The following is a 65,395-nucleotide window of genomic DNA, read 5'->3' on the forward strand; positions in this document are numbered from 1 at the left end:
AGCCTTACTGCGATCCCAAAGAGCAGCCTCAAGCGGACCCTGAGGAGGCGTCAGCAGTGAGCCGCCCAGCCTGAGGGGGGCGCCCTCAGAAGCGGTGGAGCACGCCGACGGCCGGAAGGGCCCGGTAGCCCGGTCTTTGCCTTCACGAAGTGGGGGTTCTCTGCAGGTGTGGGAACAGAGTAGAGGACCAAAAGCTGGGAGCTGGGTTGCGGGCAGCACTTCGCAGGAAAGGCTTGGGCTGACCTCGGGCTTGCCCTCACGGGGTGTCGACAGGCAGACCCGGTCAGCTGCCAGGGAAGCCTGCCGCCTGGAGGCCCAGATCAGACGCGTGTGTGAAGCCGCCTGCCGCTCGCGGTTCTGACAGGGCGGGCAGAGCCGAGTCTCCTGTGCTGACCCTCCCGCGCCTGGGGGCTAGGCGGCCAGTCCGTCGGGCCGCGTAGGTGCCCTGCTGGCAGCCCAAGACACTTTGAGTGGGAGGAGGGCAGGAAAATATATTAACTTCTTGTAAATCAATAGGAAACAGTGAAGCCTTTGGGTCAAAGAAAAGGGGTTCGGTTTGATTTGGTTTTTCTTACAAGGGTGGGGGAATGAAATTTGAGGGCCTACGAAAATATTCTTTTTCTTTTAAATGCTGCTGCTGCTAAGTCGCTTCAGTCATGTCCGACTCTGTGCGACGCCATAGACGGCAGCCCCCCGGGCTCCGCCGTCCCTGGGATTTTCCAGGCAAGAGTACTGGAGTGGGTTGCCATTGCCTTCTCCGTCTTTTAGATGAGGGTTCACGAAAGCAAAGGTGCTTAGGATCATGAAATTTTTAGTGCAGCCCAATGGGAGGGAGAACCATTGACTCATAACACATAAAGTGTCCAATATAGAAGTTACAGGCGCTTTTATAGGGGCTTATTAAAGGGCCCTAAGTTATAAAGACCTGAAGTTTGAGACTTAACGGATGAGTAAGGTTAAGGCGGGGACTACTCAAAAGAGACTATCCAAGGGCAGGATCCAGAGCAAGGGGCCAACCACCTTGGGGAGGTGAAGGGTGTGGGCAAGGGCAAGGAGGGTGGAGCAGGGGAGGGGGTTGGCGGGGTGTCTCATGGCAAGAAGATAGAGAGTTGGGAGGAAGATGCCTGCAGAATTTCGGAGCCAGGGTAGAGATTTCAGATTTTGTTCCAAGTGTATGTGGAGGCCATTGAAAGGTTTTTTGGTATGGGAGTAACGTGATGGCTTTTGGTGGTTCAAGGCCCAGATTTAACCTGTTTACAGAGGAACATCAGTAAGTGGGCATTCTTGTCAAAAGTGGAGAATATAGGATCACAAATAGTCAGATGCTGCTTAGAACCGCGCCCAGATGCATTAGAAGCATTATCGCGTTTGATGATACAAGCAAGAAAGCTGCCTTTTACTTCATTTAAAGAACAGTATTGGAATTGTACAGTCTAAAAATGACTGTGGGGTGGGGTGATGATTTGGGAGATTGGGATTGACATATATACATGATTGATACTGTGTATACAGTAGATAACTGTTGAGAACCTGATGTGAAGAGCGGGTTCATTGGAAAACACCCTGATGCTGGGAAAGATTGAGGGCAGGAGGAGAAGGGGGTGACCCAGGATGAGATGGTTGGATGGCATCACGGACTTAATGGACATGGGTTTGAGCAAACTCTGAGAGATAGTGGAGGACAGGGAAGCCTGGCATACTGCAGTCCATAGGGTTGCAAAGAGCTGGACACAAGTGAACAACAAGAATCCAGCACACTTGATCTAGCACATGAAAGAGCGTGTCTGACTCTTTCGCAACCCCCATGGACTGTATCCCACCAGGCTCCTCTGTCCATGGGATTTCCCATACAAGAATATTGGAATGGGTTTCCATTTCCTTCTCCAGGGGAGCTTTTCAACCCAGGGATTAAACCCACACTCCTTCCTTTGTTGTTCAGTCGCTAAGTTACTCCACTTCTTTGTGACCGCATGGACTGCAGCACACCAGGCTCTGCTCAAACTCAAATCCATTAAGTCGGTGATGCCATCCAAACATCTCATCTTCTGTCAACCCCGTCTCCTCCTGTCCACAATCTTCCTCAGCATCAGGGTCTTTTTCAATGAGTCAGCTCCTCACATCAGGTGGCCAAAGTATTGGAGCTTCAGTTTCAGCATCAGTCCTTCCAATGAATTTTCAGGGTTGATTTTCTTGGCAGGTGGATTCTCTACCACTAAGCCACCTGGGAACCCCATCTCTAAGAATAAAATTTAATAAAAGATGAGACCTTTGGGGAAAATTATGAAATTATAAAATCTGTATATTCTTTTAGATTTTCTGTATGAACAATCAATCATATCATCTTGGCAAACAGTGACGGTTTTATTTCTTCCATTGCAGTGCCTTTTTTTTAATGTGCCAACTTTATTTGTCTTGCCTTATTGCTACCTTCACTACTGTGTTGAAGTGATGATAGCAGCCTCCTTGTCTTGGAAAACTTTCAGCATCAACATTAAGAACTGTATTTGCTTGTTTTATAAATATTTTATCAGATTATTCCTATTGTCTACTCCTAGTTTACTGAGGTTGATTCTTTATCATGTATGAATGTTGTTTTCTTGCATCTATTGAGATGATCATATAATATTTAATCTTTTAATGTGATGAATTACAGTGACTTTTTCCAATGTTATGTCAACCTTATGTTCTTGAGGTAAACCCAGCTTGGTTATGATGTGTTATTCCTTTTATATATTGATTTTTTCAATTTGCTTATATTTTGCTTAGGATTCTTACATTTAAGTTCATGGATGAGATTGTCCTATAATTTTTTTCTTATAAAAAAATTATCTGATTTTGGGCATCAAAGGTTATGCTAACTTACTAAAAATGAATGGTGTTCTCCTGTGCTCTGCAAGAATCTGTTTGAAATTCTTTGAGAGTAATATGGAACTCATCAGTGGAATTATGTGGTCCTGTAGTTTGCTTCACGGGAACATATTTGACTACCAATTGCATTTTTTCACTGGTTATAGACTATTTATGTTTTTTAAATTTCTTTTTGATTTAGTGTTTGTTAAATATGGTTTCCTAAAAATTTGTTAATTTTATTAAACTTACTAGTATAAAGTTGTTCATTATATCCTTTTGTAACCTTTTCCATGTTTGAGTATTTGTAATGATGTTCCCTCCTCATTGCTGATGTTTGTTCCAAGTTTTCATTTGTTCTCCTTTCCAAATCTGAGCCCTGGGGATAAGTGTAAGTAGCCAGTAAAGAAAAAAGGCAGGGCTGTTGCAGGTAGAGAAAACAGCATGAGCAAATGCACTGAAGTTGATGGTATACTTGGTTTTATTTCAGTGAAAAACTTGAGGTAAAGAATAGCCTCCAGTAAGACTGAAGATCAAGTCATAAAGGGTTTTGAGTGAGTCTTGGAGGGTGAAAATGTAGTTATATTTTCATTTTTAAGAATTACTATGTACAAAATAAACACTTTGCTAAGCTCTGATATATAGAGTGGGTAATTTCTCTATCCTTGGGAAGCTCACAATACAGTGGGAGAGGCAGTCAGGGAGACAAATTATACTACAGTACAATGCCAATAAAGAAACAAAGTTCATGAGGGCAGATAGCTTACTTTCAGACTGTAGTTTGACTTTTTTGATTAGTTCCCATTCAACATTGCTAATCATCCTCAGCCTTACATTACAGGCAAACATCTAGATACCTTGGCAGCTGTTAAGATTAGGATAGCCTAGAGAAACTTGAGGAGAAGGCAGTGGCACCCCACTCCAGTACTCTTGCTTGGCAAATCCCATGGATGGATGAGCCTGGTGGGCTGCAGTCCATGGGGTCGCTAGGAGTCGGACACAACTGAGCAACTTCACTTTCACTTTTCACTTTCATGCATTGGAGAAGGAAATGGCAACCCACTCCAGTGTTCCAGTGGAGAATCCCAGGGACGGGGAGCCTGGTGGGCTGCCGACTCTGGGGTTGCCCAGAGTCGGACACGACTGAAGCGACTTAGCAGCAGCAGCAGAGAAACTTGAGTCATCACCTGGTTTGACTTCTTTCTGAGCTTAGTCCCCTAGATCTGTGTTCATTGTTTCAACCTTCAGTTTTATGAAAACCAGTGATTTCTCTTTTCTTCCTTACAGGTGTAGAGAATATCTCAGTGGCGGCTACAGTTCCACCTCTGGTCTGGCTGCCATGCATCATGGACAAATGGCTAGTAAAAGGCCCTCTAATCCCACACAGATGTACCAGCAACCTCCAAGGCTTCTCATTGTGCATATTGCTCTACCATCCTGGGCTGACGTCTGCTCCAACCTCTGTGAGGCTCTGCAGAACTTTTTCTCTCTAGCCTGCAGCTTGATGGGCCCCAGCCGCATCCCTCTCTTCAGCTTATACATTGTACAAAATCAGCACGAGTGCATCCTCCCTTTTGTGGTGAGTATATCTATACTTTTCATTTTATCCTGAAAGCAAAGGTGAGGGTTCTGGAATAGAGATCAGTTATTATTACTTAAAGCAATAACTGTGCCACTCCCCATACCCATAACTCACAGGCAACACAATGAGAGCCTCATATCATCCTACACACAGGGGATTTGTACTGAAGGATAAGAACCCCAAAATTATTAATATGAGACTGTAAATAAGCCATGTCTTGCCCCCCACCTCCAGTCCTGAGAGAGAGAAATCTTGGCATTTACAGTACTTTGGAATGTAAGCAGCTGACCTCTCTCATCCCCCTTTGAAATGTAAGCACAAGGAAATAAATCTCTAAATTTCTTCAGAAGTCTCTGGCTACTCTACCACCCTTTAATTTCTAAAACTTGTCTTTTGACTCAGGTTCTAGTTTTTTGCTCAGAAAGCCCCATCTGTGCAGAAACATGAAAATATTTTTTACACAGGACTCAGGTGAAACTCCCCCTAGTTTCAGAAGGCAAAGGATGGGCTAAGGGCAATGCTTTTACCAAGCTCCCTCACACATAGATAACTCTTTTCCTCCTCAAACAAACCCCATTTTTTACTTCCTCCCCTTTACAAAGTTCAGAGTCTCAGGGATGGGAAAGACTTCAGTTCAGTTCAGTCGCTCAGTCGTGTCTGACTCTTTGCGACCCCATGAACTGCAGCACGCCAGGCCTCCCTGTCCATCACCAACTCCTGGAGTTCACCCAAACTCATGCCCATTGAGTCGGTGATGCCATCCAGCCATCTCATCCTCTGTCGTCCCCTTCTCCTCCTGCCCCCAATCCCTCCCAGCATCAGAGTCTTTTCCAATGAGTCAACTCTTTGCATAAGGTGGCCAAAGTATTGGCATCAGTCCTTCCAAAGAACACCCAGGACTGATCTCCTTTAGAATGGACTGGTTGGATCTCCTTGCAGCCCAAGGGACTCTCAAGAGTCTTCTCCAACACCACAGTTCAAAAGCATCAATTCTTCGGCACTCAGCTTTCTTCACAGTCCAACTTTCACATCCATACATGACCACTGGAAAAACCATAGCCTTGACTAGACAGACCTTTGTTGGCAAAGTAATGTCTCTGCTTTTGAATATGCTATCTAGGTTGGTCATAACTTTCCTTCCAAGGAGTAAGCGTCTTTTAATTTCATGGCTGCAGTCACAATCCGCAGTGATTTTGGAGCCCCAAAAAATAAAGTCTGCCACTGTTCCCACTGTTTCCCCATCTATTTCCCATGAAATGATGGGACCACATGCCATGATCTTAGTTTTCTGAATGTTGAGCTTTAAGCCAACTTTTTCACTCTCCACCTGCACTTTCATCAAGAGGCCTTTTAGTTCCTCTTCACTTTCTGCCATAAGAGTGATGTCATCTGCATATCTGAGGTTATTGATATTTCTCCTGGCAATCTTGATTCCAGCTTGTGTTTCTTCCAGCCCAGCGTTTCTCATGATGTACTCTGCATAGAAGTTAAATAAACAGGGTGACAATATACAGCCTTGCCGTACTCCTTTTCCTATTTGGAACCAGTCTGTTGTTCTAACTGTTGCTTCCTGACCTGCATATAGGTTTCTCAGGAGGCAGGTCAGGTGGTCTGTTATTCCCATCTCTTTCAGAATTTTCCGCAGTTTATTGTGATCCACACAGTCAAAGACTTTGGTATGGTCAATAAAGCAGAAATAGATGTTTTTCTGGAACTCTCTTCCTTTTTCCATGATCCAGTGGAAAGATCTCCTGGAGAAGGGAATGGCAACCCACTCCAGTATTCTTGCCTCCCCCACCCACCCAAAAGACTTCAGAGGTTCTAGTAAATCCCCTTCCTTCCTGAGACAGCCTTGCTGTTGGGATAGTCAGAAAAGACCCAGTGGAAAGCCAGGACTTTAATTCCTACCTAGTGTGAATAAGACCTCCTCCCACATAGTGTCCATGAAGCCATATGGTAGCCTGGACTCCCCTCAACCATTCAACTTTAACAGGGTAACTATTTCACCCCGTCCCTATTGAGGTGGTATTGGAGGCGGCAGAGTGGAGGCCATGTGGGGAGTGACAATGAGGCATCTTTTTGCCTCCAAGGCAGACTGGTGTCAGTGAAAGCCTAGTGGGAAGCCACTTCTTCTTGTGGGAAAACCACTTTCACTTCTTCCTAGTGAAATGCGTAATGGTAATGAAGCTTCTCTATTCCCAGAGTGTCATTGGGGGGCATATGAGGAACCTGAACTTCCACCCCCATCCAGAGATAACAGGACACTCTCCCTTCTGGGATATAATTAGAGGCCAAATAGAGTCACACCCCAACCTGGCAATAATTATGTGGAAACCACTTCCTTCACTGGTGCAGTGACAAAAAAGTCCTGCTAAAACAGAAGATTTAACAGGATTCATTCTTACAGCATAATACCCAAAATGTCCAGAATACAATTTTTTTTAAAAACTCCCATGATTATCAAGAAACAGGAAAATCCAAACTTAAATGAGACAACAAACATTGAGATAACACAGATATTAGAATTATCTGAAAAGGATTTCAAAGCAGCCATCATAAAAATGTTCCAACAAGCAGTTATGAACATGCTTAAATGCAAAAATATAAAGTCTCACCAAAGAAATAGAAATATAAAGAAAAACAGATAGAAATTTTAGAACTGAAAAATGCAATACTCAATTTTAAAAACAAAAAATCTACTATAGACAGGCTCAACAGCAACATGAAGAAGTCAAAGGAACTTGAAAATAGAATAGAAATTCCCAATCTGAGTAACAGAGAGAAAAGAGACTTAAAAAAAATTTGCGAAGCCTCAGAGATCTGTGAGACTATAACAAGAGGAAAGAGAAAGGAGGGTGGGACTAGAAAAATATTTAAAGAAATAATCACTGAAAGTTTCCCAATTTGGCAAAAGTTATAAATCTAAAGATTTAAGAGGCTACAGAAATCCATTCTAAGACACATCATAATTAAAATCCTTAAAGACAAAGAAAAATTCTTGAGAGCAGGACACTGACACCTTACCTATAAGGGAGAAACAATTCAAGTAATAGATTTTTTTTCATTAGAAACCATGAAGGCCAGAGGAAGTGTCACATTTTTCAAATGCTGAAAGAAAAGAACTGCCAACATAGAGCTCTATCCAGTAAAAATATCCTTAAGGAATGATGCAGAAATCAAGATATTCTCAGTTGAAGGAAAGCTAAGAGAGTTTGTCACCAACAGACCTACCTTATCAGAATGATTAAAGGGAGTTCTTGAAACAAAAAGGAAATTATAAAGGCTGTTGGAATATCCAGAAGGGAGAAAAAATAGAAAGAATTAAAATATAGATAAATATAATAGATTTTCTATAAAATCTTCTAAATTATATTTGACAATTGAAAGAAAAAGTATAACATTGTCTGATATGGTTGTTAGTGTATATAGAGGAACTACTTAGGATAATTACATTATAAACGGGAGGACAAAAGGACTTAAGAAAATTAAGGTTCTTCCACTTCATTCAAAATGATAAAATATTGACAACAGTATACTGTGATAAAGATGGATGTATGTATAAAGTAACACTTAAAACAACCACTTAAAAAAATCTGTGTAAAGAGACACACTCAGAAACACTATAGATAAATTAAAATGGAATTTTAAGAAAATAGTCAAGTAACCCAAAGGTAAAAGAAAACAGAGAAATGAAAACCTGAGGGAACAAACAGAAAACAAACAAACAAAAAAAAAATACCTGATAGGCTGACATACCAATAATTATATTAAATGTAAACAGTTTTAATTAACCAATTGAAAGAGAGAATTCCCTGGCAGTCCAGTGGTTAAGACTCTGTGCTTCCACTGCTAAGAGGTCAAGTTTGATCCCTGCTCAGGGAGCTAGGATCCCCCAAGCCACTCAACATGGCAATAAATAAAGAGATTGGTGGAAATGGAGGGATGATCCAACTATATTCTATCTACAAGAAACCAACTTCAAACACAATAAAAGTAGGTTGAAAGTAAAAGGATGGGGAAAGATATCCCATGATAACAATCAGAACAGTACGCCTAATAAAATATGGCTTCCTGGGTGGCACTAGTGGTAAAGAAGCCACGTGCCAATGCAGGAGATGCTAGAGATGCAGATTTGATTGCTAGGTTGGAAGATCCCCTGGAGTAGAAAGTGGCACTCCCTCTTTCCAGTGGCCTGGAAGAGTCCATGGATAGAGGAGGCTGGTGGGCTACAGTCCATGGGGCTGGAACAAGTCAGACGTGACTGAGCAATTGAGCGTGTGCGCACACACACACACACACACACATACACACAGAGTGATAAAAGAGTCACAGAACGGGAATAAATAATCCTAAAATTTATAGGGAATCCAAAGGCCTAGGACTGTCAAAGCAATCCTGAGGATAAAGAACAAAACTGGAGACATAATCACCCCACCACCACCCGAGACTTCAGACGATATTACAAAACTACAAGAATCAAAACAGCATTGGGGCTTCCTGGTGGTCCAGTGGTTAAGACTCCACGCTCCCACTGCAGGGGGCATGGGAAGATCCTACATGCCATGTGGTGTAGAAAAAAAAAAGTATGGTACTGGCACAAAAACAGACATATGGATTAATGGAACAGAATAGAGAGCGCAGAAATAAGCCCACACACCTGCAGGCAATTAATCTTTAACAAAGGAAGCAAGAATACACAATGGAGCAAAGACTGTGTCTTCAGCAAGTGGTTTTGGGAAAGCTGGACAGCCAGGTGTAAACCAAAGAAGTTAGAACACTCCCTCACACCATATGTAAAAATAAACTCAAAATAGCTTAAAAACTTAAAATATGAAGCATGGCAACATAAAACTCCTAGAAGAGAACATAGGCAAAACATTCTCTGAAATAAATTGCAGCCATGTTTTCTTAGGTCAGTCTCCCAAAGCAAAAGAAATAAGGGCAAAAACAAACAATTGAGACCTAATCAAACTAGGAAACCATAAACAAAATGAAAAGACAACCTACAAAATGGGAGAGACTGGAAATTATGTGACTGACAAGGGCTTAATGTCCAAAATATACAAACAGTTCAATATCAAACAGTTCTATATAAAAAAATAAAATGAAAAATGGGCAAAAGACCTAAATAGACATTTCTCCAAAGAAGGCATATAAATGACAAACAAGCACAGGAAAAGATGCTCAATAATGTTAATTATTATAGAAATGCAAATACTAATGATTGCAGTGAGGTATTACCTCACACAAGTCAGAATGGCCATCATCAAAAAATCTACAAGTAATAAATGCCTGAGAGGTTGTGGAGAAAAACAAACCCTCCTACACTTTGGTGGGATTGTAAATCGGTGCAGCCACTATAGAGAACGGTATGGAGGTTCTTTAAAAAACTAAAAATAGTTACCATATGATTCAGCAGTCCCACTACTGTATAGCTAGGGAACTATGTTCAATATCTTGTAATAACCTATATATCTGATTCACTTTGCTATACTCCTGAATCTAACACAACACTGTATATCAACTATAATTTTTTTTAATTTCCAAAAGAAAAAAAAAGAGTCAATCCAACAAGAAGACAGCAATCTTTTTTTTTTAATACTTATTTATTTTTGGCTTCATTGCTACTCATGGACTTTCTCTAGTTGCAGCAGGCGGGGCCTACTCTCTAGTTACAGCACACAGGCTTCTCATGTGGTGGCTTCTCTTATGTGGAGCACAGACTAGAAGCCCACAGGCTTCAGTAGTTGTGGCTCACAGGCTCTAGAATGGGGGCTCAGTACGGGCTTAGTTACCCTACGGCAGGCAGAATCTTCCCAGGCCACGGATCAAACTTATGTCGCTGGCATTGGCAGGCAGATTCTTAACCATTGGACCGCCAGGAAAGTCCAAGAAGACAGCAATCTTAAATCTGTAAAACAACAGAGTTGCAAATGTCTATTAACTGGTGAATGACTAAACAAAATGTAAAATTCTCACTCCACAAAACGAGTTTTGTACAAGCACACTGAGGACAGAGTGAAAGTGACAGGGATGTTTACAGCCATATGACCCATATGACAAGTATGTTCTTCTACTGTGCCATTTTCCTTGTGCATGTCTGTCCCATGACCACACTTGGCTGTAAAATCTATCTTCTGTCAGGCAACAGGGGTAGAGAAAAGTTGAGAGTGGTCTGGAAGGGCAAATAGAAAATATCCAGCATAGGAAGCTTCTGGGAGATGAGCTTATGTCCCAAACAAAGGTAAAAGGATTTTTATTTCCTTCTTCTAGTGACTATATTCTATGCCTCTGGTACTCAGTACATTTGTCTCTAGGTGAATCCTTTGATCCCTTAGTCACTCTATTAGGAAAGACAGACAGTTCTAGCCTAAAAACCACTGACTAGTAATTCAGGAAAGATTGGAAGTTAAAATTTCCTTCCAGAAGATCGATAAGTTCAACCATGGTCAAAAGCTCAAGAAAATCACTGAAGCAATGCCATTACCTTGTGTATCCCTGTGTGTATGCTCATGCTCACTTGTATCTGACTCTTTTGCAACCCCATGAACTGTAGCCCGCCAGGCTTTTCTGTCCATGGGATTTCCTAGGCAAGAATACTAGAATGGGTTGCCATTTACTCCTCCAGGAATCATTTCCAACCAGGAATCGAACCCATGTCTCCTCCAATTCCTGCATTGGCAGGTGGATTCTTTACCACTGGGCCACCTGGGAAGCTCACCTTATGTATAGAAGAGTCCAATCTTTGTTTAAATCCATTTTCTCTGACCTATCTAAGTATCTGACATTTTCTATCTGCAGAGTTAGCTCAAAATATAAATGGAGAAAGAAAGCAGGTAGGGAGTCTTGCCTACGTTGAACACTTCAATTTATCTCCTCATATTTGATTTATAAGTGTAATAAAATAATTCTGAACTTTTCATGAGGAATGTTGACAAAGGATTCATAATTTAAATATTAGAATTCCTTTTATATCCATTGTGCTCTTAATATAAATAAATTATAAAATGATTAATCTCTCAAAGAGTTTCAAAAGAATTCCATTACTGTGAAGATTTTATCAATTCTTTTACCTTTTTTTTTGAGAGCAAAGAAGTTATTTAAATTATATAAGATCTACAATGGTATTTGAAGATCAGTACCACTGTAATTTGGCTATTACATTTATTTTCTTATCCTTACTAGCTGATCTTCAATAGAATCATTTAAAAGTGGCAAATAATGGGAATATATTATATAAAGTAATATAAAGGTAAACTCCAATACAGATAATATGTTGCTGCTGTTTAGTTGCTAGGTTGTGGCCAGCTCTTTGCAACCCCAAGGACTGTAGTCCGGTAGGCTCCTCTGTCCATGGGATTTCCCAGGCAAGAATACTGGAGTGGGTTGCCATTTCCTTCTCCAGAGGATCTTTCTGACCCAGGGATCAAACCTGCATCTCCTACATTTGAGACAGTTTCTTCAGAACTGAGCCACCTTGGAAGCCCAAAGATAATATAATAAACTATAATTGAGGAGGGTGGGGAGAGTAAGAAAAGGAAATGTACAAATTTTATGATTGTATAGTGGAGATTTTCATTGCTCATTAATGGATATTACTAAATAAATAACTTATGGAATTATAAAGACAACCACTAGAACAACTACAAACCTTTCTAATTATGACAAGAAAAACATAATAGAGCAAATTTACACAGTATAGTGATTTTTCAAAATTTATGAAAACAGTGTATACCTCAAAATAATATTACTAAAAATAACTATATATGTCACATTAATAAATGTGTCCTAAACTTACCTATTAAAACATTTTAAAAACACAGATTTGATTGCAAAACAAAAGCGTGTATTCAAGAGACTGTAACAAAGTGATTCAGAAAAGTTGAAAACAAAAGAAAGGGCAAAGGTATACTAAGCAAATGTACCCCTACCAAAAAAACACATGATTTTATATCAGACATCATTGAATTTGCAGCAAAAAGCACTAAACAAGACTAAGTATGGCACTGTAATATCGACACAAAGCAGGGAAGAGTAGAGAATGATCAAGAGATGCATAAGAAATATATTCAATACAGAGGGCTTGCTGGAGAGGGAGTCTATTAAAAATATAACAGTTTTGAATACCAATTACCAAATAATATAGTATCAACATTTTTAAAAGAAATATGTGTATAAAAAAATCTGCACCTTCCTGAAGTGCTCATAGAATATTCACAAAAGTTAACAGGATGTTAAGCTACAAATAAACCCAAAAACTTAGATGAATTCTAAAAACTACAAATAGATCAGTCAACATTCTCTGAACACAGTGCAGTAAAACTGGAAATAAGTAACAGACACAGAGAATAAGAAGTCTCTACCACCTGGACATTTTTATGCTGCTTAATAGCTTTTGAGTCAAAGAGGAAATTCAGGCAAAAATTGTAGTGTATCTAGAAAATAATAATAATCATGAAACACCACATACCAGAACATATGTGATACAAAAAAGGCAATGCTAAGAGAAAAAATCATCTTTAAACTGTATGTTTTATTATTTTTAATTTTATTAGTAAACAAGAAAAACTTAAATGAAGCAAGCAACTCAAGAAGAAAAGAAAAAACAAGCTTAAGGAAAGCTGAAAGAAAGAAAAAAATAAAGATAGAAGCAAAGAGTAATGAATATGAAAACAGAAAATGGTAGAACAAATGAATAAATCTAAGCATGTTCTTTGGGGGGAAAATAGGAATTATAGATCAACCATTTTTAGTTAACTTAGTTTTAGGAAAAGAGCTGTGGGAAAGGCATGTATACACAAAATAATGTAAAAAGAAAGTAACCATAGATACACTTGTGTGAAATACATAATTCTCCATGAAAATATAATTACCAAAAGTGAATTCAGAAGAGATAGAAACTCACCATTTTCCATAAAAGGAATGGGAAAGTTATCAAAGAACTACCCTCCCCCAAAATAAAGTACTGGAACCAAATAGTTTTACAGGGGAATAATACCAAACTTTTAAAGGACAGATCTTTACATTTTTTTAACTATTTTATACTGCAGAAAGAAAAAATATCCTTCCAGATTCTTTTTATGAAAATAACATAATATTGATCTTAAAATGCAACAAATATTGCAAAGAAAGAAAAACTACAAATCCATCTCACCCAAAAATCCCAACTAAAGTATTAGCAGTAGAATCCAACTTGTATTTAAAAAATCATTTACAGGAATGCAGAGATGGTACAATATTGAAATCTATTAATATAGTTTACTATGTTAATATATCTAAGAAAAATATGATAGTGTTTTTTTCCATAAGTACTAAAAAAAAGGTATTTAATAAAATGCAATATCCAATCATTAAAAAAAAAAACTTAAAAAACTAGAAATGGCTATTCCCATAGTGTCTGTCTATGACAACTCAAAAACAAGATCTTATTTAATGAAAGACATTGAATATATTCCTGTGTAAGTCAAATAAATTTACTATCATCACTGTTATCTAACAGTAGTCAAAAGATTTTCACTGATATAATCAGACATATAAAACGAAGTTAGAATATAGAAGTAAGGAAGTGAGGGGCTTAGCTGGCAGTCCAGTGGTTAAGACTCCATGCTTCCACTGCAGGAGATGCAAGTTTGATCCCTGGTTGAGGAACTAAGACCCTAAATTCCACATGGAGTAGCTAAAAAAAAAAAAGAAAGAAAGAAGGGAAAGGGGAGGGAGGCTCAAGAGGGAGTTGATATGTGTATAATTATGGCTGATTTGCATTGTTGTACAGCAGGAATACAACATTGTAAAACAGTTTTCCTTCAATTAAAAATCAATTTAAAAAAGAAGGGAAAGATAAAATGATTATTATTTGCAGATTAATGATAATATATCTACAAAACTCAAAAGAATCAACTAGAAAATTATTTCAAACAACAAAAGAATTCATGACAATGGTCAGGTATAAATATTAATACAGATAATAGTACCCTTTCCCCTTCATGGATCACAGCCTTGTCTTGGATAAGGGGCATGTGTAACTCAATGAAACTATAAGCCATGCTGTGTAGGGCCACCCAAGATGGACAGGTCATAATGGAGAGTTATGATCCACTGGAAGAGGGAATGGCAAACCAAAATTCAGTATTCTTGAATGAACAGTGCAAAGAAGTAGAAGGAAGCAATTAATTTGCTGGCATATTGAGTGCAGCACTTTCACAGCATCGTCTTTTAGGATTTGAAATGGCTCAACTGGAATTCCATCACCTCCACTAGCTTTGTTCGTAGTGATGCTTCCCTAAGGCCCACTTGACTTCACATTCCAGGATGTCTGGCTCTAGGTGAGTGATCACACCATCGTGATTATCTGCATCTTGGTTATAACAGGATTAGTCAGAGGTTTTCAAGGAGGAACTGTCCTCAAGCAGGATACATTGTTGTTATATAATCCTTAGTACAGAGTTTAAACTGAGTTAGTTGTTGTGTAATCATCAGTTCTAGGCTTAAAGAAAAAAACGTTTTATGTGACTAAGACTAAGGAATGTAGAGGGAAAAAAAGTGTCTTTTCCTCCTCCTTGAGAATTCCAGACCCCTATCTCTTCCTTGAGAGCCCCAGACCCCTTTCTCCTCCTTGGGGACCCTGGACTTCTTATCAACCTGCCTAGGAATTGACTCTCTCAATAGCAAAGTGATCAGGCCAATCAATCCTAAAGAAAATCAACTGTGAATACTAATTAGAAGGACTGATGCTGAAACTGAAGCTCCAACACTTTGGCCACCTGATGCAAAGAACTGACTCATTGGAAAAGACCCTGATGCTGTGAAAGATTGAGGGCAGAAGGAGAAGTGGGTGGCAGAGGATGAGATGGTTAGATAGCATCACCGACTTAATGGACATGAGTTTGAGCAAACTCTGGGAGATGGTGAAGGACAAGGAAGCCTGGAGTGCTGCAGCCCATGCTATCACAGAGAGACATGACTGAGCAACTGAACAACAACAAAAGTACCCTTTGTATTCTGGTTGTTATTCCAGAACAACCAACTAGAAGTTAAAATGGCAGAAAAGTTCTCATCATAATTACGAAAGGGATCAAATAAATGCTTATGAATGAAAATAATAATAAACATGAAAAATTTTATATAAATTGAAATGCTATTGAGAAACACAAAAGAAGACTTGAACAAATGAAAAGTCATTAGTTCTTGGGAGTATTCAGACCAGAAAGATGTCAGTTATCTCTAAATGAATCTATAAATCCAGTGCAATTTCCAGTAAAATTTCTAGCAGAATAGTTATTTGATAATAAAGTTAAAATTAGAAACAAAAAACAAGAATAGCTAGAGATTCTTTCTCTCAAATATTAAACAGGTATTCAAACAGTGTGACACTGGAAATTGAAAAAAACAAAGCAATAGAATATAATTTAAATTCTAGAAATAGACTCAAATACATGGCGGGATTTAGTGTATAATAAAGATGCTATTTAACATTAGTTGGAAAAAGTATTCAACAAACTAGGTAGTCAGGGAGAAAAGTTAGATTCATACTCACAGTTCAGTTCAGTCACTCAGTCGTGTCTGACTCTTTGCGACCCCATGGACCACAGCACTCCAGGCTTCCCTGTCCATCACAAACTCCCAGAGCTTACTCAAACTCATGTCCATCGAGTCAGTGATGCCATCCAACCATCTCATCCTCTGTCATCCCCTTCTCCTCCCGCTTTCAATCTTTCCCAGTATCAGGGTCTTTTCCAATTATTTCTACTTACAACTTATACCTATATAAATTCCAGATGGATCAAAGATTTAAATGTAAAAGTTGAAAATGTGTAAGTACTAGAACAGATTGTGTCATTTTGGATTCAATCAGGAGATAGAAACCACAGTAATTTTTAAAAGGAAAATGTATACAGAATATTTTAACATAGTTTAACCTATCCAACTATGCATGCATGCTTGCAGACTGAGGGAGAGATCTCAAAGAAGGACAAACTTGAAAAGGGGACCCCTTTCCCAATGCTGGGGTTTAGAGCCATTTGGAGAATGTATGGTTGTAGCTCACTGGATACAAAGAAGATACTGGTTTGCTCAAGCTAGTGCTGGTCCATGGCTACTGGGACAACAGGAACCCTTCAAGTACAAGCACAGTGGCCAATGCACAAGCATGCGGAGTGGATTGCCAGTGTGGGCAGGAGGCCTGGAGTAAGCAGTATCCATGTTGAAAAGAACAGCAGCATTGGAAGGACCTCCAGAGACAAACCTCTGAGAGGAATGACAGGTGAGCAAAGGGAGTCAGGCGTCAGTGCAGGCAAGAAGCCTGAAGCATGCAGTGGAAACTGTAATACAAGTGAAAAGTGATAAATGACTTAGCAGTCCCCAAGAGAGCTAAATCATAAGCCAGTAGTGCGAAACCCAAGGGAGAAAGCAGTTTAAACCACCAGTTTCTCAAAAGGCTTAGGAACTAGCAAAATCAAGTACTTTTGAAAGTAAGAATGTAGAGGGAACTAAAAGTAGAAAGATGTCAACCATCTGTTTTAAAAGCAGTTTGACCTTTAGATCGTCTCTTCTACTCCAAAAACAACAAATTGATTCGTCACGTTTGATTTGACATTGCGACATGCCCTATACCAATGGACATGTAAAAATTTCACTAAGGTAGAAGTTCCCTGAATTTTAGTCGAATTTATTTCCTACATACTGGCTTACAAATGTCTTACCAATAAGTTAGACTAGGTGCTACTTCTTGCGCACTAGGTCCACTCAGCATGTCATTAATGTAAAGGGCCAGTGTGATAACTTGTGGAAGGGAATGGCAATCAAAATTCCTGTGAACTAAATTATGACATAATGCAGGAGAATTGATACACCCATGAGGTAGGATAGTGAAGGAGGTGTATCGCTGGTCTTGGCAGCTGAAAGCAAACTGCTCCTGTGGGACATGAGAGACAAGAGTGGAGAAAAGGCGCTTACCAGATCGATAGCTGTATACCAGGTACCAAGAGATGTGTTAATTTCTCAAGCACTGAAACTGTATCGAATACAGCAACTGCTGTTGGAGTTACGACCTAAGTTTATGATAATACACTCTCATTCTCCAAGACTCATCTGTCTTCTGCACAGGCCATATAGGCCAAGTTAAATGGGGATGTGGTAGAAATCACCAACTCTGCATCTTTCAAGTCCTTGATGGTACACTAATTTCTACAATCCCTCCAGGAATTCAGTATTGCACTTACTGTTTTCCTAAGTAGAGACAGCTCTAGAGACTTCCACTTGGCCATTCCCACCATAGTTGCCTTCACTCCACAGGTCAGAGAACCAATGTGGGGATTCTGCCAGCTGTTAGACATGTCTATTCCATTTATACTTTCTAAAACTGAAGAAATAGCCATAGGATGCATTTGGGGACTCATCAGACCCAATATAAAATTTCACTGATCACTTGACTGCCATAAGCCCCTGCTCTGATTGGGGTCAACAATAATGTTCAGCACCTCTGGAAATAGTGTCCATTCATAGCCAGTATCCAGTAGATACTGAAAGGTCTGATTATTCCCTTTACTTCAGTGTACAGATACCCTTGTAATTTTCAAATCTTTGGGGTCCTTTTTGATAATTTTTAAATTCTTTATTCTTGGCTTTGAATAAGCCCTCTTACTTCTTTAAACACCTTAAAGGTACTTAAATATATTTTATATTTCCAATATCTGAAATGGTATTCTAATTCTCCTCTTTGTTGTTTCTGTGGATTCTCACTCATAATGTTTATTATCTAACTGATTTTGTAATTTTGGATTATGAGTTTATCTTAAACTGATCTTAATGTGTGAAAATTCTGTGAGGCCTTAAGTTTATGGTGTATGTACATCTAGAAAGGATTTGTGTTTGCTTCAGTCAGATGTCCTGAGGTGCTATCACCCCAGGACCACTTTAAGTTATGTTTTAAACTTAGGGTTTCCTAGACCCTGTTCAGTTCAGTTCAGTTCAGTTCACTCAGTTGTGTCCAACTCTTTGTGACCCCATGAATCGCAGCACGCCAGGCCTCCCTGTCCATCACCAACTCCTGGAGTTCACTGAGACTCATGTCCATCGAGTCGGTGATGCCACCCAGCCATCTCATCCTCTGTCGTCCCCTTTTCCTCCTGCCCCCAATCCCTCCCAGCATCAGAGTCTTTTCCAATGAGTCAACTCTTCACATGAGGTGGCCAAAGTATTGGAGTTTCAGCTTTAGCATCATTCCTTCCAAAGAACACCCAGGGCTGATGTCCTTTAGAATGGACTGGTTGGATCTCCTTGCAGTCCAAGGGACTCTCAAGAGTCTTCTCCAACACCACAGTTCAAAAGCATCAATTCTTCGGTGCTCAGCTTTCTTCACAGTCCAAGTCTCGCATCCATACATGACCACTGGAAAAACCATAGCTTTGACTGAAAGGACCTTTGTTGGCAAAGTGATGTCTCTGCTTTTGAATATGCTGTCTAGGTTGGTCATAACTTTTCTTCCAAGGAGTAAGCGTCTTTTAATTTCATGGCTGCAGTCACCATCTGCAGTGATTTTGGAGCCCAAAAAGATAAAGTCTGACACTGTTTCCACTGTTTCCCCATCTATTTCCCATGAAGTGATGGGACCAGATGCCATAATCTTCGTTTTCTGAATGTTGAGCTTTAAGCCAACTTAGACAAATCCTAAACTGACATAAAGGAATGTATGTAGTTTCTAGGTTTTAGCAGTGATTTCTTTCTCATTTCTACTCAGAGCTTACATAAGTCAACAAGTTTTATTGTCATCTGCTTTGACCAGTGAGTGGATTCTTTCTAGCCCACCTTTTCACTGAGAAAATAACCTTTTGAATGGTCTTAACTTTTTGAGCCAGGGTGGCAGTTCCAACTCTTCTTTACAAGGGCCTAATGCCTTGTCTCCTTTTCCCTTTCAACACAAAGCCTTTGGTTCCCAAGATCAGCAAATAAAGCCAAGGCTTTTATACCTGTCTAACACTGTAGTTTCCTGTTGACCCCCCCTTTGGTACTTGGGGATTTCCCTTAATTTCTTATGAATTCAACTATGCATTTAAAAGATATTCTAAATAGACATTTCTCCTAAGAAAACATACAGATGGCCAAGAGGCAAATGAAAAGATGTTCAGTGTCACCAATTATTAGAGAAATGCAAGTCAAAACTATGAGGTATCACCTCATACCAGCAAGAATGGCTATCATCAAAATATTCACAAACAATAAATACTGGAGGATGTGTGAAAAAAAGGGAAGCCTCCTACACTGTTAGTAGGAATGTAAAGTGGTACAGCCACCATGGAGAACACTATGGAGGTTCCTTAAAAACTAAAAATAGAACTACCATATAACCCAGCAATCCCACTCCTGGGCATATATCCAGAGAAAAACATGATCTGAAAGGATACATGCACCCAAGTGTTCATTGCAACACTGTTTACAATAGCCAGGACCTGGAAGCAAACTAAGTATAAATGGATAAAGTCAGTATAAATGGATAAAGATGTGGTACATATATATAATGAAATATTACTCGGCCATTAAAAAGAATGAAATTATGCCATTTACAGCAATATGGATGGATCTAGAGATTTGTCATGGGCTTCCGTGGTAGCTCAGTTGGTAAAGAATCTTCCTGCAATGCAGGAAACCCCAGTTTGATTCCTGGGTCAGGAAGATCCCCTGGAGAAGGGACAGGCTACCCTTTCCAGTATTCTTGGGCTTCCCTGGTGGCTCAGATGGTAAAGAATCTGCCTGCAGTATGGGAGACCTGGGTTTGATCCCTGAGTTGGGAAGATCCCCTGCAGGAGGGCATGACAACCCACTCTAGTATTCTTGCCTGGAGAATACTCCCATGGACAGAGGAGCCTGGCGGGCTCTAATCCATGGGGCTGCAAAGAGTCAGACACGACTGAGCAACTAAGCACAGCACACAGAGATTTGTCATACTGAGTAAAGTAAGTCAGACAGAAAAGGGAAAATATCATATGTCATCCCTTATATGTGGAATCTGAAAAGAGATGATACAAATGAACTTACGAAATAGAAGCAAACTCACAGACTCAGAATGAACTTATTTGCCAGGGAAATGGATGAGGGGAAGGGATAGTTACAGAATTTGGGATGTATGTATACACACTGCTATATTTAAAATGGATAACCAACAAGGACATACTGTATAGCATACAGAACTCTGCTTAACCTTGTGTGGCAGCCTGGAGGGGAGGGGAGTTTAGGGAAGAATAGATACATGTATATGTATACCTTCTCTGTTCACCTGAAACTATCACAACATTGTTAATCCGCTATAAGATCAGATCAGTCGCTCAGTCCTGTCTGACTCTTTGCGACCCCATGAATCGCAGCACGCCAGGCCTCCCTGTCCATCACCAACTCCTGGAGTTCACTGAGACTCATGTCCATCGAGTCGGTGATGCCACCCAGCCATCTCATCCTCTGCCGTCCCCTTCTCCTCCTGCCCCCAATCCCTCCCAGCATCAGAGTCTTTTCCAATGAGTCAACTCTTCGCATGAGGTGGCCAAAGTATTGGAGTTTCAGCTCTAGCATCATTCCTTCCAAAGAAATCCCAGGGCTGATCTCCTTCAGAATGGACTGGTTGGATCTCCTTGCAATCCAAGGGACTCTCAAGAGTCTTCTCCAACACCACAGTTCAAAAGCATCAATTCTTCAGTGCTCAGCCTTCTTCACAGTCCAACTCTCACATCCATACATGACCATAGGAAAAACCATAGCCTTGACTAGATGAACCTTTGTTGGCAAAGTAATGTCTCTGCTTTTGAATATGCTATCCAGGTTGGTCATAACTTTCCTTCCAAGGAGTAAGCGTCTTTTAATTTCATGGCTGCAGTCACCATCTGTAGTGATTTTGGAGCCCAGAAAAATAAAGTTTGACACTGTTTCCCCATCTATTTCCCATGAAGTGGTGGGACTGGATGCCATGATCTTTGTTTTCTGAATGTTGAGCTTTAAGCCAACTTTTTCAGTCTCCTCTTTCACTTTCATCAAGAGGCTTTGAGTTCCTCTTCACTTTCTGCCATAAGGGTGGTGTCATCTGCATATCCGAGGTTATTGATATTTCTGGCGGCAATCTTGATTCCAGTTTGTGTTTCTTCCAGTCCAGCATTTCTCATGATGTACTCTGCATAGAAGTTAAACAAACAGGGTGACAATATACAGCCTGGATGAACTCCTTTTCCTTTTTGGAACCAGTCTGTTGTTCCATGTCCAGTTCTAACTGTTGCTTCCTGACCTGCATACAAATTTCTCAAGAGGCAGATCAGGTGGTCTGGTGTTCCCATCTCTTTCAGAATTTTCCACAGTTTATTGTGATCCACACAGTCAAAGGCTTTGGCATAGTCAATAAAGCAGAAATAGATGTTTTCCTGGAACTCTCTTGCTTTTTTGAAGATCCAGCAGATGTTGGCAATTTGATCTCTGGTTCCTCTGCCTTTTCTAAAACCAGCTTGAACATCAGGAAGTTCACGGTTTACATATTGCTGAAGCCTGGCTTGGAGAATTTTGAGCATTATTTTACTAGCGTGTGAGATGAGTGCAATTGTGCAGTAGTTTGAGCAGTCTTTGGCATTGCCTTTCTTTGGGATTGGAATGAAAACTGACCTTTTCTAGTCCTGTGGCCACTGCTGAGTTGTCCAAATTTGCTGGCATATTGAGTACAGCACTTTCACAGTATCATCTTTCAGGATTTGGAATAGCTCAACTGGAATTCCATCACCTCCACTAGCTTTGTTCGTAGTGATGATTTCTAAGGCCCGCTTGACTTCACATTCCAGGATGTCTGGCTCTAGGTCAGTGATCACACCATCCTGATTATCTGGGTCGTGAAGATCTTTTTTGTACAGTTCTTCTGTGTATTCTTGCCATCTCTTCTTAATATCTTCTGCTTCTGTTAGGTCCATACCATTTCTGTCCTTTATCGAGCTCATCTTTGCATGAAATGTTCCTTTGGTATCTCTGATTTTCTTGAAGAGATCTCTAGTCTTTCCCATTCTGTTGTTTTCCTCTATTTCTTTGCATTGATCTCTGAAGAAGGCTTTCTTATCTCTTCTTGCTATTCTTTGGAACTCTGTATTCAGATGCTTATTCAGATCCTTTTCTCCTTTGCTTTTTGCTTCTCTTCTTTTCACAGCTATTTGTAAGGCCTCCCCAGACAGCCATTTTGCTTTTTTGCATTTCTTTTCCACGGGGATGGTCTTGATCCCTGTCTCCTGTACAATGTCACAAACCTCATTCCATAGTTCATCAGGCACTCTATCTATCAGATCTAGGCCCTTAAATCTATTTCTCACTTCCACTGTATAATCATAAGGGATTTGATTTAGGTCATACCTGAATGGTCTAGTGGTTTTCCCTACTTTCTTCAATTTAAGTCTGAATTTGGCAATAAGGAGTTCATGGTCTGAGCCACAGTCAGCTCCTGGTCTTGTTTTTGCTGACTGTATAGAGCTTCTCTATCTTTGGCTGCAAAGAATATTATCAATCTGATTTTGGTGTTGACCATCTGGTGATGTCCATGTATAAAGTCTTCTCTTGTGTTGTTGGAAGAGGGTGTTTGTTATGACCAGTGCATTTTCTTGGCAAAACTCTATTAGTCTTTGCCCTGCTTCATTCCCTATTCCAAGGCCAAATTTGCCTGTTACTCCAGGTGTTTCTTGACTTCCTACTTTTGCATTCCAGTCCCCTATAATGAAAAGGACATCTTTTTTGGGTGTTAGTTCTAAAAGGTGTTGTAGGTCTTCATAGAACCGTTCAACTTCAGCTTCTTCAGCATTGCTGGTTGGGGCATAGACTTAGATTACTGTGATATTGAATGGTTTGCCTTGGAAACGAACAGAGATCATTCTGTCATTTTTGAGATTGCATCCAAGTACTGCATTTCGGACTCTTTTGTTGACCATGATGGCCACTCCATTTCTTCTGAGGGATTCCTGCCCACAGTAGTAGATATAATGGTCATCTGAGTTAAATTCACCCATTCCAGTCCATTTCAGTTCTCTGATTCCTAGAATGTCGACATTCACTCTTGCCATCTACAAAATAAAAAGTTTAAAAAAAGATGTTTGTGTTTTATCTGGTATATGTATCATTAGCTGGTGGAAGAATGTATTTCAGATATCTAGTTTATCTGTAAGTGCTTTTTTTTACACATTAAGATTAATGTCATGCTGATTATATACATTGCAAATACTTACCTAGTTTGTTTTTTGTCTTTAACCTTATTTGTATTTTCCTTTACTCAACATAAAAATTTATTTTTTATATGGTTAGATCTTCTCATTTTTCCCTTTGTGTTTTCATACCTTTTTTGTCATGTTTCCAAAGACCTTCCCTACCATAAGATAGTATCCTTTTTTTCCTACTATTTTCCTGGTTTATTTTTTCAATAAATTTCTCATTATTGAGTAATTTTAGATACATCAAAAATTTTAAAGTATGGAATTCCTATATTTTTAACTTATATTTTCCTCTCCATGAAATTTTTTATATATGCATCCCTTTACCGTTTATTCAAAAATATTTTAATACAACTGTATTCCAGGTACTGTTCTAGGCCCTGCAGACATGGCAATGAAGAGAGAGCTCAGATTCCTCCTTTAATTTATTATTATATTGAGCTTATATTCTAGTGAGATAGACAGACAATAACTGGTCAGTATACTTTGGAAAAATGTCATTCTCGTGTGGCTCTTATCCATTTGTATTCTGAGGCTATTTATCTCACTTGTTGTAAAGTTAGTAGTGAGTGGGAATTATTTTTTTTTAAGGTACATAGTACATCATAAGTGGGCTTCCCAGGTGGTGCTAGTGGTAAAGAACTCGCCTACCAGTGCAGGAGACATAAAAGACGCTAGTTCAACTCCTACGTTGGGAAGATCTCCTGGAGGAGAGCATGACAACCCACTCCTGTGTTCTTGCCTGGAGAATCCCATGGATAGAGGAGCCTGGCTGGCTACAGTCCATAAAGTCGCAAAGAGTCGGACACGACTGAAGTGACTTAGCATGCATGCACGCACACACATCATAAGCACATAATAATAAATGTTTTTTTTTAAGTGGATGAGTTAATGGACCTATGTCATTTACATAGACAGTATATTTTCTTCACTTATTTTTATCAGTTGTAGACTAGGCCCATTACAATACAAACCCCTTCTGTTTAATTAGCAATGTCTTAAGTGTTTTTAGGGTTTGATCATCATGATAAAAAAATAATAAACAGTTAACACTGAGTACATACTATGTGCCATGAATTAAGTCATTTAATATTCTTTAAGATAAGTATTTATATTCTCCTCATTTTCTGGTTGAAGAAATTTTAGCTTAAGGACTCATAGTCAAGAAGAAGAAGAGAGAGGTTAGGAACTCAAGAAGCATTTGGATCTAAAACTTGAACCAAGACTAGTGCTTCTTTATTCATAAACTGTCCACTACTCTTCAACAAGCATCCTCTACTCTTATCAGGCATATTCCTTCTTTCTCTCTGGCACACTACATTCACTTTCAACCTCCATAGATGCTTATATTGAACTTTCAGCCTCTCTACCAGCCCCCCAACAAATGCACACATATACACCTAAAATACTGTATTCTTTTTACAAACCTTATCCTTTAAATTCTAAGCTCAATCTCACCTCCTTTCCAACAACTCTTTTTCTAAGTTTCTAAAGTATCAATAGTCTGTAAGTCTCTTCCAACTGTGATACACATAAAACTAGGGCTATAAGAGTTCCTAGGGCATGGGAATATATAATTTTCAAGAACTGTTATGTAGATCTTCCATTTCTACTGTGTTCTTTTCTAAAACTTCTATAATTATGCCTATGATGAGGGTGTCAGGCTCCTTCATTCCTGCCATCCCTTTAACAATTACTTCTCTTCCACTTCACAAAGAAAACCCAAAATAAAAAGGATGAAGTGAGAGGAACATATCTTTCACCTACTATAAATTTTACTGTGATGAATTGCCATGTGGTTTTAAAACCTCCAGGGGCACCAAACAAAGGAATAATTCAAAATATTGACATCAGTGTAAGAAAGAAAATGACTTAATGATTGGGTTAAAAACCTTTTGCAACCAGGTAATCTCCAATTTTAACAAAATTGAAGGAAGACTAAGTTGAGTAGCAGCTAATAGATCATTAAAATAATTTTATTAGTATATCCATATGTAATTTTTGGCATATAACTCAGAATGAATTTGACAGTTTGTTTGACATCTGTATTTATCAGGATGAGGTTTCTCAGAACTAGAAACCTCCTAGAAAATAGGAATAGGATTAATACTTAATGTTGTGCCATTTAATCAATAATTTATTTATTCACACATACCTTAACTAATTAAAGAACCCAATGTGCTCACCATTGAGATACATTTCTAATTAAATTTTATCCTTAATGCCAATAATTATCAAAATAGATAATATATATGTTGTTTTGATCAATTTATATGAACAATGATTTTTAAAATAGTTCAATCTAGAGAACTCCTTAGAGCCTATCTATGGTCATAGGAAATTTTAAAATCTGATGACATATTTTTGATGCATAGAAATATGGTAAGATAATCAATAAAAGACTGCCAACCATAAAGTTCTATTACATTACGATAAAACTAGGGGAAATTGAAATGGAAATATGAATTCAAGGAGAAAATGAATAATATTAATTTCCATCTGTTAAACTTTTAAAATTGAAAAATGAAAGTATCAAATTCCTATGATATTAATATTTAGATTAATAAACATAATTAGATTATGTTTTAAAGAGTTGTATTATAGTGTCATTTTTAAATATTGATATTTAAATATACTGGAAATTATATATCCTTAACAACTAGTTACACTTAGAATTTTTAAATCTAGATGTCAACATAATATATAATAGAGTATATAATTTTTCATATTCTTTTAGGGAGTACATGAAAAGAAATACTTAAAGGCTACTGTCCTCATTTGTTCTCATTTATTTCTTGAGTAGGTTTCTTATCTTCCTGTCTAGATTACAAGTTCTCTTTGTATAAAAATTATATCCTATTTCTTCCATTTTCTCCAGAGATTCATGAAAAGGAGCAAGTAAGCAAAGTAACATGCTCATGAATTTTATGTATGTTTTGCAAATATTGCTCAATTCTGCTCTTTGATCAGGAAAGTGTCTTCATCCCAAATATAATTTCTCCCCACCCCACCCCCACCTGCTATTGATGCCTGGCATTCCTTCAAATAGTGTCACAAATTTTAATTCCACATTTATTCAAAATGTGTATATTCTTAGGAGATGTAACATTGATCTAGAATCATATTAGACTAAACTACTTCCTGAGAACAAGTTTTTGTGAAGGAGAGTGAGGACAGTCAGGAGATTTACATGTTGACTCCTTTACCTGATTGCAAACAAGCATCTTTTCTTTATTGAAGTGACCCTGAGGGGCCTGTTAGGTAGGACCTTATTGGAAAAGGTCAGTTTTCATTCCAATCCCAAAGAAAGGTAGTGCCAAAGAGCACTCAAACTACCGCACAATTGCACTCATCTCACACGCTAGTAAAGTCATGCTCAAAATTCTCTAAGCCAGGCTTCAACAGTACATGAACCATGAACTTGCAGATATTCAAGCTGGTTTTAGAAAAGGCAGAGGAACCAGAGATCAAATTGCCAGCATCCTCTGGATCATCAAAAAAGCAAGAGAGTTCCAGAAAAACATCTATTTCTGCTTTATTGACTATGGCAAAGCCTTTGACTGTGTGGATCACAATAAACTCCGGAAAATTCTGAAAGAGATGGGAGTACCAGACCACCTGACCTGCCTCTTAAGAAACCTGTATGCAGGTCAGGAAGCAACAGTTAGAACTGGACATGGAACAACAGACTGGTTCCAAATAGGAAAAGGAGTACGTTAAGGCTGTATATTGTCACCCTGCTTATTTAACTTCTATGCAGAGTACATCATGAGAAACGTTGGGTTGGAAGAAGCACAAGCTGGAATCAAGATTGCCGGGAGGAATATCAGTAACCTCAGATATGCAGATGACACCACCCTTATGGCAGAAAGTGAAGAGGAACTAAAGAGCCTCTTGATGAAAGTGAAAGAGGAGAGTGAAAAAGTTGGCTTAAAGCTCAACATTCAGAAAACGAAGATCATGGCATCTGGTCCCATCACTTCATGGCAAATAGATGGATAAACAGTGGAAACAGTGGCAGACTTTATTTTGAGGGGCTCCAAAATCACTGCGGATGGTGACTGCAGCCATGAAATTAAAAGATGCTTACTCCTTGGAAGAAAAGTTATGACCAACCTAGCTGCTGCTGCTGCTTCTAAGTCGCTTCAGTCGTTTCCGACTCTGTGCGACCCCCTAGACGGTAGCCCACCAGGCTCCGCTGTCCCTGGGATTTCCAGGCAAGAACACTGGAGTGGGTTGCCATTTCCTTCTCCAGTGCATGAAAGTGAAAAGTGAAAGTGAAGTCGTTCAGTCGTGTCCGACTCGTCGCGACCCCATGGACGGTAGCCCTACCAGGCTCCTCCGTCCATGGGATTTTCCAGACAAGAGTACTTGAGTGGGTTGCCATTGCCTTCTCCAGACCAACCTAGACAGCATATTAAAAAGCAGAGACATTATTTTACCAACAAAGGTCCGTCTAGTTAAGGCTATGGTTTTTCCAGTAGTCATGTATGGATGTGAGAGTTGGACTATAAAGAAAGCTGAGTGCAGAAGAATTGATGCTTTTGAACTGTGGTGTTGGAGAAGACTCTTGAGAGTCCCTTGGACTGCAAGGAGATCCAACCAGTCCATCCTAAAGGAGATCAGTCCTGAATATTCATTGGAAGGAGTGATGTTGAAGCTGAAACTCCAATACTCTGGCCACCTGATGCGAAGAGCTGACTCATTGTAAAAGACCCTGATGCTGGGAAAGATCAAAGGCAGAAGGACAAGGGGATGACAGAGGATGAGATGGTTGGATGCCATCACCGACTCAATGGACATGAGTTTGAGTAAACTCCGGGAGTTGGTGATGAACAGGAGGCCTGGTGTGCTGCAGTCTATGAGGTCACAAAGAGTCGGACACAAATGAGCAACTGAACTCAGTTTTAAATGATCAACCACATCAAAATCCTCATTTCTGGTAAAATATCACTCTTGAATAGAGTGCCTCCCAGTTCCTAGACTGACTGAGAAATGAAGAGTGACACATTTAGAGTGACACTGCTAGGCCTCCAATTTGCAAGAAAACTGAGCAGTCACAGCTGAACCTTCCTTTGGGAGAGTGAATGAGTTAAAACACATTTTCTGTTTCTAGTAACTCCGCATAATCAATGCCTTTGGCTGCAAATTTTAGGGAAATTTAGGGAAGGTTTTAATGCAGTGCCTAGAATGGAATGTGCATTCCATAGATCTTGGTCAAATAAATGGATTTTCAGGAAGGGAAAAGTACTCAAGTAATAATGGATAATAAATTAGACTGCCAATTAATCTGTAACCCAAGTCACTAAAGATGTGCACCCTTGACTCATTTTTCTCTGCAGCAAGTGAAAGGGAACCTTGCTAGGCTGCAGGCCTGCATCTCAGAACTCCGCATACTGCAAAGAGAAGGTTGTTTCAGACCACAAGGCACTTCTCTGCAGCTGGCAATAGAGGATGGGCTCCAGCAGTTCAAACAGTACAGCAGACACGTGAGCACAGGTGCAGCTCTGACCTACAGTTCCCTGGAGGTAAGAGATGCTGGCCTTAGGACACTAAGCTTTCTTCCCATTTAAGTCCATCGAAATCCTTCATTATTTGCCATCCTTCTATTGTTCGCTGTTTCATTTACTTGAAGGTCATCACTAGGCACTCCATTGGGTATGTGAGTGAGTTAAAATACATTCAGTCTCTGTAACATCAGGCATCAAACAAATGAGTTTAAAAATAATTATGCTCTCATCCATATGCTTATTCACCAATTAAAATGTCTATGTACAAAAGAAAATTGCATATATTTAATACTTGCCTTCCAGAGTTTGATGTTCAGCCTGGATTCAGATTGAGCAAGGAGAGACATCCAAGGGAAGTACCACTGAGAAAAGAGCATATAAGCTCTCTGATACTTAGTACACATCTAACAAGTGGAATTTAAGGATTCTGTTTCCTTTGTTTCTTCATGAAATCAAAGCACTTTGAGCAAGAGGGATACTGCCTGTGATTCAAGCAATCTTAAAAGCTGAAACGCAGTGGGGAACTTCCCTGGCAGTCCAGTTGTTGAGACTCCGTGCTCCCAATGCAGGTGGTGTGGATTTAGTCTCCGGCTGGGGAATTAACATCCTACATGCTGTGGCATGGCCAAAAAAACACTGAAACAAGGATGGCTTCTCACTAGTCACTTTCTGGGATAGATTCAGTTTGTTTGGAAGGGTGCTGTGATGATCTATCCCACCAGACCTCTCCCACCAGAATCTGTCAAATAAAACTTGATTTGCAAGTTACAATTAAATCCTCTTCTGTGCTCTAAGACACTACTACCAATTTCTTTGATGTTTATCCTCTAGATCTAATCTCTTACATTCTTCACTCTGTACATCAGTGAAAGAGGGCACAATGATTCTTTGTTTTATTTCCAGATTACCGTTCTGACTTCACAGCCTGGAAAAGAGGTGGTCAAACAGTTGGAGGAAGGATTGAAAGATACAGACCTAGTCAGGATCAGGAAGCTTCAGGTGGTTGAGATCACAAAGCGAGTCCTAGAATGTATGAACTCAGCATCCCCTGTTGAAGAGCCCAGCAATGAGGGTAAGGATTAAATGAAAAGGTTAAAAGGATGGTTAGAATTTTAATGAGTAGTCTTTTACAGCTGAGGAAGATTATTTTCCACGGTCTTTTTATATTCTTAAATGAAATAAATCCAACAGATTTCACTGTGGTCCAGAAAAGTGTTTCTAGGTGATAGCGTTTAGTTTTTAATCTTATTTTTAATTTTAGAAGCTATATATATATATATTAGTGTAAAATCTGAAACATTATAGGTAAAGAAAGTTAAAAATTCCTTCCTCCTCAAGAGATTGGGGTATCCTTTGTAATGTTCTAACAAATAGATATATAGAAATACTTTATATTTTAATGGGATCATCACATACATAATAATCTGTAACCCTCTTTGTGTGTTGTACAGCTGTCTATGTTAGTATCTGTAGACATGCTTCATTTTTTTACTGGATACATGATGTTTTTTACTTTCTGGTTGGACCATAGTTTGTTTGTTTAATTGCTTATTAGTGAATAACTTGGTTTATTACATTTTGCTGTACGAAGAGACTTACATGCAGGGCTGGCTTCATTGGGCCTATGACCAGTACACTCATTCAAGGCCCTGCATTTAAAAAGACCCCATGCTTAGAATTTAATGCTTTTGGGTAACTGTCTTAAAATTCTTGATAATTTTATTTTTGAATTTGTGCTTTGTAAGTGAAGTTTGATGGAACAATGGAACATGTGCCAGGGGACTATATTCTCAGTTCATATGTGTCCTGCCTACCTCCTACCTCCCCAGAATGGGTTCTCAGTCACTAGCTTTCCAGTCCTGATGGTCCTAGACTGCCTACCCCTACCAGTCACTACTAGCACCAGATCCTACACTTCTCTGAAGAGAAAATACTTAAACTGAGTTTTTAAATACAAGTAGAAATTAACCAAGCAGAGGGAGAGGAAAGGGAGACTCAAAAAGGAGACCAGGGGCATGAGAAAGCAAGATAAATCATCTTTCAGAGATAAACGCATGGTTCCATGTCAGGAGCCTATCAGGCAGAGGCAGGAGTAAGGCTCTAGAGGTAGACAAAGGTTAGATGAAGAAAGGCCATATATGCCATGTGCCCGTTCTGAGACATTTGGATTTAATGCTGAAGCATTGGAAATTTATGAAAAGATTTTGGTCAGAAAGTCAAATAGAGATTCTCAAGTTATGGAATTTAAGATTTTTAACTGATTTTAACTTATCCAAAACTCAAGTTAAATTCACCCTCCAGCAGTTATATTGGCTTTCTCCAAGGTTATACACACCTGGAGGTGCTCACTGTTCTGATACCATTGATCTCTTCCTGGTACCACAAAAATAACCTCACTCTTCACTTCACACCCTAATTGGGTCAGGGAGTTGGTAGCTAAGGGTGTGTTTCCCATCGAATTCTGACTCATGTGTATCCTTCCAGCATCATGGACTTCTGACATTGTGCCAGTTGGGGAAGGAGGGTAACCAGCCTTGCTGTGTGGTATATGATATCTTACCTACTATTCAGTTCAGTTCAGTCGCTCAGTCGTGTCCGATTCTTTGCGACCCCATGAATTGCAGCACGCCAGGCCTCCCTGTCCATCACCAACTCCCAGAGTTCACTCAGACTCACGTCCATCGAGTCAGTGATGCCATCCAGCCATCTCATCCTCTGTTGCCCCCTTCTCCTCTTGCCCCTAATCCCTCCCAGCATCAGACTCTTTTCCAATGAGTCAACTCTTCGCACGAGGTGGACAAAGTACTGGAGTTTCAGCTTTAGCATCATTCCTTCCAAAGAAATTCCAGGGCTGATCTCCTTCAGAATGGACTGGTTGGATCTCCTTGCAGTCCAAGGGACTCTCAAGAGTCTTCAAAAGCATCAATTCTTCAGCACTCAGCCTTCTTCACAATCCAACTCTCACGTCCATACATGACCACAGGAAAAACCATAGCCTTGACTAGAAGAACCTTTGTTGGCAAACTAATGTCTCTGCTTTTGAATATGCTATCTAGGTTGGTCATAACTTTCCTTCCAAGGAGTAAGTGTCTTTTAATTTCATGGCTGCAGTCACCATCTGCAGTGATTTTGGAGCCCAAAAAAAATAAAGTCTGACACTGTTTCCACTGTTTCCCCATCTATTTCCCATGAAGTGATGGGACCGGATGCCCATCACTTCATGGGAATTAAAATAGAAAATTAAAAATAGAGAACATTAAAAAGGATTAAGGGAAAAGCAACAAATAACACACAAAGAAACTTCCATATGGCTATCAGCTGATTTTTCAGCAGAAACTCTTCAGGCTAGAACCGGGTGGCACAATATATTTAAAGTGATGAAAAGGAAAAAGCTATAACCAAGAATACTCTGCCCAGAAAGATTGCCTTCAAAAATCAGGAATAAAACATGGGGGCCCCGTTACTGCTTTGATTCAGCATAGTTAATCATAGTGGTTTCCCAGATGGTGCTAATGATAAAGAACCCGCCTGCCAATGCATGAGACATAGAGACGTGTTCAATCCCTGAGTAGGGAAGATCCCCTGGAGAAGGGAATGGCAACCCATTCCAGGATTCCTGCCTGGAGAATCCCATGGACAGAGGAGCCTGGCAGGCTATAGTGCATAGTTGGACACAACTAAAGCGACGTAGCACACATGCATGCAGTTGTCATAGACTAGCAAAATAAGAAAAATACTAAAAAAATGTGAAGATTGGAAAGAAAGAAACAAAACTATTTTTATCTGAAACATACTTAATTGGCTACATTAATAACCAAAAGATTCTATGGAAAAACTAGTAAGAGTGTAACAAGGTGTTTGGACATACCCATGGACTATAGCTCGCCAGGCTCCCTGAGGATTCTCCAGGTAAAAATACTGGAGTGGGTTGCCATGCCCTCCTCCAGGGAATCTTCCCAAACCAGGGATCGAATCCAAGTCTTTCCCACTGCAGGCGGTTCTTCACCGTCTGAGCCAGTGCGGAAGCCCAGATGTAAGACAAACATACAAAGTCAGTAGCATTTCTATAATTAGAAACAAACTCTTAGAAACTTCCATTTTTAAATAAATACCTTTTACAAGAATAAAAGAGTAAAGTATTTAGAAATAAAGTTTAACAAAAGATGCATAGAATAGTTATTGGAAAAAGTTGAAAGCTTTACTGATGGCACCTTAAAGAAGATATAACTAAGTGGAGCATGTTAATGGATAGAAACATTCAATATCATAAGGATTCAGTTCTCCCCAAATTGATCTATCAATGCAATTCCAATCAAAATGCTATCAGAATTTTTTGATGAACTTCCAAGCTAATCCTAATATATATATTTAAAAGGTGATGGAATTCCAGTTGAGCTATTTCAAATCCTAAAAGATGGTGCTATGAAAGTGCTGCACTCAATATGCCAGCAAATTTGGAAAACTCAGCAGTGGCCACAGGACTGGAAAAGGTCAGTCTTCATTCCAATCCCAAAGAAAGGCAATGACAAAGGATGTTCAAACTACCACACAATTGCATTCATCTCACATGCTAGTAAAGTAATGCTCAAAATTCTCCAAGCCAGGCTTCAGCAATATGTGAAATGTGAACTTCCAGATGTTCAAGCTGATTTTAGAAAAGGCAGAGGAACCAGAGATCAAATTGCCAACATCTGCTGGATCTTCAAAAAAGCAAGAGAGTTCCAGAAAAACATCTATTTCTGCTTTATTGACTATGGCAAAGCCTTTGACTGTGTGGATCACAATAAACTGTGGAAAATTCTGAAAGAGATGGGAATACCAGACCACCTGACCTGCCTTTTGAGAAACCTGTATGCAGGTCAGGAAGCAACAGTTAGAACCAGACACGGAACAACAGACTGGTTCCAAATAGGAAAAGGAGTACATCAAGGCTGTATATTGTCACCCTGCTTATTTAACTTCTATGCAGAGTACATCATGAGAAATGATGGGCTGGAAGAAGCACAAGCTGGAATCAAGATTGCCAGGAGAAATGTCAATAACCTCAGATATGCAGATGACACTACCCTTATGGCAGAAAGTGAAGAGGAACTAAAAGCCTCTTGATGAAAGTGAAAGAGGAGAGTGAAAAAGTTGGCTTAAAGCTCAACGTTCAGAAAACAAAGATCGTGGCATTTGGTCCCATCACTTCATAACAAATAGTTGGGGAAACAGTGGAAACAGTGGCTGACTTAATTTGGGGGGCTCCAAAAATCACTGCAGATGGTGATTGCAGCCATGAAATTAAAAGACATTTACTCCTTGGAAGAAAAGTTATGACCAACCTAGATAGCATATTCAAAAGCAGAGACATTACTTTGCCAACAAAGGTCCGTCTAGTCAAGGCTATGGTTTTTCCAGTGGTCATGTACGGATGTGAGAGTTGGATTATAAAGAAAGCTGAGCGCCAAAGAATTGATGCTTTTGAACTGTGGTGTTGGAGAAGACTCTTGTGAGTCCCTTGGACTGCAAGGAGATCCAACCACTCCGTCCTAAAGGAGATCAGTCCTGGGTGTTCCTTGGAAGAACTGATGTTGAAGCTGAAACTCCAATACTTTGGCCACCTGATGCGAAGAGCTGACTCATTTGAAAAGACCCTGATGCTGGGAAAGATTGAGGGCAGAAGGAGAAGGGGATGACAGAGGATGTGATGGTTGGATGCCATCACCGACTCAATGGACATGAGTTTGAGTAACCTCCGGGAATTGGTGATGCACAGGGAGTCCTGGCATGCTGCAGTTCATAGGATCACAAAGAGTCGGACATGACTGAGCGACTGAACTGAACTGAAGATATATATTAAAGCTAAAGGTTTCCCTTGCCTGATATTAAGATGATTATTAATATAAGACTATTCTAATTAAGATAGTGTTGTATTTCTACAGGGAAAGACAAATGTCCAGTTTAGAACAGATGAGAGAACCCAAAAACAGACAGCCACATTATATGAAAACTTAATATGTGGCTAAGTTGACATGACAAAGCAATAGGAAAGAATGGATCTAGTCATTAAATCATACTGAAACTATAAGCATTCCATATGGGAAAAAATGAAATTTGATCCCTTCTGCTGCTGCTAAGTTACTTCAGTCGTGTCTGACTCTGTGCGACCCCATAGACAGCAGTCCACCAGGCTCCCCTGGCCCTGGGATTCTCCAGGCAAGAACACTGGAGTGGGTTGCCATTTCCTTCTCCAATGTATGAAAGTGAAAAGTGAAAGTGAAGTCGCTCAGTCGTGTCCAACTCTTCGCGACCCCATGGACTGCAGCCTACCAGGCTCCATTTACAATACTATATTTTAAATAGATTAAAGGCTTAAATTTGAAAGTTAAAACTTGAAAAATTTGCAGGAAAATACAGGAGAAAATTTTATCACGGAAGTTAGGGAGGAGGAAGAATAAATTTGCTAAGCATAAAGTAAAAGACTGATATTTTATGGTATTTGATTACTTCAAAATTAAGAATTTCTATTCATCAGAAACACCATAAAGAAAATAATGACATGTCATAACTATATTTATAACTCATATGACCAATAATGAATTGGTATCTAGAATACGGAATGCCTGAAACTTGATTTTTAAAAAAAGACTATCTAATTTTTAAATAAACAAAGTCTGAACAGGTATGTCACAGAAGAGGAAATCTCATGAAAAATAAACATAAGGAAAATTCTCACCATCATTAATAACCAGGGGAACACGAATTAAAACAATGATATCCCATCTTATACCCACTAGTTTGCAAAAAATTAACAAGTCTCACGAGAGTGTTAGCAATAGCAGAGCATGGAAACTCTTATATACTGACAGGAAAAATGTAATTGTTTCACAAATAGTCATTTTGTTATAAAGTAACATCCATAATACCCTACAACCTAGCAGTTCCATCCCTAGGAGAATGTCTCCAGAAAAACTTTTTATAAATGTGCACTTAAAGACATGTACAAGAACATGAATATTGACATTATTTAAAAAGCCAAAAATTAGAGTACTCAAATGTCCATTGAATGACTCATGAATAAATGTGTGTGCATGCTCAGTTGCTCACTGGTGTCTGACTCTGCAACTGCATGGACTGTAGCCTCCCAGGCTCTCTGTCCATGGGATTTACCAGGCAAGAATACTAGAGTGGGTTGCCATTCCCTTCTCCAGGGGATCTTCTCAATCAAGGGATCAAACCTATGCCTCCTGCATTGGCAGGCAGATTCTTTTACCATTACAATGTATATTCACAAAGTAGAATATCATACAGTTATGGAAATGAATGAACCACAGCTACCTACAACAGTGTTGACAGATCTTTTGAATACTGAGGAAAAAAGCAGATAACCAAGAATGTAGACAATAAGACACCTCTTTATAAAGCTCAAGCAAAACTAAAAGTATTTAATAAAACTAGCTTTAAAAGGAAAGATAAGATTTTTAAAAATTCAGCGTAGCGGTGTTTCCCTTAGAGAAGATCAGAGCAAAGCATATAGATACCTTACTAGCATCGTTGATCGACATCTTAAGTTAAAGGCTTCATGAGTGTTCATTTTGCTGTTATGCTTCATAGCTTAAATATGTGGTGCCTATATTCATTTGCATGTAATAAAATGTTTATAGTAGCTTTCCAAAGAATGACTAAGTAATCAATACGACAAAACTAAAACAGCCACTGTGATCAATGCCTTTTGGCACCCAGAGGGTGTCATCCATGTTAACAGCAGTCTGCATTCGTTGGGGTATGTATGTCTTTCAACCAGTTACAAATCATCTTAATGATGCTGTCAACCGGCCTCCATTTCTCAGCCTTGGAACCACAAGAATATCAGGTTTCTTTTCTAAGTGCTCACAAACCATCTGTTTAGTATTTCCTCCTAGTCTTTGCCAGGGATTGATGTCAAGCTATTTTATCCATATGCGTTCTCAGGAAACACCAAATGTTAACAGCCCAAACATATAAGATAAAGATTCATTGCGTCCTAAAGGATTCCAGAAAAAAAAAAAAAAACTTTTCTATGATTCATGCTTCAACACAGTTGTCAGAATTCTACTTACTGATTTTTTTTCTCTTTTCGGTATCCTTAAAAATACATCAGAAAATGCAGCTATCCATTGAATTTGTCTTTGAAAATTATATTAAAGTCATTTCCCTGTGGCATTAAGACTAAATTAGAACCACTATTCTTTTACTACCTAAAGATTTTTAACACAGAGACATTTATTAACAGGAGGCATGGCCTCAGAAAAATGACACCTCTTCTCTTCGTAAAAATTGAAGAATTTTTTTAGAGTTCAGTAGAAAACCTGAAGTTATTTGAAAATTAGGTCTTTTAATTTTTTCCTTACCTCTTTTGAAGAATAATTTGCATACTAAAAGTTTCATTCCCACTTCTCCAGTAGCTCAAATGGTAAAGAATCCAGCTGCAATGCAGGAGACTCTGGTTCAATTCCTGGGTTGGGAAGATCCCCAGGAGAAGGGATAGACTACCCACTTCAGTATTCATGGACTTCCCTGGTAGCTCAGATGTAAAGAATCAGCCTGCAGTGCAGGAGACCTGGGTTCGATCCCTGTATTGAGAAGATCCCCTGGAGGAGGGCATGGCAACCCACTCCAGTATTCTCACCTGGAGAATCCTCATGGACAGAGGAGCCTCGCAGGCTACATTCCATTGGGTGGCAAAGAGTTGGACACGACTGAGCGACCACGCATAGCACAAATTTCATCCAAACTGCACAAGCCAATGAGTTTTGACATTTGTATATGCCCACAAATCATCACCACAATCAAGATACAGAACACTTCCATCAACCCCAAAAGATTCTTCTTGCCCCTTTACACTCCATCCCTCACATATACTGCTGATCTGGTTTTTGTCTGTAGATTAGTTTGTATTTGATATAAATAGGATCGTATAAATGGTATAGAATCTTTTGTCTGACTTTTTCATTAGATTTTGAGATTCATTTATGTTGTTTATATCAACAAGTAGTTATTAGTTTCTTTTTATTTCTAAGCAGTATTATATGATTATGCCACATATTGTTTCCCCATTTTCCTGTTAATGGATGTTCAGTTGTTTCTAGTTTTTAACTATAGTTACTAAAGTTTCTACAAAATATCAGTACACATATCTTTGTATGGGCATATGTTTTTAGTTTTCATGAGTCTTACCATATTTATGGTTAATCTTTTTCCATCCACTTACTTTCAACCCGTTTGTGTCTTTATACTTAAAGTGTATCTTTTATAGACAGAAAATAATTGGGTCTTGCTTTCTACCTATTATGCTATTCTCTGCTTTTTTGGGGGGGTATATACTCCATTAACATTTACCATAAATATTGACATTGTTGGATTTATGTCTGTCTGTCATTTTATTTTTTTGTTTGTCCTCTCTGGTTTTTGTTCATCTTTTCCCTGTTTTCCTGCTTTCTTCTGGATTAGCAAACATATTCAGAATTCAATCTTATCTATTATAATTTAGCTATATTTCCTTGCATTATTTTTAGTGGCTTCTATAGGGATTACATTATACATTCTTAACTTTTGAAAGTCTACTTAGAGTCAATATAGTACACTTCACATAAAACGCAGAAACCTCAAGATTACAGTACCTCACATAAAATAGAAACCTTGTGGGGATTAAAATATATTTTAACTTGTTTACAGCCTACTTAGAATTAATACAGTACTATGTCATGGATATTAAACAAACTTTGCACCTATGTGGGTCCATTTATCCCCCTGCACACACACATATACACATTGTCTTTTTGTTACAGTTGTCATGTGTGTTGAATCTACATTATAAACTTCACAAGGCAATATTATAAGTTTTTGCTTTAACAACCGTGTGTGTATTATAGAAACTGAGAGAAAAATAGTTTTTATATTTACTGTTTCCAGTGTTCTTCACTTATTCCTCAAGATCCAGCTTTCCCTTAGGTATCATTTCCTTCAGGTCAAAGAACTTTAATATTTCCTGTAGCTTGTTTCTGGTCATGACAACTGCTCTTAGCTGTTATCTGAAAACGTAAATTTCACTTTCATTCTTGAAGGATGTTTTTACTATACATAGACTTAAGGGTTGACAGGATTCTTTTTTCTTTCAGCACATTAAATATATTGCTCCATTGTCTTCCTGCTTTCCAGGGTGGCTCAATAAAAGTCACAGTCCTTAAATCACCTTCCCCTTTATGTAAAGGATGGATTCTCTGGATGCTTTCAAGAATTTTCTCTTTATGTGTGTTTTTAAGCAGTTTTATAATGATGTGACTGGGCACAGATTTCTTGTTTGGGTTAACTGAGCTTCTTTAATCTGTAACTTTATATCCTTAATCCAATTTGAGAGATTTGTAACCATTATTTCTTCAAATTTTTCTTTTCTGTCTCATTCCCTCTCCTCACTCCTCTGGTACTCCAATTACCCACATGTTAAACCTTTTAAAATTGTTCCACAGTTCCCTAAGGCTCTGTGGTTTTCTGCTTGTTTGTTTCATTTTGCCCAAACTCTTTTCTTTCTCTTCTTCAGATCAGATAATCTCTGTTGATCTGTCTTTAAATTCACTGATTCTCATCTCTCATCTCTGTTCTGCCATTAGGCTCGTGTGGGGAGTTTTCGTTTCAGATAGTATACTTTTCAGTTCTAAAATTTCCATTTGGTACTTTTTTATATTTTCTATTTCTCCGTTGATATTTCCTATCTTTTCATTCATATTGAACATATTTTCCATTCCTTATGACCATAATTTTAATTATGGTGCTTTAAAGTCCTTATGTGATAACTCTAACATCTCTGTCATCTTGAGTTTGCATCTGTTGACTCTATTTTCCTCTGAAATTGGGTCACATTTTCTGATTCTTTGTATGCCAAAAACATTTGGATTGTCTTTTCTGTATGTTGTATAGACTCTGGAATCTATTATATTACTCTGAAAAGTGTTTGTTTTAGCAAACAGTTAACATTGTTAGACTCAAACTGCAACATTTCATGACCTGCAGTAGGCCCCTCACTCAAATCTCAGTTTCATTCTTTAAGCTTAAACTAGGCACTGCTTTCAGATTGCCCCACCTGGGGTCAGCGAGGTATCTGGACTCTCTGACCCTGGCTTTCTCGCTCTGTGGATTTCTTCCTCACTCACCAGAGGCTCTGGTTGCACCAGGCTGCTTCCCCTGGTAATGCTAGTGAAAGACAGAGGCCTTGGTAGTGAAGCTTTATTTGACCCCACACTGCTGTGATGGAGGCTACCTGCAGGACAAAGGTACAAAAAAATGGGAAACTCGTTCCTTGCTGATCACTTACTCTAAGTTTCAACTCTTTTCACAAATCTATCTTTGTTCAGTCTCAAGAGACCTCAGGTAGTTATTTTGTTTTGTTTTTTTAATATTATCCAGAGTTTAAAGCTGTTATTGACAGGAAAATGAGTTCGTCAGGTATTAGATTGGAAGATCCTTATCACTCTCAGCAGTTTGGTTCCTTCTTTTTACCTCCTCTTCCATCTTCTATTTAGATTAATAGGGTCAAGTTCTTCATCATCTCTCTCTATATTTAGGAAATTATGACAAGTTATTCTGATTAAATTCCAACTCTTCTTTCCTCCTGTTCTTTCCCCCTCATCCACTGACACTCAGAAATAAACACAGCCCTGCTTTACTTGGCAAATGACTTGACTGCTCCCACTCAATCTTAGTACAATCTGGCTACTTCTCTACCTGAAATCACACCTATCATATACCCAACACTAGAGCATAGTTAGCACAGTACAAAGACTGATTCCCCAAAGGGACTTCCAATAAAACTGAAAACCATTCCAATGGGTAAAAAAAAAAAAAGATTGATTGCAGTCAAAAATAGACACAAGTACATATATAAATTTAGTGTAGGATGAAGATGACAAATCACTAGAGCACAGATGGTTCAAAAAGTGGTCTGGGACAAGTGGTTAGCTATCTAGAAAATATTCTAAATGGACCAGGGACATTAATGTTAAGAATGATATTTTAAAAGTAGGTAAAGAAAACCCCGGTGAATTTCTTTATAATCAGAGCATAGGGAAAGATTTTCTACCTATGACTCAAAATCCAGGTATGATAATTTATTTAACTACATAAAAATTCACTATGTAAAAATTAAAATCTTTAGGCATGGCAAAGATCACCATAAACAAAATCGAAAAGACAACTGGGACTTTCCTGGTGGTGTAATGGGTAAGAATCTGCTTGCCAATGCAGGGGACATGGGTTCAGTCCCTGGTCTAGGAAGATTCCACATGCCTTGGAGCAGCTCAGCCTGTGCGCCACAACTTCTGAGCTCACGCTCTACAGCCCACAAGCCACAACTACTGAGCCCTTGAGACACAACTACTGAAACCTATGCGCCATAGAGCCTGTGCTCCACAGCAAAGAGTAGCCCCTGCTCCACACAGCTGGAGAAAGCCAGGAAAAACAACAAAGACCCAATGCAGCCAAAAATAAAAAATTAATTAATTAGTTATTTTAAAAAGACAACTGAAAAACTAGGAGAAAGTATTTGTAATTTATATCTTGGGGGGGAAATGACAAATATCTCTAATATATAAAGAATACTTAAAAATCAAGGGCGGGGGGAGACCAAAAACCCTATAGAAAAATGAACAAAAGACATATACAGATAATTTTTTAATTAATAAAAAAAATTTTTTAATGATCCTTAAACACATAAAAATATGCTCAACTTCAATCATTATTAGAGAAATGAAAACTAAGACTATACCAACATACCATTTCCCACCTTTAAATGGACAAAAGTTAAAAAGTATGACGACAACAACAACAAAAAACGTATGACCGCACATTGTATTGGTGACGCTGCATTTCCATTCAGTGCTGGTACCATATACAATGGTACAGCCCATTGGAAAAAACTCTGATGCTGGGAAAGATTGAGGGCAGGAGGAGAAGGGGGCAACAGAGGATGAGATGGTTGGATGGCATCATCGACACAATGGACATGAGTTTGAGCAAACTCTGGGAGATAGTGAAGGACAGGGAAGCCTGGCATGCTGCAGTCCATGGAATCACAAACAGCTGGACACACACGACTTAGCCACTGAACAATAATTGGCAGTATCTAACAAAACTACTTAGGCATTTGCCTTTTTTTTAGGCATTTACTTTGACTCACGACTCTCACTTCTAAAAATCTAATACCCTGAAGATATACCTCTAATAATGTAAAAATGCATACATGTATAGAGGATTACAAAACTGTTATCTAGATTTTTATTGCTGTTGTTTAGGATATGTTTTAGGACTTTCTTTAGTTTCTGTCCCTTTTTTTTTAAAAACATTTCCTTACTCTACCTAAGTCCCCAGTAAGTATTACAGTCTTTTTTGGTTCCTCCAACTTTTATTTTCACCTCAGAGGAGATCTTTCTCTTAGCTTGCTTGGGCATTAAGAAGGCAAAGCTCCTTGGTCTGAGCTCTCAGGGCCATACCATTTCCTTCTCCAGGGGATCTTCCCAACCCAGGGATCGATCCCGTGTCTACTGCATTGGCATCAGGGCCACATCAATAGATTTAATGTCATCCTAATCCCATTTCCTTCTTTTCCTAAATAACCATTCCCCTGCTCTCCTCCAGCACCGCAGTGCCTTTGAAAACACTTCTTCCCAATCCACTTTTCTAATTTGCATTGCAATTTACATTAAATGCTTTTAGTTTATAGAATACATAAATTTGTGCAGAAAAGGAATATTTTTTTTTAAATACCTCCTAAGTCTTATGTTTCCCAAGTCAAACTGTGCTTTAGATCTTGGTATGTCTCAGTCAGTAGTGATCAACCCCTTTTGCATGTGAGTTGTAATTTTTTTTCTCAATAAAATGAAAATAGAGCTAATTGAGACCCACAGATAAAATATGTTTTCTTACAAATTGAATCATATAAGTATGATATAATATGATTATTGAAGACAAAAATGTCACCAAGAAAAGAGGAAAGAAATGGCCCTGGCACTTAGTAACTAAATGTTCGTGTGCAGACAGCTGGGAGGCAGCTTTCTGCTGTTTCACCCTTTATAGTTTCATTATGCTTTAAGTCTACAAAGTGCTTTCCAGTATCATCATCTGATACTTAAATGAACCCTAAGCCTAGGTATTATCATCATCCACTTTATAGATGAAGAAATTGAACTTAGAGAGAAGTGGTGACTGGTCTAATATCATGAGGAAGTTAGGAGCATATTGGCTATGATTATTTGTGCAGTGACATTTGCTGAGCTCCCTGTTGTATTCCAGACCCTGTGCTAATGCTAGGTCTATAGAGGTGGGTAAGGTGCTACATCTGGTATCCACAGGCATGCAGATACCCGTCCATAACCAAGACCCTCTTTATTGCATCTACAAGATCTCTCCATTTGGGCTGGCCAGGGCAGGGCAAGTCAGGCATCTCAAAGCAGGATTGGATGGGACTCTGTGCTTCCACTGCAGGGGGCCCAGGTTTGATCCCTGGTCAGGAACTAGAAAGCCATGTGGCTAGGGGGAAAAAAAAAAAAAAAAGAGGATTGGATGGCAGGGAATATTGTCAACTCCTGTCACGGGGTGTTGCTCCCATGGCTCCAGATGTGTGAGGATCCCATGCAGCTTCTCCCATTGGGAAGTCCCTACAACCAGTCACAGGCTTCTGCACCCTTAGGAACAATTCTGAAAAGATTACTCTCCCAGCCAAAGTAATTGCTCTGGAAACATTTCTTTTTTCTAATTCATCTACTTACTAAGGGCTGAAATTTTACATTTGGAATTATATTAAGACATGTCTCAGAGCTAGAGATGCCCATACGTCCCTATTTTGTCTCTAATAATGTAAATCATCCATTGTGGATCATTAGTATTACATTCTTTGGTTAACAATCGAGCCTCCTTTTTATTTTAGCCCACCTTAGGCTGTACCAGCTTGACCTTCCATTGTAAAACTCTCTGGGTAACTGACTAGGGCTGGAAAAGAGGCATGTCCACTACAAGCTGAGGGGTCTCTGCTTGAGTTCTGCTTACGGGACTCCCAGATTCCTCTCTCATTTTTCAACCACTGCCCGTTACTCCACAGGACAGGAAAGTATGTGTGGGAAGCCTGGACCGAGACATGGGTATCTCACACAAGCTAACAGTTTGGCACACCTTCAAACAAATGTCTTTAGAATACTAATTCAACAATTGTTTAGGAGCCAAGAGCTATAAAGAAGAAAAGGGAAAGGAGTACGGGTTCTCTTCTGCCCCAGTCTTGCACACTTCTTCCCTAAGAAGAGTCAAAGGCTTGCAGTAAAGGAACCCACCCTTCTTAGAAACAGGTGTAGTGACTACCTGTTGTTACATGAGCGTGTGCCTTTGGGGAGATCTCATCCTTCACCTCGGCTGCTTACGTGCCTGTCCTCACTTCCTCCCTTTTTCTGCTTTAGCCTTCTTGCTAGTCCTCCAATATACCAAGGTCATCCTCAGTTTAAGACCTTTGACCTTGCTGATTCCTCTGTAAGGAACAGTCTTTCCATAGATGTTTTCATGACTTCCTCCTTCACTTGGTTCAAGTCTCTGCTCAGCTGTTATCTTCTTAGAGCATGCTTCTTCCCTGGCCAACCAAGAGAAAAGTTCACAGACACACACAAATATCCTGATTTATTTTTCTTCAAAGTTACCCATTATTATCTGTAATTGCTTTCCATTTTATGTATTTGTTATTGTCTGTTCTCCCACTAGACTGGAACACCATAAAAGCAAAGAATTTGTCTTTTTCATTGTTGACCCCAAGCAGTGCCTAGTTCATGGAAGGTACTAATAATCATTTGAATGACAAATAAGTGAATGAATGGCAATAGTATTCTCCCTGAGACTAGTTCCGAGGAATGAATTTTCTCTATCTGATTACACTCCTACTGATGTTTTAAGCCCTCTAATAGACAGGGATCCTAAGAAGATGATCACCACTTGGTCAGTGCTATGCTCACTCCTCTACAGAGGACACACTGCCTTAACCCCACCACCTCCTTTCAACAGGCTTTTCCTTTTTCCCAGGGCTCAATCATTACCACCACAAAGGAGGCTTATAAGTTCAGAAAGACAAGCTGGACTGCCCCTAACATTGTGATGTGTTGGAGACTATCCCCTTGCAGTTATTGACTTAAAAACTGTGGTTGAATGAACCTGAACAGTTATTCCTGAGCAAACTGTCTGCTCTGATTACTTATCCTAGTTGTTAGCATCCTAAAGCCACTCCTGTATTCACAGAGTAGATAGCACTGATTGTAAACTGACCCAGGAAGCTAAGGTACCATGATTACATAGTTTCTGTAGTAGTTCTTGACATTTTGAGGGTCACAGAGCTCTTCTGAGAATCTAATAAAAGCTAAGGACCTAACCATCTCCTCCATCCCCACCAAAATATACCTATGCTCTTACAAACTGAGTTGTATTCAATTTCAAGGGTTCTCAGAACCCTTGAAGCCCATCCATGACACCAAAGGACAGGTATCATAGTCATTCAGAAAGAAATAGAATTTTCATATAGGTCAAGACCTTTGTGGGACTGGGGAGATTGTGCAGGACTGGCCAGGAGCACAATTTTCCTGGGCCTCTTCTTTAGACATTCTATGTCATGATAGAAATATAACCATTACATATGTATGTGTGTGTTAAAGTATTAAATTCTTCCCTTTTAAATACATTTCAATTTTGTAACCCTATTTTAGGGTTGACTTCTGAGAAGCATTGCTTTAGGCATTACCTTATTACCCTTAGGTTTTCTTCAGTTCAGTTCAGTCGCTCAGTCGTGTCCGACTCTTTGCAATCCCATGGACTGCAGCACGCCAGGCCTCCCTGTCCATCACCAACTCCTGGAGTTTACTCAAATTCATGTCCATTGAGTCGGTGATGCCATCCAACCATCTCATCCTCTGTCGTCCCCTCTTCTCCCGCCTTCAATCTTTCCCAGCATCAGGGTCTATTCAAATGACTCAGTTCTTCGCATCAGGTGGCCAAAATATTGGAGTTTCAGCCTCAGCATCAGTCTTTCCAATGAATATTCAGGACTGATTTCCTTTAGGATGGACTGGTTGGATCTCCTTGCAGTCCAAGGGACTCTCAAGAGTCTTCTCCAACACCACAGTTCAAAAGCATCAATTCTTCAGCACTCATAGGTTTTCTTAGTCTTTCCCATTATTGTGGCTCTTCCAGAACTTAGCTCAGTGAAGGATATCACTGCTTATGGCCACAGGGTGGCAGAGTAAGTCTAAAAACTGAATGAAAATGCTGGCTACCGCTACTCTGCAACAGACCAGGCCTTCCTCTCCTGTCAGGAACACCCAAACAACTCAGAGCCACAGCGGGTGCGTGAGAGCCACGCGTTGACTCCAGTAAACTTTTAGTTCATAACCTCAGTGGGACGGGTCCCACTGACTACCCTGCTCACTAGTAAGTATGAGAGCTGATTGTCATCTGAGAAGTCTCCTCCCCATTCCCCAGGTTTAGTACATTTAGTTGTATTTATAAAGAACACAATACCAAGTGTTGATGTTCTTATGTTTGTTGGTGGCAAAGAAAAAGTCACCAAGATAAGCAAGTAGAGGGAAAAATACTTTTTAAAAAGGAAAGTATCTTCTTTTCCTGTAAGAGCAACTCATTTTGTTGATGAGAGAAAAGGAAGAAAATTCCATTTGTTAGATCTGCCATATGCCATTCATAGGTAATCATCTCATTTCTTATGCCTCCTATAACTATGAAATAGGTTGTGCTTTCCCCACTTTGCCCAAAGTAACATAGCTAACAACTTTCAAGCCACAATTCAAACCCTTGTCTTTCTACTACATTCCACCAAACGAAGCCCACAGATACTCAGGGGTTACTGGTTAAAGTCAGATAGGAAGGATATAATTAAACATGTGCCTGCATGCTAAGTCGCTTCAGTTGTGTCCAACCCTGAGACTATATGGACCATAGCCTGCCAGGCTCCTCTGTCCATGGTATTCTCCAGGCAAGAACACTGGAATGGGTTGCCATTTTCTTCTCCAGAGAATCATCCCAACCCAGGGATTGAACCCGCCTCTCTTTTGTCTCCTGCATTGGCAGGTGGGTTCTTTACCACTAGTGCCACCTTGGGAAGCCCATAATTAAGCATAACTTCCTAGAAAAAGTCAGTCTGAGTTGAATTCTGGAGAAATTGCAGGCCATAGATTGAAAAAGCACTAAGGAAGGAAATAACATGGCAAGGAGACTAATTTAGTTGAAGCAGAAGAGTTACAGGAAAATGTAATAAAAGCTGAGGAATAGGCATTTGCTGAACTTCAGCTCTGTGCAAGCTACTAAGCTGGAGGATGGAGGGGCAGGGATGTTGATAGGCTCTCAACAAGTGGAAAAAAGGAGGAATGTATGATAGGGCTTCCTTGGTGGCTCAGTGGTTAAAAAAAAAAGGTCTGCCTGCCAACGCAGGAAACATGGGTTCGATCCCTGGGTCAGGAAGATCCCCTGGAGAAGGAAATGGCAACCCACTCCAGTATTCTTTACTAGAAAATCCCATGGACAAAGAAGTCTGGTGGGCTATGTAGTCCATAGGGTCACAAAGAGTCAGACACGACTTAGCAACCTGAGCACATGCACATGGGGTATTTGAGGAATAATGAGTAGTAACAAATGGTTCAGAATGAGTAACGAGAATAAAGAAGCTGACAGCAGAAAGGCAGTATGTGCTCTTTAGCAAAGGAAAGATCTGGTGAAACTATGTTTTAGAAAAATTAATTGGTAGTAAGAAGTACCAGAGGGGAGAGAATGGAGTTTGATGGGGCAGCTAAGAGGCTACTGCTATAATTCAGGCACAAAGAAATGAATGCCTTGACCAGTGACAGAGAATATGGAAAAGAAGTTCCCCCTCTAAAGTGTTCTGGTTTCCATATTACTGTTTAGCTTGGATAATGTGACTGTTTCTGAGAAGGTCCCTCAAACCTGAAGCATAGCTCTCTATGGCGATTACTGAGAACTGTTTCAAAGGAAGAAGCTCTACTCAGTAGCTCTCTGAAGAACCTATAGGTTAAGTTGGAAAGAACTCTCACACCATATACAAAAATAAGCTCAAAATGGATTAAAATATTAAATGTAAGATCTGAAACCATAAAACTTCTAGAAGAAAACACAGGCAGTGAACTCTTCAGTATCAATCTTAGCAATATTTTGGGGGGATATATCTACTCAGGCAAGGGAAGCAAAGCGAAAATAAACAAATGGGACTACAGCAAACCGAAAAGGGTTTGCACAGTGAAGGAAACAATTGACAAAATGAAGAGGCAGCCTGCTGCCTTTTGCAAATGATATATCTAAAAAAGGATTAATATTCAAAATATACATAGAACCTATATACAACTCAACATCAAAACACAAACAACCCAATTTAAAAATGGGTAAGGGGCCTAAAAAGACATTTTTCCAAAGAAGACATGCTCTGTCAACAGGCACATGAAAAGATGCTCAGCATCACTAATCATCAGAGAAATGCAAATCAACACCACAATCACTGGACACCTGTCAGAATGGCTATCATCAAAAAGACAACAAATAACAAGTGTTGACAAGAATGTGGAGAAAGGGGAACTCTCATGCACTGTTAGTGGAATGCAAATTGGTCCAGCCACTGTGAAGAACAATATGGAGTTTCCTCAAAAAGTTAAAAATAGAACTACCATATGATCCATCAGTTCCACTCCTGGATGTTTATTTGAAGAAAAAACACTCATTTTAAAAGATATATGCTTCCCTATGTTTACTGTAGCATTATTTACAGTAGCCTAGATATGAAAGAAACCTAAGTGCCCATCAATAGATGAATGGATAAAGAAGATGTGGAATATTCTTTATGGACTATTACTCAGCCATAGTAAAAAAAAAAAGAAGTCAATCTTGCCATTTGCAGCAACGTGGGTGGACCTAGAAGCTATTATTCTAAGTGAAATGAGAAAGACAAATACTTTCAGATTTCACTTATATATGGAATCTAAACAACAAAACAAATGAACAAACATAACTAAACAGAAACAGAAGTGTAGATATAGGGAATAAACAGGAAGTATAGTAAGGAGAGCAGAGAAATAGCTAAGGGAGAGTAAAAGGTACAAACTTTCAATTACAAAACAAAAAGAAGTTGGAAAGAACTTAGCAACATTGATGGTGTGTCTGCAAGGAAAGACTGGCATTTTCCTTCAGAGGTGCCATGTTTCAGACTTGCTTCTTCAGCTTTACAGGGTCAGAAAGTTGATCTTATCAACATCCTCTCAAAGATAGACTCACCTGATCAAGCTCAAGACTAAAGTTGTTGGCCAGAATATTTTAAAGGAAGGGCCATAACCACTATAACCTCCAAGAAGAGCAGAAGCTTAACAGATACATCCTGGCTTCCTGCCGCTGGGGCTCCTCACTGAGCTAGCACGCCCTCTCCTCTGAGCTATGCTTGGCTGATCGAGGCCAGCATCTGCCGCTGTTCCTCCCTTTCTCTGTGCTCCATTTCTGGTCAACCCTCTCTCCTTCTAATGGATCATTCATTCCTTGGATGAGCCCATACCATCCATAGGCTCCAGCCAAATCTTGCTTTGGTCTATAAGCCATTCTTTTTAAAGTGACTGTTTTTCATTGACCTCATCACTCTGTATTGACTTTATTTTTTAACTATCTGAGGAAACCCCTATTTTTCTTATTTCCATATTCTTAATGGGGAGATACTTTGCTCTGTCCCCATACCCATGGTAGGAATTTTCTAATCTTTTACCATTTCACTGGGGAGAAAAAAAGAAACACTTGTCTTCTTCAAAATTCTGTTGTTTGAACTCAAAGCAGTATCATCTGCTCTACTTTTTGAGGTCCTTTTTTCTACTTCGTTTATTTAGTTCTATATCTGCCTCCTTATACTTTAATAACTGTTTTGCTTCTTTGAAGAGAAGCTGTTCAGTCATTTCCCTACTTATTACTCAAGTTGAAGTCCAGACTCAGAAAAATTACTTCTTGTTTTTCCTATGACACAATAAATTTCCCGTTATTAAAAAGAACATTTCTCCTCACTTATGAGGAGCATTTATTTGATGATGACTTCATATTTATCACTGTAGTACCTGAAAACATAATGGAGTAGATGAGAGTTTAAGGAGAAATGGTCAAGAATAATGTTGCTTTATAAACTCATTAAGGTAAAGAGTATCATATATCTTTATATAGTATTTCACCTTCTATGTAGTACATAATTAATATTATTGCTGATGGAATGACTTCATTAGCTAATGAATCCTCATAACTATTCACAGAAGATGGTAGAAGTTGTTTTTTTTTTAAGTGAAAGCAAGTTTATTTAGAGAGATTCACATCCCATAGGCAGAATATGGTCCACCTCAGAAGGCGAGCGTAACCAGTGGTAAAGTTTTAATTATACTGGGTCAAAGAGAAATGCATTTGGTGCCCGTTTTCAGCCACATAATAAGTCGATAAATATGACATGAAGTCACTTAAGTCTCACCACACTTTCTCTGTGTTGGTGCCAACACGTTGGACTGAAGCCCTTTGTTCCATGTGGAGAGTCTGCCACCTCTGCAGACTTGTCCTCAGGAATGTCGTTCTAGAAATAAACCAGAGTTCTCCTTGGGGTCCATGAGTCATACATAGAAGTTAATTCATTGGAGCGACTGACTTTTCTTAGGCCCTTTGTAAAAGTATTTCTGAGAGTCCCTCATGGTAAGGCAAAAAAAGCCAGGTTCCTCTTCAGTTTCTTTCCAGCTCTTGTCTCATTTCCTCTCTCTGTGCTTCCTCTGTCACCTTATATTTGGCTTCTACTGACAAACTTTATGTCCAGATCCAGATTCCAATTCCTGAGCTAGTGTTGCCTAAAGAAGGAAATAGACCATTAAAGTCTCATCACCCCGCCTACCTAGTCCCATTCATTCAGATTGGGAATCAAATCACACTCCACCAGACCATCCCTGTCTTTTTGGCTGCTAATCACACTTGTGAGATACACCAATGGCAAACTTGTATAATTCTGTATCAGAAGGTGGAGCTTATAATTCATCTTTTCTCTTTTAGTCTTTTTAAAATTTATGTTTTGTAACAGAGGAAATAATTGAATACATTTTCATTGTGAAACAATAACATAAAATTGAAGACCTCATTAACTAACTATTTAACTTGCATTGTGGATATGAGAGTTGGACCATAAAGAAAGCTGAGTGCTGGAGAATTGATGCTTTTGAACTGTGGTATTAGAGAAGACTCTTAAGAGTCTCTTGGACTGCAAGGAGATCCAACCAGTCCATCCTGAGGGAAATCAGTCCTGAATATTCACTGGAATGACTCATACTGAAGCTGAAGCTCCAATATTTTGGCCACCTGATGCTAAGAACTGACTCACTGGAAAAGACCTTGATGCTGGGAAAGATTGAAGGCAGGAGGAGAAGGGAATGACAGAGGATGAGATGGTTGGATGGCATCACTGACTCAATAGACATGAGTTTGAGCAAACTCCGGGAGTTGGTGATGGACAGGGACGCCCGCTGTGCTGAGATCCATAGGGTCACAAAGAGTCGCACATGACTGAGTGACTGAACTGAACTGAACTTGAATTGGTATATTATTTTTGGCTGTTTTTGTATTCCAAAAATTTTTTAATACATAAAATACATAAATACAATAAAATTCAAATGTATAGAAGTATGAATAATATAAAGTGAATGTATCTCAGAATTCTGCCCCATTTCTACTCCTGTCCACTATTAACAATTTAATAGTAGACTTCCAGAGCTCTGTAAAAGGCATTTCCATACATATGTATGTACTTAGGCTAACTTTTATTTTTATATAAATGAGTCACACTATACTCTGCTCTAGAACTTTCTTTATTCACTATCTCCTAGCTTTCCATGTCAGTACATTTAACTTTGTTAACAGCCGCATAATACTCCATAGTCTATGCCATAATTTATTTAAATATTTCCCTATTGATGGGCATTTGAATAGCTTTCTGTTTGGGGCTTTGATTATTTGTTTTTGCAACAATGCTGTGCTGAACATCTTTGCATATGTCTCTTTGAGTATGATCCAAGAATGTCTCTAGGCTAGATATCTAGAGGTAGAATTGACAGGTTCACAAATGGGTGCTTTTAATATTTTATATTTTTCAAAATTTGTAACTAAAGAATTAAACATTGTAACTACCGTTTCCCTTTCTTCTGCAGAGAGTTCTATCCTGGCAACTGACATTGATCTTCAGACTATAGACAGTGATATTGTCAGCATGGAGATTTTCTTCAAAGCCTGGCTGCATAATAGTGGAACAGATCAAGAACATGTTCACCTTCTTCTTCCTTCACGAAGTATCAGCAACATTTCCAGAACCAGAGATGATTCAAGTACAGTCTCCCTAAAAGATATATTACATAGACAGTGATTATCCTAGTCTAGAATTAGGATTGGAGAGTCATCAGAATACAGACTAGTTGAGGTTTAGGGACTGGAGGAGGAGTGGATGAGGCTGTCCAGTGTCAGCATGAGAATTTCTAAACTTCTAATTTTCAATTAGGAAACTGAACCTGATTAAACCCAGACAGCAAGAGCCAGTTAGTTTCAGTGTAGGGACTTAAACACCTCAATAATAGGGCATCAGCTACACTACATGAGAGAACAATGAATCATATATTTTCTCAAGTTTTCATTTTTGATGTGGCAGATATTATTGACATAATTTCAGGTAAGCTGGTACCTCAATAACATGAATAGGGCCCATAAGGAGAGGAAAAGAACCAAAACTAAATGATTAAATAGAGATCTTCTCAATAGAAAGATGCCAAATTGAGGGGAACTAAAGCAACTACAGAACAAGCCCCAGGGAGTTCAACTAGTGGCCCTAGATGATGTTAACAAAGTATGTTCTGGCAATTGTGGAAACCAAGAGGTCAATCCAGTGTTGTAGGCATGCCAGCAAGGTCCTGGATACTGTTCCAGTCGGCAGTGATACCTAATTCAGGTCCCACTAGATTGTAGGGATAAAGCCATTTCTAGTCTCCATCCCCTTTGAAGGTGGGCCTAAGACCTGGGTGGCAGGGCCTGCAAATGGACCCATCAGTATAGTCAGCCACAGCTTCAAAGGGAAAAGACTAAATTGTGTCTTCCCCTTTAGGAGTGTGTGCTTAATGAGAAAAATAGATATACCGACTTCTGTCCCCAAAGGGGAGGATACACCTTGGTCCTTTCTTTATAGAGATAGCCATTGGGTTCTTAATATATCTCCCCTTCCCCCCCATTTCAGTCTAGGGCCTGCGATGCCGTTAACAACTTCTCTTGATTTTACTGTCTTTCCTTTGTGTGTAAAATCTTCCCAAGGCCTCCATTCCACCTGCTTTGCCCAAGACCAATTGCTCACTTCTTATCTATTTTTTCCCAACAGTGTTAACTCCTTTCCCTGCATTATCCTATTTCATCTTCATAACAACAACATGATGCAGGTACTGTTATCACATGCCATTGAATCTCAAAGTGAAAGTGTTAGTCACCTCAGTCGTGTCCGACTCTTTGCAACCGCATGAGCTGTTGCTTACCAGGCTCCTCTGTCCGTGGGATTCTCCAGGCAAGAATACTGGAGTGGGTTGCCATTCTCTTCTCCAGGGGATCTTCCCAACCCAGGGATAGAACCTGGGTCTCCTGCATTGCAGGCAGATTCTTCACCGTCTGAGTTACCAGGGAAGCCTAGACGGTGTCAATTATAAGACAATCCATTATTTTATGTACCACCAAGAAAGAGAAACAATTCCAATTAAATGTGACACATTGCTTTTTATCACTTAGAAATATTATTTTATTCTTACTGAGAGAGTTCTCTTAGGTTAGAGTAGTAAGTAAGGGTTAAGAGTGTCTGCCTGGTCCATGGTGATTGTAAGACATATACAGAGACACTGCTGCTAAGTCACTTCAGTCGTGTCCGACTCTGTGTGACCCCATAGACGGCAGCCCACCAGGCTCTGCCATCCCTGGGGTTCTCCAGGCAAGAACACTGGAGTGGGTTGCCATTTCCTTCTCCAATGCATGAAAGTGAAAAGTGAAAGTGAAGTTGCTCAGTCGTGTCCGACTCTCTGCGACCCCACGGACTGCAGCCTTCCAGGCTCCTCCATCCATGGGATTTTCCAGGCAAGAGTACTGGAGTGGGGTGCCATTGCCTTCTCCATACAGAGACACTAGTAAGTGAAAAAAAAATGTGTCTTGAAATCAATAAATATAATATTATCCCTGTTTACAGATGAGAAAACTGACACTCAGAGGAATTAAATATTTCCCCAGGGCTGCACAGAAAATTAATAGCTAAGCCAAAATCTGAAGCCAGGCAACTCCGAATCCCATTCTTAACTCTTAGGATTAGAAATCTGTATTTTATACATTTGATTACTCTCAGCCCAAAGGATATTCATCAAACCCTGGTCTGTCACCTCCAGAGCCTGGGCCCTTACCTACCATGCAACCTGCATCCTCCTGGGCATTTCTCTCAATAGGAGGGCTAGGGCCATCCAGAGCCAGGATCTCCTGCAACCAGCCTTTCTTCTGCTGCCGCATGGCATTTGCCCATGGTAATATTGAGAATTCTCTGCTTTGCCCTCTCTTTTCCCGTGGCTTTCAACACCAGGGTCAGACCCAGAATGTTTATCTCCATCTGCAGTTATTTTTTGGAAATCCACAGGTCTTCAGGGTGGGTGGTAGAACTTAGATCTAGGATGGTGGTAGAACTGCTGAAAACATCTTCACTGGAATCCAGATGCTCATGCACAAGTTGGAATGATGTCCAAAGAAGGTAGGCCTCTGCTGGGGTGGGTATGACCCACATGAGAGTTTAAACAAGCGCAATAAAGACCATATTATAGTTATCCATTGTTCACAAAAGTGATGCATTGCTCTTTATGTGAATTTCTAGAAATGTGTTTCCCTAAGGGAAAAAAAAAAGGCTAATTAAAACCCTAAGCTCTCCTAAATATATAATCTTTTGAGGACTGCTCTTCAGATGTTCACTCTGACTTCTCTTTACAAGGTTCTCCACCCAACACTACCTGCTTCCGTAGCCACCTCGGGTCCTTCACCCTCTCCCTAGATGCTTCCTCAGAGGCCTCTTTCTGACAGAGCATAATCTGCCTCGGATGAACTTCTTTTCTCATTCTTGGTCTCTGCCGTCTCTGCACCTGGGTCTGAGTGATGAGAAGCATATCTGGTTCTAGACTCAAACCCTGCTAAAACATCTTTCCCAGGTTTGGAACATTGCTGAGACTACAGTTCCATTAGTTCTCATCCCTGGCTACAGTAAGAATCAAATGAGGAACTTTTAAAAATACCAATATCAGCTCTAGCCCCAGAGATCCCAGTTTTGCTGGTGTGAGGTAGGGGCCAGACATCCGTACCTTTTACAAGCTCACTAGGTGATTCTTACTGCAGACAAAGTCAAGAGCCTCAGCCAGATGAGCACAGCTGTCTAATCCTAAAACCCAAGGACCCAACAATGAAGCAGTCAGGCACAGAGGAAGTAAGGGGAAGCTGGAGTCCTAGGCCGGAGAAGGCAATGGCACCCCACTCCAGCACTCTGGCCTGGAAAATCCCATGGACGGAGGAGCCTGGTGGGCTGCAGTCCATGGGGTCGCTAAGAGTCGGACACGACTGAGTGACTTCCCTTTCACTTTTCCCTTTCATGCATTGGAGGAGGAAATGGCAACCCACTCCAGTGTTCTTGCCTGAAGAATCCCAGGGACGGGGGAGCCTAGTAGGAGGCCATCTATGGGGTCGCAGAGTTGGACACGACTGAAGCAACTTAGCAGTAGCAGGAGTCCTAGGCAGAGTCCCTCCTAATGATTTCCTGGGCTCTGGGACACACCTGGCCAAGAGCTCTCTCATCCAGAAATGATGTCCAGGTCTGGTTGCCAGGCCCAGCTAGACCTATTCTTTCTACATTATTTCTACTTTTGTTTTTACCTCATGTTGCAGGTACTTCAGTCATTTCATAAATCACTGACATCAACAGCTAACCTTCTCACAAGTACAGAACACTCATATATTCATAGTTTGTTAACAATACTTAAACCCAATATATATTTCATTTAAAACCTTCATAATATCAAGGATTCAAATCCAGAGCAAAAGAACATTGTACACTGTGACATGTGAATATGCCTGCTGGAGAAGAAGCTTACAGAAGCATAAAAAACCTCCATGAATAACCTATACATAGTCGAAACAGCCTCAGAACTGTTGTATGTTGCCATAGTGATGTTGCAAGGTCCAAAAGGTTCTATTCACTTGGGGAATTATAAAATAAACCGTTTCAGGAACTTAGTCCTCCCCCTCCCTCGAGTGTCCTGGAAGAGCTCACAGAGAAGCAGTAGCTGTCAGCTGACTGCCTGACTTCTGCTTTCCTGCTCTTCCTTCATCTGACCTGCAGTCTTGCCAAAGCTTAGCCACAGGGAAGCAGGAGGGGCAACATTTCCTTCTCTGATTGCCAAAAGGCCCTGCATATTGCAGTGTTAACTGCCTCCTCCACAGCAGACACACATTCGTCTCGGACTCAATCACAAGCCAGATCTCTCACTATGAGGAAACTGCTCAGCCAGCCCAGAAGTAAAACAAGAAAAAAAATCATGTCACACCCAGAAAATAAAGTTACCTGTTATGTAGAGCAATATTATTTCAGACCTGCTCCTCTGTCCACTTCCCTGCCTCCCAACCCTTACTTGCCTGGTGGACGCGGAATGGGTGGCAGATGATCTCTCTTAATCATATAGCCTGAGGTAACTTGTGACAAACAATCCCTCCCCAAATGCCATTTTTATTGCAGTGTGCCTGAAATGTGATCTCCAAGAACGACTTCTCAGCCCATCCCTACTCCCTGGAACAGCTGATGGCTCCTTGAGGATGGATGACCCCAAAGGAGACTTCAGCACCCTCTACCAGATGGTTTCCCAGTCACCAGCCTCTTTTTACAAGCTCCGGGTGATCAAGTATGGTCCAAGAGAGCCTCCCTAATCCATGCAAATATTTGCGTGGTTCCAGCTAGGAAGACTAAGATAGAGGGAGGGCATGGGCATCCCCAAGTGTCAGGCAGCAGGGGCTCAATTCCAGAGTAGCAACTACAGGTGTGGGCATGAAATAGCAAGGTCAGGCTGCTCAATATGTGGAGATGAATGAGGAGACAGTGAAAAATATGTCTCAGTAGAATATTCTAAAGTCTGGATGAAGACTGGAAATCCAGAAAGTCTCTGAGAATGCAGAGGAAAAAAAGATAAACAGAACGATGTTTATCCATTCAGCAAATGTTTATTAAACACCTACTATGTTTAGACATCAGGACAGAGGTCTGATCGTCAAGGAATGAGTGGCACCTAGGATCTACCCCACCTTTCCATTTCTTTAAGTACTAGAATTCTTGTTTCCGAGAGAATCAGTTCCAGCGCTGAATTAGGAATGATGGCAAAGACCACTTTTACTGCTTCCTAGTTCTATCACAGTGCCCATGTACAGGTATCTGAGTAAGCTTGTCTATGGACTTGGGCCCATGGATGCTGCTGGGGAAACTGCTTAAACACAGTCTCTTCTTAACTGTGTCTTCAGTCAGCATCTTGCCACAGAAGAACCAGGTCTGGGATGCAGATCATTAGCATACTGTTGTATAATGTGGTTGCTGCAGCAGGAATGAATGGGACAGAGTAAGCTCAGGAGAGGAAATACCCATCAGAGTCTTGAGGTCTCAGAATAGGTGCTGCATTCATTCATTGAGAGACTTTGAGACTCTGCTGTGTGACATATACCCTGATAGGTACATCCTAAGGTACCTATCCTTTAGTGCCCTAACCTAAAGGATTTCACAATAGAGTCTTAGACTTAAGCTAAATTTAAGTGGATCTGGGTCAAGGTTCTGGATATCACAAAGGAGCCTCACACTTCCATTGTCTCTTCCCAGGGCTCTAAAATCCAGTGGGGTCTGCGAATCATTGACATATGGACTCCCCTTCATCCTCAGACCCACAAGCTGTTGGCGGCTGGAATGGGATGAGCTGGAAACAAATCAGCAGCATTTCCATGCTTTGTGTCACGGCCTACTGGTGAGTGCCTATGTCACCAGGTGATGACGAGTGCTAAAGTACCCACCAGAGGGAAGCAGCTAATTTAATCCTGCCCTGATCCCAAATCTGTCCCAGTCTTCCAGAGGATAGAGAAAAACTGGACATACTTTGAAATATGGATTAAGTATGACTTGCCTTTGTTGGTTTCATGCTATAGAGAATAATTCCTGAATTCTGTTATATGACACTACACTTGAAAATCCTTGATTTTACATTTTAATGGCAACAGGAAATTGTCCTTAAGTAACTATATCTTAAACCCTATTTTCTTCCTATCACTATGCTGGATAGTATGGTTTATTTCAATGAAGAACACATAGTCTATGCTAGAAATTGTGCTAAGTCCGAGATATTCAATCTATTATGGTAGACATTATCTGTGGTCTCAAAAAACTTTCTAATGAAAGAGACATAATTAAATATGTATATTCTTAATTGTGAGAAGTTTGTGAAGGAAAATAAGGACTTGCTATAATATAGCCTCTCTATGAAAGTGACGATTAAACTGAGATCTGCCAGATGAAGGAATTAGCTAGGTGAAGGGTGGCCGGAAGACCATTCCAGGTGCAGAGAAATGCATGTGAAAAGACCCAAAGGCCATAAAGAGATGATCCTCAAATCAAGAATGGAATGATCATTGTGACTGAAACAAAATGAGCAAGAATAGAGAGAGCCAAAAGGTGAGAAGCTAAAAGTGAGCAGGGTAAAAATCATACCAGGATTTGTAGCCCAAACTGAGAACGTGGGACTTTATGTACAGAAAGAAATCATTAGAAATGACATCATCTATTTAAATGTTTAAATGATTAATTTTACCAAAATTTAGAAATGAACTTTCCAAAGCAAAAATGAAAACAAGAAAATAAGGTAGGAGGGCGCTGAAGTAGTCTAGGCTAGAGACGATTTTGGCTTGGGATTGGATATTGAAGTCAAGATGAGAAAAGTAAACCAATTAAAGCAGTATTTTAGAGAAAGAGAACTTGTGAAGGATTGGATATAGGGAGAGAGAAAGAGGAAAGTATCAAATAACTGCCTGGGTTCTGGTTTACCATTTCCTGAAATGAAAAATCTAAAACGATCATACACATGAAACAGTAATACAACACTGAGAAAGCAAAATGAAAAAACTGTAAATGCAATTCAGGGTTGAGTATAACTGCTTAGTGGCTACAGAATAACAGTTTGACCCAGTAGGATATGGGAGATCAAGACAACACAATAATGTGTCTCTTTCACTATCAGAAGCAGACTTCTTTTTTCCTGTTTCAAAGCCCACACTCCCTTTTGGGTCCACCCACTAAGTTCCTGTTTCCTATCTGACGAACACCCATCTCCTATCTTTGCAGAGCAGAAGCAATAGATACCTCCTGACTGTTAAAGCCCAACTGCTCAGTGTACTATACTCTACCTGATTCCTCAGGATCTTGGAGATCTACTGGGGAGAAATTTCTCTCAAGGGGCTGCAATACATTCTTTTGAACATGATATCTTAAACAGACATTTGCATTTTAATACACTGATAGAGGGAGTATAAATTTTCTGAAAAGTGGTAACCCTCAACACTTTAATTCCACTACCAGGAATATAGCCCAAGAAAACAGTGAGAAAAGAGAGAAAAGTATGACCATAAGTATGGTCATGTTTATCTCAGTGTTATTTACAATGGTAAAAAACTGGAAACAACTTTAATGTCCTAAATAGAGGAATGGTTAAATTGAAATAGGGGAAAGGTTAGAAGAACAACAATTCACCCAAGCAATGAGGTATTATGTAGCAATAATAGTTTATAGTAAGGATGGGAAAGACTATTCTTTCCCATCCTGGCTTACATTACATGAGATTAGAGTCTCTGCCTCTGAACTTGGGATGTGAGAATCCATATTTATTCGTTCAACAAATATTTATTGAGCGCTTCCCAGGTGGTTCAGTGGTAAAGAATCCACCAACCAATACAGAAGACATAGAAGATTCGGGCTTGATCCCTGGGTTGGGAAGATGCCCTAGAGTAGGAAATGGCAACCCACTCCAGTATTCTTGCCTGGAGAATCCCATAGACAGAGGCGCCTGGCAGGCTACAGTCCTTGAGGTTGCAAAGAGTCGGACAGGACTGAGCAACTAAGCGTGCATTTATTGAGCACCGTGTGCCAGGTATAGTTGTAGAGGCCAAAGAGACCTCTTCTTTATCACTCCTCTCCCATGGTCTAGCAGATACCCATTTTTGGTAGCACTTATTATAATAAGAGCCAGTCACTTAACCAAGTGCTTTGCATATCTTAACTCATTTAATCCTCACAGTAATTCCATGAGATAGATTGCTATCCCTATTTTTACAGATAGAGAAGACTGATGAGATCAAGTGACTTACCAAAGGTCACACAGCTACTGAAGTGATATAGTCAGAATTTGAATGTAGTTCTGCTGACTACGTACTTTTTAAACATATGTGTCATATTTTTAACTCCTTGGCTAAGTTTCTGCTACCAGTGTAGCCAGATAAACACAGACTACAGCACCAAAGCTAATCCTTCTCCCTTCACTTAACACCCCGTGCCTCTGTACTTCACTGGATTTGAATTCACTTAAACTGGTAGTAGGTACTTAGTTCCTTACCCATGTTGTGCTTCTTGTGCTCCACTCCATCAGATCAAAGACCACGCTCCTCTTCTAGAAAGGAAAGAAGCAAAATAGTGTTTGAATGGCTCTCCCTTCTTGCTTCTCACGTGGCAACTCCAAGCAGCAAAAAGCCTGAAAGGCAGTGTATTATGGAGGGAAAAATTCACAAGCTTCTGTTCATTCATTCAACACCAAATATTTTTGAGTCCCTACTATGTGACAAGACTTGTTTAGAGTTTTAACCTTCCTGATCCTATTTTTACAAGTTCTCAGCACTTCTTTCTCACACCTCTTTCATATGTTCTTTTTTTTTTTTAATTTTATTTTATTTTTAAACTTTACATAACTGTATTAGTTTTGCCAAATATCAAAGTGAATCCGCCACAGGTATACATGTGTTCCCCATCCTGAACCCTCCTCCCTCCTCCCTCCTCATATGTTCTTTCAAAATCTGATGTCATAGGCTCCCCATGTAAATCTTTTGACTTCTTTTTTTTTACTTCTGTTTCTCACTTTGTTGTTTCCCCTCCAGCTAACTTCTCATTCTAACTTCTGTCTTTCTGTTAATAGCAGCACCACCACTGTCTACTCACCCAGGCTTGAAACCTCAGTCACTTTCCGCCTTCTCACCCTTTACACCCATTTCATTCCTAAGTCATATCAAATTTTTTCTCATGAGTTGTAACTGTTCTTCCCTTCCCCTTCCCACTGCTTGTTCTCACCAAGACTTACTTCTTCAATAAACTCCTAATTTGCTTCCCTATGTCCAGTCTGCCACTCCTAATTTGCTCTGTTCTTTAAGTCAGGTTAATCTTCTTAAAGCATTCCCCTAATGCCACCTGATTACTTATGTCTTGCCTGCTCTAACACCATAACATCTATTGTATGTATTTTTTCCTCTCTATTCTTATTATCATTATCTTAGGTCAAGTCCCCTTCCCCTCTTTCCTTTAATATTACAGTAATCGCTTAACTTGGCTCAACGCTTTTAGTGTTGCCCCTTCCCAATCCATTTTCCATACTGCTGCCAGATTAATCTTCTTGAAACACAGCACTGATCCTGCCACTCTTCAGCTTAAAACTATTTTTGTGGCTTACTATTAATCATATTTTAAAGTCTATATTCCTTAGCTAGGTAGTCAAACTCCATCCTTGCCTCCCGTTATTCTCCTTCCTATATCATACAGTCCAACCAAATTAATATACAAACTTAAAATCACCCCACCACTGAACTTTTTTTCATGTTTTCCTTTCTCCTATCTACATCTGTTCAAATTCTACCTCATTCTGAAGGACTCAGCTCAGATGTTGCTCCTGCAATGAGGCCTTTCTGGATGCCTGTATTTACCAGAATGACTTTGTGCATTCTGTTTCTTTTTGGATAAAAGTATATTTCAATTTGTTTTTAAAATATATGATCCTATGATTTTGGTTAAAGCCTATGATATAAATTTGACTACCCAGACTCTAGGAAAACATGGTTGCCTTTTCCTGAAATTTCTACCACTTCCCCATTTTACCAACTAATTCCTCAGCCTTATTCAAATTTAGGTTTAAAGTAGAAACTCTTCTTTTGCTATCTCTCTTTGTTGGAAGTCAAGACCAGGCAGTCTTCTTTTCTTTTTTTCTTTTTCTTTTCTCATTTTCTTTATTTGGTAGGAATGTTTTCAATACAATTCAAGTAGTACTTTATGCCCGGAGAAGACGATGGCACCCCACTCCAGTACTCTTGCCTGGAAAATCCCATGGACGGAGGAGCCTGGTAGGCTGCAGTCCAGGGGGTCGCTAAGAGTCGGACACGACTGAGCGACTTCCCTTTCACTTTTCACTTTCATGCATTGGAGGAGGAAATGGCAACCCACTCCAGTGTTCCCGCCTGGAGAATCCCAGGGACAGGGGAGCCTGGTGGGCTGCCGTCTATGGGGTCGCACAGAGTCGGACACGACTGAAGTGACTTAGCAGCAGCAGCAACTTTATGCCAATAATGATTTTATTGAGAACAAGCAGCTTTTCATTTTTCTTTATAGTTCCCATGATTAGAACAGTACATGGAACACAGCAGGTTCTCAATAAATGTCCATAAATACCATTTAAATTTTTTATTTTTTAATTTATCTTGTTTAATTGGAGGATTATTGCTTTATAGTATTGTGTTGGTTTCTACTATATATCATGAATCAGCCATAGGTATACATATGTCCCCTCCCTCTTGAACCTCCCTCCCACCTCCTACCCCATCCCACCCCTGTAGGTTATCACAGAGCATCAGATTTGAGCTCCCTGCATCATACAGTAAATTTCCACTGGCTACTTAATTTTACCTATGGTAATGTATACGTTTCCATGCTACCCTCTCAATTTGTCCCACCCTCTCCTTCCTCTACTGCATCCACAAGTCTCTTCTCAGTGTCTGCATCTCCACTGCTGCCCTGCAGTTAGGTTCATCAGTGCCATCTTTCTAGATTCCATATATGTGCATTAATATATGATATTTGTCTCTTTCTGAACTTACTTCACTCTGTATAATAGGCTCTAGATTCATCTACCTTGGTAGAATTGAGTCAAATGTGTTCCTTTTTATGGCTGAGTAATATTCCATTGTGTATATGTACCACAGCTTCTTTATCCATTCATCTGTTAATGGACATCCAGGTTGCTCCCACTCCTACCTATTGTAAATAGTGCTGTGATGAACATTGGGGTGCATGTGTCTTTTTTAATTATGACTTCCTCAAGGTATATGTCCAGTAGTGGGATTGTTGGGTCATATGGTAGTTTTATTTCTCGTTTTTTAAGGAATTTCCATAATGTTCTCCATAGTGGCTATATCAATTTGCATTCCCACTAACAGTGTAAGAGAGTTCCCTTTTCTCCACACCCTCTCCAGCACTTACTGTTTATAGATTTTTTTGACGATAACCATTCCAGCCCGTGTGAAGTGATACCTCCTCATTGTAGTTTTGATTTGCATTTCTCTAATAATGAGCGATGTTGAGCATCGTTTCATGTGTTTATTCGCCATCTGTATTTCTTCTTAGGAGAAATGTCTGTCTAGGTCTTCTGCCCACTTTTTGATTGGATTGTTTGTTTTTCTGGTATTGAACTGAATGAGCTGCTTGTATATTTTGAAGATTAATCCTTTGTCAGTTGTTTCATTTGCTACTATTTTCTCCCATTGTGAGGGTTATCTTTTCATCTTGTTTATAGCTCCCTTTGCTGTGCAAAGGCTTTTAAGTTAAATTAGGTCCTGTTTGTTTATTTTTGGTTTTGTTTCCATTACTCTAGGAGGTGAGTTATAGAGGATCTTGCTGTGATTTATGTCAAAGAGTGTTCTGCCTGTGTTTTCCCCTAAGAGTTTTATAATTTCTGATCTTATATTTAGGTCTTTAATCCATTTTGAGTTAACGTTTGTGTATGGTGTTAGGAAGTGTTCTAATTTCATTCTTTTGCATGTAGCTGTCTAGTTTTCCCAGCACCACTTATCAAAGACACTGTCTTTTCTCCACTGTATATTCTTGCCTCCTTTGTTAAAGATAAGGTGCCCATAAGTGCATGGATTTATCTCTGGGCTTTCAATTTTGTTCCATTGGTCTGTATATCTGTTTTTATGCCAGTGTTCCATTGGTCTATATTTCTGTTTTGTGCCAGTGTCTTAATGACTGTAGCTTTGTAGTATAGTCTGAAGTCAGGCAGGTTGATTCCTCCAGCTCCATTCTTCTTTTTCAAGATTGCTTTGGCTATATAGGGTCTTTTGTATTTCCATACAAATTGTGAAATTTTTTGTTCTAATTCTAGAAAAATACCATTGGTAGTTTGATAGAGATTGAAACTGCATTGAATCTGTAGATTGCTTTGGGTAGTATAGTCATTTTCATAATACTGACTAGGAACATTGTATCTCTCCATCTATTTGTGTCATCTTTGATTTCTTTCATCAGTGTCTTATAGTTTTCTGCATACAGGTCTTTTGTCTCTTTAGGTAGGTTTATTCCTAGGTGTTTTATTCTTTTTGTTGCCACGGTGAATGGGATTTCTCTTTCTGACTTTTCACTGTTAGTGTATAAGAATGCAAGAGATTTATGTTATTAATTTTATATCCTGTGACTTTGCTATATTCATTGATTAGCTCTAGTAATTTTCTGGTGGCATCTTTAGGGTTTTCTGTGTATAGTACCATGCCATCTGCAAATAGAGTTTTACTTCTTCTTTTCCAGTCAAGATTCTATTTATTTCTTTTTCTTCTCTGATTGCTGTAGCTAGGATTTCCAAAACTATGTTGAATAATAGTGGTGAGAGTGGACACCCTTGTCTTGTTCCTGATCTTAGAGGAAATTCTTTCAGTTTTTCACCATTGAGAATAATGTTTGCTGTGGGTTTGTCATATATGGCCTTTATTATGATGAGTTTTTTTTTTAATGCTTATTTTCTGGAGAGTTTTTTTTATCATAAATGTGTATTTAATTTGTCAAAAGCTTTTTCCGCATCTATTGA

The 65,395-nt window shown here is 39.5% G+C and overlaps 1 protein-coding gene across 1 annotated transcript; it reads left to right on the plus strand.

Annotated features, from left to right (window-relative positions):
- The first annotated feature begins 3,900 nt into the window (after positions 1-3,900).
- On the plus strand, positions 3,901-59,183 carry LOC102416273 (meiosis 1 associated protein). The gene is made up of 6 exons (XM_025260789.3): positions 3,901-4,426; positions 28,974-29,159; positions 30,045-30,213; positions 52,385-52,558; positions 57,007-57,169; positions 58,129-59,183. Exons 1-6 carry the CDS (start codon positions 4,100-4,102, stop codon positions 58,292-58,294), a joined length of 1,185 nt encoding a protein of 394 aa, XP_025116574.3. The 5' UTR covers positions 3,901-4,099; the 3' UTR covers positions 58,295-59,183.
- Positions 59,184-65,395: the final 6,212 nt, after the last annotated feature.

Source organism: Bubalus bubalis, chromosome 12, assembly GCF_019923935.1.
Source record: "Bubalus bubalis isolate 160015118507 breed Murrah chromosome 12, NDDB_SH_1, whole genome shotgun sequence".
NCBI classification, from domain to species: domain Eukaryota; kingdom Metazoa; phylum Chordata; class Mammalia; order Artiodactyla; family Bovidae; genus Bubalus; species Bubalus bubalis.

What these genes read in the sequence shown, in the direction of transcription:
- LOC102416273 (XM_025260789.3), top strand. Translation starts at nt 4,100, where the DNA reads ATGAAAACCAGTGATTTCTCTTTTCTTCCTTACAGGTGTAGAGAATAT. An exon ending in CAGAACCAGAGATGATTCAA is followed by an intron (nt 52,559 to 57,006) that starts GTACAGTCTCCC and finishes TTTTTATTGCAG; the next exon opens with TGTGCCTGAAATGTGATCTC. An exon ending in TACAAGCTCCGGGTGATCAA is followed by an intron (nt 57,170 to 58,128) that starts GTATGGTCCAAG and finishes GTCTCTTCCCAG; the next exon opens with GGCTCTAAAATCCAGTGGGG.